The sequence below is a fragment of the Rhinolophus sinicus genome, chromosome 14 (assembly GCF_057876585.1).
Source record: "Rhinolophus sinicus isolate RSI-liver-muscle chromosome 14, RSI-T2T, whole genome shotgun sequence".
In the NCBI taxonomy this organism is placed as follows: domain Eukaryota; kingdom Metazoa; phylum Chordata; class Mammalia; order Chiroptera; family Rhinolophidae; genus Rhinolophus; species Rhinolophus sinicus.
In genome coordinates, this window is record NC_142514.1 from 181,147,867 (window position 1) to 181,219,955 (window position 72,089).

At 40.4% G+C, this 72,089-nt stretch overlaps 2 protein-coding genes and 1 pseudogene across 6 annotated transcripts in view; 2 read left to right on the forward strand and 1 right to left on the reverse strand.

Annotated features, from left to right (window-relative positions):
• The first annotated feature begins 998 nt into the window (after window positions 1-998).
• Window positions 999-52,073, forward strand: LOC109435828 (organic anion transporter 7-like). 5 transcript variants are annotated; one of them, XR_016018395.1, is made up of 13 exons: window positions 1,000-1,135; window positions 17,067-17,134; window positions 26,488-26,934; window positions 27,622-27,725; window positions 31,482-31,636; window positions 31,739-31,907; window positions 32,663-32,786; window positions 46,979-47,094; window positions 48,605-48,819; window positions 50,261-50,369; window positions 50,817-51,020; window positions 51,403-51,578; window positions 51,869-52,073. XR_016018395.1 is itself a non-coding variant. In XM_074336514.2 (13 exons), exons 4-13 carry the CDS (start codon window positions 26,533-26,535, stop codon window positions 51,927-51,929), a joined length of 1,659 nt encoding a protein of 552 aa, XP_074192615.1. In that variant the 5' UTR covers window positions 1,058-1,135; window positions 17,067-17,134; window positions 19,445-19,538; window positions 26,488-26,532; the 3' UTR covers window positions 51,930-52,073. The 5 variants fall into 5 exon arrangements, 4 of the variants coding, with proteins under 4 accessions (XP_074192616.1, XP_074192617.1, XP_074192615.1 ...); XM_074336514.2 differs by lacking the exon at window positions 51,403-51,578 and adding an exon at window positions 19,445-19,538 and having other exon boundaries at window positions 1,058-1,135; XM_074336516.2 differs by lacking the exon at window positions 51,403-51,578 and having other exon boundaries at window positions 1,001-1,135.
• On the forward strand, window positions 32,798-46,805 carry LOC141572278 (large ribosomal subunit protein eL19 pseudogene; annotated as a pseudogene).
• An 11,879-nt stretch (window positions 52,074-63,952) lies between the features above and the next one.
• Window positions 63,953-72,089, reverse strand: part of PLAAT5 (phospholipase A and acyltransferase 5) — a 16,009-nt gene continuing 7,872 nt past the window's right edge. The window contains exons 4-6 of the mRNA XM_074337174.2: window positions 67,843-67,951; window positions 65,724-65,986; window positions 63,953-64,140 (exon numbers count right to left, since the gene is read on the reverse strand). Coding sequence (XP_074193275.1) covers window positions 64,048-64,140; window positions 65,724-65,986; window positions 67,843-67,951 — 465 coding nt within the window. The 3' untranslated portion in view covers window positions 63,953-64,047. The remainder of the gene's footprint in view (window positions 64,141-65,723; window positions 65,987-67,842; window positions 67,952-72,089) is intronic.

Sequence of the window (72,089 nt, forward strand, 5' to 3'; positions counted from 1 at the left end):
TTTCCATTTTCATGAAATATCTTTTTCCCATCCCGTTACTTTCAGTCTGTGCATCCCTTTCAATCTGAAGTGAGTCTCTTGTCGGCAGCATATGTAAGGGTCTTGTTTTTTCATTCAGTCAGGCACCCTATCTTTTGATTAGAGCATTTAATCCATTTACACTTAAAGTAATTATTGCTAGATATGTAGTTATTGCCATTTTATTATTCATATTTTTTTCCTTCTTCTTCTCCACCTCCTCCTCCTCCTCCTTCTTCTTCTCCCTTTAGCATTCCTTGTAATACTGGTTTGGTGGTGACAAACTCCTTTAGCTTTTTCTAGTCTGGGAAGCTCTTTATCTGCCCTTTGATTGTAAATGATAGCTTTTCTGGGTAGAGTAATCTTGGTTGTAGGTCCTTTTCATCACTTTAAATATTTCCTGCCAATCCCTTCTGGTCTACAAAGTTTCTTTGAAAAATCAGCTGATAACTGCTTTTCTCTTGCTGCTTTTAAGATTCTCTCTTTGTCTTTAAGCTTTGGCATTTTAATTATGATGTGTCTTGGTGTGGGCCTCTTTGGGCTCATCTTGTTTGGGACTCTCTGCACTTGTATATCTATTTCTTTTGCCAGGTTAGGGAAGTGTCATGCAGCATCTCTGGTCCCACTCCCCATACCAGAACGCAGGATATGGTGAGGCCCAAAAGGAACACCAATGGAGCCATAGATAGGGGAGCCATATCACTATATTCTCTCTGGTAGCTGTGTTATAGACACAGGAAGCAGGAGCTGCAATCTGCCATCCACTTCTCTGCCAACCAATCCCCCTTGCTGTCCACAATCCGTGCTTCTCTGCCAAACAATGCCACTTGCCAGCTGCAATCCACCACCTGCTTCTCTGCCAACCAATCCACCCCCCAGCATAGCCACGGCAGTTATATCAGTGGCTAATGGCTAACTTGTTACAGCTGATGGTCAACTAGTCACAGCTGATGGCCATCCACTACCTGAGCCAGCACTTTTCCACATGAGGTCGAGAGCCTGGAAACTGCTCTCTGGGACTCTGTCCCCACAGGAAGTTTTTCCATCATTATTTCTTCAAATAGGTTTTCAATTCCTTGCTCTCGCTCCTCTCCTACTGGTACCTCTATAATGCAAGGTTGGTATGCTTGATGTTGTCCCAGAGGCCTCTTAAACTCTCCTCATATTTTTGGATTCTTTGTTCTTTTTGCTGTACTCATTGGGTGTTTTCTGCTACTTTATTTTCTAAACCACTAATTTGATCCTCTGCTTCCTCTAATCTACTGTTGATTTCCTGTAATGTATTCTTTATTTTAATTATTGTATTCTTTATTTCTGACTGGTTCTTTTTTATGTTTTCTATATCCATTTTTATGTTTCCAATCTCTTTGTTGAAGTTCTCCCTGAGATCACTGAGCATCCTTATAACCAGTGTTCAGAACCCTGCATCTGGTAGATTGCTTGTCTCCATTTTGTTTAGTTTTTCTGGAGCTTTGTTCTGTTCTTTTATTTGGGACATGTTTCTTTGTCTCCCCATTTTGGCTGCCTGTCTGTGTTTGTTTCTATTTATTAGGTAGGGCTGCTATGCTTCCTGATCTTAGTAGAGTGGCCTTATGTAGTAGGTGTCCTGTGGAACCCAGTGATGCAGTCTCCCTGGACAACAGGGCTGGGTGCTCCAGGTGTGTCCCTTGTGTGTGCCCTCCTGTTGTAGTCGAGCCTTGGTTGCTGTTTGCACATCAATTGGAGGGATTGTCCCTCAGGCTGATTGGTTGTGAGGACTGGCCCTGACTACAGTGGAGGAGCTGTGGTGCAAGGGCTGACCCTACAGAGTAGGGTTTGTGTTAGTGGGGCTCTGGTGCCTGTCTAGTCTGTCGTTCGGTGTGTTGTCCTTGGAGGTGACCAGGTGATGCTCCAGCTTGATCTGAAGCTGGTCACCAGGTGTGCCAGCACTGGGCCTCCTGGGAGGGGACCCACTGCATGCCAAGTTTTGCTGCAGCCTGTGCTCTGCCTGGGGCCACCTGTTATGAGCCACAAAGAAATCCGCAGATGGTTGCCTCCTGCACTGGGCTTAGAGGTGCCTTGAGAGGGCAATCTGTGAACCAAGGCTGGCTGGTGCTAATGCTGGGCTTAGACCTGCTGAGCCAGAGGTACACAACATGCTCAAACCAGATGCTGCTTTGTTGGGTTTTGTGAACCTTTGAGAGAGATTTTATGAAAGTCCACAGCATGAGCTAAGACAAGTTGTTTGTATGGAAAAGCCACTGGAAGCAGCTTGGGTGTGCCTGAAAGTTGGGTGGGGTTTGGTCTCAGGGAATCAGTAGGGTGGGGCAGATGAAAGGTGTTAGCCAGTTTGATGGAGACTCAGATATGGCATCTGCCAACATCTGTATGCAGGAGAGTGAGGAAGTCTCAACAAAGAAACAATGGCTTCTGCCAGCTACTTCATCTAGGAGAAAGCTGCTCCTCCAGCCCTCACCCTGAAGAGAGAATTTAGTTTCTCCCTGTATATCCCTGGCACCTTTCAAGCTGTTGTTCCAGCACTGCAGTTCAGAGCAAATGAGTCTGTCAGCAAGTAATTCCGTGTGTGGTCCCTTTAGGAGAAGCATTTGGGACTCCAGCTGCCTTCCATCTCACTCATCTACAATCTCTGCTGGTTTTCACAATGAGAAGTTATGGAGACTTTTCTCCCTGGCACTGGAACCCTGGGCTGGGGAGCCTGGTATGTGGCTGGGACCTCTCGCTCCTTTGGGGTGTACCTCTGCAGATATCCCTCCCGATTTTTAGTGGTCACAGAGGTGGGTGTGGGACCAGCCTGCCCCATGTCTCTGCCCTCCTAACAGTCTTGAGGTGGCTTCTTCTGTATGTCCATAGTTGTAGGGCTTTGGTTCAGCTAGACTTCAGGTGATTCTCAGTGATGGCTATTCTGTAGTTTAGTTGTAACTGATGTGGTCCTGAGAGGAGGTGAGCACAGCGTTTACCTACTCTACCATTTTGATGGGAACTGGATGTTTTGTTTTGTTTTTGCTACTGAGTTTTATGAAATCTTTTAACCTCTTATCAGATATGTGATTTGCAAATATATTCTCCCATTCCACAGGTTGCCTTTTCATTTTGTTGATGGTTTTCTTTGCTGTGCAGAAACTTTTTAGTTTGATGTAGTCCTACTTGCTTATTTTTACTTTGTTGCTTTTGCTTTTTGTGTCAGATTCAAAAAAATGATTGCCAAGGCCTACATCAAGAAGGTTATTGCCTATGTTTTCTTTTAGGAGTTCTATAGTTGCAAGTCTTACATTCAAGTCTTTAATCCATTTTGAGTTAATTTTTGTGTATGGTGTAAGATAGTGGTCCAGTGTCATTCTTTTGCATATGGCTGTCTAGTTCTCCTAACACCATTTATTGAAGAGACTGTCCTTTCCCCCACAGTGTATTCTTGACTCCTTTGTCATAAATTGATCATTTATGCATGGGTTTATTTCTGGTCTCTTTATTCTGTTCATAGAGCTGTGTGTCTATTTTATGCCAATGCCATACTGTTTTGATTGCTAATGCTTTATAATATAGTTTGAAACCTGGGATCGTGATGACTCAGCTTTGTTTTTGTTTTTTTCCTCAGAATTACTTCGGTTATTTGGGGACTTTTGTGGTTCCATACAAATTTTAGATTTGTTTGTTCTATTTCTGTAAAAAAAAAAAAGCCATTGGAATTTTGATAGGGATTGCATTGAATCTGTAGGTTGCTTTGGATACTATGGACATTTTAACAATATTAATTCTTTCAGTCCATGAGCATGGAGTATCTTTCCATTTATTTGTGTCTTCTTCAATTTCTTTTATAATTGTCTTATAGTTTTCAGTGTACTATTTATTCTTTATACATTGGTTTTGATTCATTGTTTTCTTCCTTGTATTTACTTTGGGTTTAGTTTATTATTTTTATTCCAGTTTCTTAAGGTGGAAGCTTAGGTAATTAACTTAAAAATGTCTTTTATAATATAAGCCATGATGACTATGGATTTTTCTCTGTGTATTGATTAGCAGAATTCCACAAATTTTGATATGGTCTGTTTTAATTATTATTTTGTGCAAAATATTTTCCAATTTCACTTGTGAGTTTTTTCTCTGACTCAAAGATTATTTAGAATTTATGATAATTTTCTAGATTTTGAATTTTTATTAATTTCTTATCTAATATTGTTGTGATCAGAGAACATACTCTATATAATTTCAATCTTTTGATATTTAACAAGACTCCTTTTATGGCCCATCATATAGTATATCTTGGTGAATGTTACATGTGTGCTTGAAAATAATATGTTTTGCAGTTGTTAGGTGTCAATTATCCTAAGGTGGTTGACAGTGATTTTTCAAGTCTTCTATACATTTACTCATTCTTTGTTTATTTGTTCTATCAGTTACTGACAGAGGAATATTAAAATCTTCAACTATAATTATAGATTTGTCCATTGCTTCCTTTATTCCTGTCATATATACTTGAAGCTAGTTGCATACACATTTAGAGTTTTTATTTTTTTGTTGATGATTTTGAAGCTTTTACCATTATGAAATTTCCCTATTTATTTTTGGTAATATTCCTTGTTTTGATGTCTGCATTGTCTGATATTATCATGAGAAAGTCAGAGTACTTATATTTAGTATATGCATAGTGTATTTATTTTATCCTTTGACTTTAAAATTATTTGCGTCATTATAGTTAAAGTACATCTCCCTTTTAAACATCACCCTGTTAGTCTTGAGTTTATATTCAGTCTGACAATCTTGTCTTTTAATGGGGTTGCTTAACCCGTTTGCATTTAATATAATTATTTTTTTTCCCTCCTCCCAACTCTGGTTCAAGCCGTTGTTTCTCAGTCTAGTTGTGTAGGACACAGCTCCCTGGCCCATGCTGGTGTGATGAGCCTTGTGCTCCACCTGGCTAAGGCAGTCAGTCGGCAGCCCAGCTCCAGATCGAGCCGTTGTTCACAATCTTAGCTGTAGAGGGCACAGCTCAGTGGCCCATGTGGGAATCTAACTGGTGACCTCGGCGTTAGGAGCGCAGAGCTCCAACAACCTGAGCTACCCCCTGCATTTAATATAATTATTGATTTAGATGTACCACCATCTTGCTACTTGTTTTCTCTTTGTTCCATTTGTTTGTTCTTTTTTTTACTACTTTCATAGCCTACATTTGGAGTAATCAAATATTTCTTAGTTTTTATTTTATCTATTGTGTTAACTTTGTAGCTATTCCTCTTTTTTAAATAGTTCTTTTAAATAGTTGTTGCTCTAGAGATTACAATTTGCATTCTTAATTTACCATAGCTTACCTTGAATTACTATTATACTACTTCATGTATAATATATGAAGCTTTCACCAAAATACTTCCATTTATCCTCATTTGTTCTTCATGCTATTGTTGGCATTGGTTTTATATTTATCTATGTTATAAATGCTATGATGTAATATTACTGTTTTTGCTTAAAATAGTCAGTTGCTTTTCTTTTTTTAAAAAATTTATTGGGGTGACAATTGTTAGTAAAATTACATAGATTTCAGGTGTACAATTCTGTATTACATCATCTATAAATCCCATTGTGTGTTCACCAACCAGAGTCAGTTCTCCTTCCATCACCATATATTTGATCCCCCTTACCCTCATCTCCCACCCCCCACCCCCCTTATACCCTCTCGTAACCACTAAACTATTGTCTGTGTCTATGAGTTTTTGTTTCTCATTTGTTTGTCTTGATCTTTTACTGTTTTTGGTTTATATACCACAGTCAGTTGCTTTTCAAAGACGTTAATAAATGAGAAAAATGTCTTTTGCTTCTATCTATTTATTTACCATTTCTGTTACTCTTCCTTTATTTGTGTGGATGTGACTTTGTGTCTAGTGTTTTTCCTTCAGCCTGAAGAACTTCTGGAACATTTCTGTTGTATGTTTCTGATGGTAACAAGTTCTAGCTTAGCTTTTATTAATTTGAAAGCATCTTTATTTCTCCTTCATTTAAAAATTATTTACATATTTATTTATTTAATTGAGATATAATTGACATATAACATAATATTAGTTTTAGGTGTACACATAATGATTCAATATTTGTGTATATTGTGAAATGATCACCACAATAAATCTAGCTAACATTCATTAGTAACACACATAGTTACAATATTTTTTCTTGTAATGAGAAGTTAAGATTTACTCTCTCAGCAATGTTCAAATATACAATACAGTATTATTAACTGCAATCATGATTGCTGTACATTACAATCCATGACTTATTTATTTTATAACTGGAAGTTTGTACCTTTTGACCCTCTCACCCCTTCATCTACTCCTCCAACTGCTGCCTGTAGCAACCACAAATCTGTTCTTGGTACCTATGAGTTTTGTTCTCCTTCATTTTTTTTTTAACTTTTTAAAAAATTTTTTTATTGGGGAACAGTGTGTTTTCCCCAGACCCATCAGCTCCAAGTCAAATCATTGTCTTTCAAACTAATTGTGGAGGGTGCAGCTCAGCTCCAAGTTCAGTGGCCATTTTCAATCTTAGTTGCAGGGGGCACAGCTCACCATCCCATTTGGGAATTGAATTGCAACCTTGTTGTTAAGAGCTCATCCTCTAACCAACTGAGCCATCCAGACACCCCTGTTCTTCTTCATTTTTTTAAAGATTTTATTGGGGAAGGGGAACAGGACTTTACTGGGGAACAGTGTGTACTTCCACGATTTTTTCTAAGTCAAGTTGTTGTCCTTTCAATCATAGTTATGGAGGGCACAGTTCAGCTCCAGGTCCAGTTGCCATTGTTAGTTGCAGGGGGCACAGCCCACCATCCATTGCAGGAGTCAAGGAGTCCAACCGGCAACCTTGTGGTTGAGAGGACACGCTCCAACCAAGTGAGCCACCCGGGAGCTCAGCGGCAGCTCAGCTCAGGGTGCTGTGTTTAATCTTAGTTGCAGGGGGCGGAGTCCACCATCCCTTGCAGGAGTCAAGGAGTCCAACCAGCAACCTTGTGGTTGAGAGCCCACTGGTTCATGTGGGAATCGAATGGGCAGCCTTTGACGTTAGGAGCATGGAGCTCCAACTGCCTGAGCCACCGGGCCGGCCCTCTTCTTCATTTTTGAAGAATACTTTTGCCAGATAGAAATCTAGTTGAAAGGTTTTTTTTTTTCTTTCAGCACTTTGAAAATGTTTTTTCATTGTTTTCTGGCTTGCATTGTTTCTAATGAGGAATCAGCTATCATTTGTATTGCTTCTTTAGGTAATATGTTTTTTCCTCTGTTTTAATTTAATATTTTCTCTTTGTCTTCACCCCCCTCAACAGTTTGACTCTGATGTGCATAAATTTGATTTTATTTTTGTTTATTATGCTTGAATTTTATTGAGCTTCTTGAATATGTGAGATGTTGTTTTCTTCAAATTAGGAAAAATTTGCTCATTATTACTTTAAATATTTTTTCAGCTTCAAATGTTTTCCTTTTGGAAAACCATTTCATGTGTATCAGACTGCCTATTATTTCATAGGTCACTATGCCTCTGTTCTCTTTTTTTCTAGTCTTTTTTCTATTCTTGTTACTATCGGCACATATTAAAATTCAGTGATCTTTTCTTCTGCAGTGCCCAATCTGCTATGTTCACTCCAGTAAAATTTTCATTTTGGAAGTTGTATTTTCAGTCTTAGAATTTCCATTTCATTCTTTTTAAAAAAATCATTTCCACTTCTTGTTGCAATTCCTTATCTTTTCACTTTTTATTTCCATCTTTACCTTTAAATCTTTGAGTACACTTTTAACAACTGCTAAAAAGTCATTTTCTGCTAATTCTAACAATTTTGTTATCTCCGGACCTGTTTCTGTTGACTTTTTCCCACTCAGTAATTATTCACATTTTCCTACTTTGTATGTGTAGTAACACTTAAAAAAAAAAAAAAAAAAAAAAAAAAAAAAGATGAGCTTTTTTTTTTTTTTAAATAATTTTTTATTGGGGAATATTGGGGAACAGTGTGTTTCTCCAGGGTCCATCAGCTCCAAGTCATTGTCCTTCAGTCTAGTTGTGGAGGCCGCAGCTCAGCTTCAAGTCCAGTTGCCATTTTCAATTTTTAGTTACAGGAGGCGCAGCCCACCATTCCATGCGGGAATTGAACTGGCAACCCTGTCGTTGAGAGCTCACGCTCTAACCAACTGAACCATCTGGCCTCCCCAAGACTTTTTAATAATCATAAAATTTACCATTTTAACCTTGTAAATTGTACAATTCAGTGGCACTAAGTACATTCACGATGTTGTGTGACCATAATCACTATTTGGTTCCAGAACGTTTTCATTACCCCAAGTGAAAACCCTTACCCATGAATTGGTCACTTCCCATTCCTGCACTGCCTTCTCCAGTCCCTGGCAATCACTAATCTGCTTTCTGCCTCCATGGATTTGCCGATTCTGGATATTTCATATAAATAGAATCATACAATATTTAGCCTTTTGCATCTGGCTTTTTATACTTAGCAGAAATTTTTAGAGGTTCATCCATGTTGTAGAATGTATCAGCACCTATATTTCTTTTTACTGTGATTCCCCGAAAATAAGACCTAGCTGGACAATCAGCTCTAATGCGTTTTTTGGAGCCAAAATTAGTATAAGACCCAGTCTTATTTTACTATAATATAAAACTGGGTTATATAATATAATATAATTTAATATAATACCAGGTCTTATATTAATTTTGGCTCCAGAAGACACATTAGAGCTGATTGTCTGGCCAGGTCTTATTTTTGGGGAAACACGACATGGCTGAGTAACATTCCATTCTTTGTATATACCACATTTTGTTCATTCATCTGTTAGTGACATTTGGGTAGCTTCCACTTTTTTGGCTATATGAGTATTACTAATATGAATATTTGTGTATGAGTTTTTGATTGAATACCCATTTTCAATTCTTTTGGGGATGTACCGAGGAGTGAAATTGCTGGGCCATATGGTAATTCTATATTTGACTTGTTGAAGAAATTTTGATTGTATAAAGAATGTTGAACTTTTTCCCAATAGCAGTTAATTTACCAGTGGTTCAGCTTTATTCTGTTGAAGATTGAGATTAGTCTTGTTAGAGTGTCTTGAGTAGCCCTGGCTTTAGAGCTAGAGCGACTCTGTTCTTAAGGTAAAGTGTTTCTAGGGTTACACGTTGCTAGGTTAACTGATAAAGGGTATAGGTTAATGATCTAATTAAGTTTGGATGAGAAAGGTAATAAACGGTAACAAGTGTATTTGCATGGTTATTTTAATTTTTTTTCAGAACAGAATACTAATAAGAATGTTTGTAGGCCAAGGGAAAGCACTGAGAAGAGGAAGATAAGGTGTGAGGGAGTGTGTGATGGGGTGAGGTCACAGAGGAGGCAGGTGGGTTGGATTAGAAGGCACACTGTGGGGGTCGGATTTGCAAAGGAGGAAAGATGCTTATTTTCCCAGATCAATGAGAAGATGAGTGAGGACCTTTCTCTCTCATTTACTCACCAAAGTTGTGAAAGCAAGAAGCTTTAACCAATTCTCACTGACAACCAAATACTGTCTACATTAAATTGTTCTCTGAATTATTCTATCATAGGAACTGCCTTGTCCCTAAATACTTACTCTCTCTGTAGTTTGAGGAAAGCCCCAGAAGACAGGGATTGTCCTAAGGAAGAAAATGGTGCCACATAGTCATCCACAGACTGATGCATACTTTAGTAAATTCAGTTCATGCAGGTTCAGAAAATTATTATTATTTTTTATTTTGTTGAGAGCCAAACTCACAGTTACTCGACTCCCATGATGTGATTTAACTGTACCAGAATCCAGTATACTAATGCTAATGACACATGCAAAAGTCAAGTGCCTTGGAGAGCTCAACTTGGCCTGAACAGTACATTATCGCTTATGGGAAAGCTGTATGGAAATACAATTACTAGATGACTGTGTTGTGCATAGAGTCAGAATAAGAAGAGTTAGATGGTTTTAAGAAGAGTCTCTCAGCTAAGGGAGCTACAGGCCTTCTCATTTGTTGGAAGGAATTGTCGCTGAAGTCTGTTAAGCCAAGACTTCTTCCATGGTACGGCTGGGCGAGTGCCACAGTGCTGGCTTCTGTCCTAGAAACTCTCAATTCTTCTCATTGGCAGCGCCTCCCCATTCTGTGTACTAGTATTTCTCCAAACAGAGTATAGGTTGGAATAATCAATTTTCACCTTTTTGTGTTACAACTATATCCAGTCCAGTCTCTGCAATTTTTCAAATCCTCTTGAGTCATACTTAAGTGTTCCTAAACGCATTAGTCACATTCTTAATTTATATGAGTGTGATACAGATAATAATAAGTAGTACAGATAATCATCATATCTGGTATTTTACTCTGAGGCTAACACTTTTCCAAGTTCTCGGAGATACATTTTAGTGGATTACCCCAAAATGACAAGATCAGTAATCACAGCCAGATGAATTCTGCATCATTTGAGCCATTGCTGTGGCCACTAGCTTGTAAGGCTCACTAAAACATCATTGGAACCATGAGGAAATGGAGGAGAAAAATACATTTCCCAGAATAATTTCTCATGGAGAATACTTAATGTCGTTATAACAATTTTTAATAAGATTTCTGAGGTGGAGGTTGAGATCACTAGGTCTCACTTTCCCCATTTCTAATGACAATGGGCCCATTAACTCAGGACTTTTGCAGAATAAGTTATGAAAGATGGAGTACCGAATAATTTTTCAGGACAAAAGAGAAAAGATTATACGTCACTGTCCTCCTTAGCTTTCCCCCAGGAATTTCACTTTCGAGGAAGGTCAAGCTCTTAGACTGTACAGGGCGCTGCGTGTCTTGCTTTGGCTCATTCTGTGTCCAGATTCCTGCAGCCTCCTCCAGAGGCATTTCCCTGTGACTTGTTTTCTTGCTGCTGTAGAACTCTCTCTGACTCACACTGGCCTGAAAGTATGCCAAGAGCACTTATAAGAAAAGCAAAGAACACACCTCAAGGAGATTTTCAGCTCTTCTGAGCGAGCTGCTTTGCCATCTGTTGCAGTCACACTGGATTTCTTAGTCATCTTGTCTTAGCCTAGCGATTGCGTGGACGCTCAAGGCTGTGAGCTAGGCTGCCTGTTGTTGTACGGGAAACAACGAGAGCTCCTTTTTAGTTTCAGACTTCATTTCTGGTCTGGCACACGGATCAGGATTTTAGAGAATGAAGTTCAGCAAATCTGACCCCAGGACTTGGACTGTTTTTATGTCCTTCCCATTGCTGTCATTATGGATGTCATTCTAGGAGCTAATATGTTCTAGATGAGCACTTCTCAAATTTTAATGTGCGTTCGAATCATTTGGGGATGTTGTTCAAATGCAGATTCTCATTTCAGTAGGTATGTGGAGAGGCCTGAGATTTTGAATTTCTAATGAGCTCCCATATGATGCTGATGGTAATGGTCCCCAGACCACACTTGGAGTAGTAAGGTTCTGGACTAATGATGTCCATGCTTTCCTGGCAATAGAGAAGCATAATTTGTAAGGTTCTTCCTTGTATAGTATTCAGTAGGAGCTGCGGTAAGAGTGCAGCCATGTTCTTCATGCCTCCTTTTAGGCCAAATAGAAAGTGTTCATTCTGTGCCTCAGAGAAGAGCCAGCTGAGTATTTCATCAAGGATTTAGCTGCAGCAGAACATAGGTGTATAATTACTGACCTATGTACCTGTGGGTCTTAGTTACAGTATTTGGGTTTTGTCTCAAAGGTGTTTTTTTTTAACTTGACATTACTGGATAAAGTTTATTTTTTATGTTCTTTTTCTTTGCTTTAAAAAAAAATAAAAAAAATAAATATATATATATTTAAAGATTTTATTGGGGAAGGGGAACAGGACTTTATTGGGGAATACTGTGTAATTCCAGGCCTTTTTTTTTCCCAAGTCACGTTGTTGTCCTTTCAATCTTAGTTGTGGAGGGTGCCGTTCAGCTTCAAGTTGTTGTCCTTTCAGTCTTAGTTGTGCAGGGCACAGCTCAGCTCCAGGTCCAGTTGCCGTTGCTAGTTGCAGGGGGCACAGCCCACCATCCCTTGCGGGAGTTGAACCAGCAACTTTGTGGTTGAGCGGACACGCTCCAACCAACTGAGCCATCCGGGAGCTCAGCAGCAGCTCAGCTCAAGGTGCCGTGTTCAATTTTAGTTGCAGGGGGCGCTGCCCACCAGGAGTCGAGGAATTGAACTGGCAACCTTATGGTTGAGAGCCCACTGGCCCATGTGGGAATCGAACCGGCAGCCTTCGGAGTTAGGAGCATGGAGCTCTAACCGCCTGAGCCACCGGGCCGGCCCTTCTTTGCATTTTTGTAGTAGGCTTTATTTCTATTTTTTTTCATTGAGAAATAATTGACATGTAACCTTGTGTAAGTTTAAGGAGTACAAGGTGTTGATTTGATACATTTCTATTTTGTGATTTGATTATCAATGTAGTGTTAGCTAACACCTCCATCACAGCAAAAAATTATGCTTGTGTGTGTGTGTGTGTGTGTGTGTGTGTGTGTGTGTGTGTGTGTGTGTTGAGAACATTTAAGATCTAGGAGTTTAAAAAATAAAATTTAGGTAACTTTAGTGACTTTTGTGTTCCAGCAATAAATGGTTTCTTAAGGACAACAAGCAGTCAATGACACGAGGACAAAATCAAATCAGTCACAAGGAGTGAGAAGCAACAGGAACAAGAGGGCAGATCTACAAAAATGTTCAGATGTTGGAATTATCAGACACATAAGAAAAATGATTATGCTTCCTATATCTAACACAATAAAAGAAAGATTAAAAATATTTTCAGGGATAAGAAAATTTAAAAAAGAACAGTGTAATTGTGGGAAAAAGTAGGACTTCTAAAAATGAAAAATGCTATATATTTGGCGGCTGATTGGATTCAGTATTCTCTGAGATCTCAGAGAAAAATAAAGAGCCATCTGAAGAATGCAAGAAGGAAAACTCTATTAGGCTTGTCGACTCAAGCAGTTTTAACAAACAACTCTCAAGTCCAAGAGATTTCATATTATAAAAAGTTTTCTTGCTCATTCAAAGTATAATGCAAGTCAGACAGCTTTCCTTGGCAGCTCTTCTCAAATGGGGATCTAGACTTCTCCCTATGAATAACTGACACATTGGGGTCCTTTGCTTTCTCTTAGACAGAAGTGTGTGTGTGTGTGTGTGTGTGTGTGTGTGTGTGTCCACACGTGTGGGCAAGAAATGCATATTTTCCATAAGTAAACTGAAAAATAACCTGGCGGTGTAATGTATATTATTGTCATTTACAATTAACTTTTACTTTATACTTAAAAATTTTTTTTTATTGGGGAACAGTGTGTTTCTCCAGGGCCCATCAGCTCCAAGTCGTTTTCCTTCAATCTAGTTGTGGAGGGCACAGCTCAGCTCCAAGTACAGTTGCCGTTTTCAGTCTTTAGTTGCAGGGGGCGCAGCCCACCATCCCATGCAGGAATTGAACTGCCGACCTTGTTGTTGAGAGCTCACGCTCTAACCAACTGAGCCACCCCACTTTATACTTTCATTTAAATAGGTTTTAAGACATCCAAGCTAGACATAAAAGCTATCAACAATGTCTGGAATTTTTGCCTTACAACACTAGAAAAATCACTTGGCTAATATTAATAGCTTAAAAATTGTCTTTAAATGATTAGAATAAAGAAATCTCAAGATGCTATTTTTTTCTTCATCGCAGGTGTAGATATAATTAATTCTCAATGAAGGAAAAGACAAATTAGATGTAATCATATTTGTTTTTTTCTTTCCTAGTATTGGTTTTTAAAATACTTGGGACATCTGGATATGTAAGAATTTTATTTGTGTAATTTCAGTGAAGATCTAGTTGAAATCATCTTGATATGAATTTGCGAAATTACTATCATTATATAACATACTCCTTATTAACTTGTATTTCAACACCAATTTCTCCAATGCTTGCTGTACTTGACCATCAGTCAGCAGTGTGTATAAATTAAACAATGCATGATTAAGCATAAACAAATTAAAATTCCAAACAGTGCAAACCATCACCATTGCTGGTAATTCAGCAGAGTGAGACACCCACTAATTCATGAGCATAATTCATCTGATCTTGACCAACTGCTCTACTTTACTGGGCAGAATTCTCTTTGCTGCATTTAAAAAAGACAAATACTTTAAAACTAGTTTGCTAATTCAAAAAGAGGAAAATTAGAACAGGTTTCCAGGTTACGGCAAGATCTGAAACTAGCAAGCCCTACTGGCATGTTTCCTCAAACCCAAACCCAGAGGTGCCGGAGCAGTGAGAGTTTCAGAGATGAACTTCAATAAAACCTGAGAGAGAGTCCTAAAGAGGCACAGGTGGCTGGATCAGAGTGTGGGGGTGGAAACTGGCAGCCAGGGGCATGAATGGGCTCTTCTCAAGGGGAATACACCCCAGATGTGTTACTCGTTGCCCTCACATTAGGGCAGATCATTGCCCTATCTCTTGCTATCTTATTTTTTCCAGCTTTATTGAGATACAATTGAGATATAAATTGTGTAAATCTAAGGTGTTCGGTGTGATGGTTTGATACACACATATACTGTGAAATGTTTACCACAACCAGGTTACTTAACATACCCTTCACCTGACATAATTAGTATTGTGTTGTTGTTGTGATGAGCACATTAAAGTTCTACTCTCATAGCAACTTTCAAATATACAATACAGTATTGCTAACTGTAGTCCTTAGGACCTGCTATAGATCCTTAGTACCTTAGATCCTCCCAGGTTATAAATAGAAGTTTGTATTCTTTGACCAATATTTCCCCATTTCACCCCACTCCCAGCTACTGGCAGCAACTATTCTACTTTCTGTTTCTATGAGTTTGATGTTTTTAGATTATACAGTATTTATCTTTCTTTGTCTGACTTATTTCACTTGGCATAATGCCTTCAAGACCCATCCATATTGTTGCAAATAGCAGATTTGTTAATGGCTGAATAATATTCACATATATATTCACATAATAATAATAATATTATTATATATTCTTTAAAATTAATATTCACATAATAATAAGAATATTATTATATATATTCTTTAACCACTCATCCTTTAATGGACACTTAGGTTGTTTCCATGTCTGGGCTATTGTGAATAATGCTGTAATAATCTTAGGAGTGCAGATATCTCTTAGAGATACTGATTTCATTTCCTTTGGATATATACTTAGAAATGGGATTACTGGATCATATGGTAGTTCTATTTTTAATATTTTTGAGGGATCTCCATATTGTTTTCCATAGCAACTGCACCAATTTACATTCCCACCAACAGTGCACAGGGTTTCCTTTTCTCCACATCCTCGCCAGCATTTATGATGTTTTGTCATTTTGAAAATAGCCATTCCAACTGGTGTGAGTGATATCTCACTGTGGTTTTGATTTGCATTTCCCTGATGACTAGTGATGCTGAGACTCTTTTCAGGTACTTCTTGGCCACATGTATGTTTTCTTTGAATGGCTATTCAGGTTCTCTGCTCATTTAAAATTGGATTGTTGTTTTACACAAATTGTTTATATATTTTGTATATTTTTATATATTTTATATATTTTGTATAAATTCTTTATATACATCTTATTCAAAGGCTTTTCCTTCTACCTCATTTCTAACTTGATTAAGGATGTTGAAATGTTTCAGAACAGTACCACTGTATTTTAGATGAGATTTCTGATTTCAAGAAAATATAAAAGTAAGTATAAGATAAAATAATTCTTTGTTAAGGATATATCACAGTGCCCCCAAAGTAAGTTCTGTCAGAAGCAGTACTATCAGCAACCTATAAAAGATGCAATATGCTGAGTTGCCCTATGATAAGTCTGTAATAGCTATTTGAATAGCATGAAGGCCATCTTATTCAACTGTGATTACTTCACTCCTGACTGGGCATTTAAGGTTAGACTATAATTCTGCATGTATTGACAGATAGTCAAATTTAACTTAAAAGGTGCCACTAAAGGGGCCGGCCGGTGGCTCAGGTGGTTAGAGCTCCAGGCTCCGAACTCCGAAGGCTGCCGGTTTGATTCCCACATGGACCAGTGGGCTCTCAACCACAAGGTTGCCAGTTCAATCCTTCGAGTCCCGCAAAGGATGGTGGGCTCCGCCCCCTGCAACTAAGATTGAACATGGCACCTTGAGCTGAGCTGCCTCCCGGATGGCTCAGTTGGTTGGAGCGCGTCCTCTCAACCACAAGGTTGCCGGTTTGACTCCTGCAAGGGATGGTGGGCTGCGCCCCCTGCAACTAGCAATGGCAACTGGACCTAGAGCTGAGCTGCGCCCTCCACAACTAACACTGAAACAACAACTTGACTTGGAAAAAAAGTCCTGGAAATACACACTGTTCCCCAATAAAGTCCTGTTCCCTTCCCCAATAAAATCTTTAAAAGAAAAAAAAAAAAAAAAAGGTGCCACTAAAATAAAAAACTGAAAATATGTCTTAAAAATTGTTTATATGGGAAAAATAAGATTCTGAGATAGTCTGTGTAAAGAGAGATTATGAATGACAGGAGTTGGCAAATTAACGTGCTAAATCAAATTCCATGAATAGAATTTTCATGACATGAAAATTAGTTATCAAAATTAGTTATCTATTACTATATAACAAATTATCCAAACCACAGCAGCTAGAAACAATAAACATTATCACACAGTTTCTGTGAGTTGGAGAACAGGGCATGACTTAACTGGGTGCTTCTGGCACAAGGTCTTTCCTGAGAAAAAAGTCAAGCTGTGTCCCAGGCTTGAAGAGTCATCTGGAGGTTTACCTTTATCTGGAGGGAAGAGTTGTTGTTCATTTCCATGATAATCCATGTGCTGTTTGATAAGCCTGGAGCCATTGCCAGCTACATCTCTCCACAGAACTGCCTTATGACCCGGCAGCGGAGCTCTTCCCTATAGTGAATGATGGGAGAGACAGAAAGAGAGAGAGAGAAGATTGAGAGATTGACCAAGACTAAAACTATTGTCTTTTTATAACCTAATCCCAGAGGTGCTATCCCATCATTTGTGATTTGTTTTATTTCTTAGAAGTGAGTCAACAAGGCCAAAACACCCTCAAGAAGAAGTCATTGGGGACCTTGTTAAGAACAATTTTGGTGAGTTTGAAAGCCTCATTGGTGTGGGGGAAGGCATGACAGAAAATGGGGAGGTACATTCTTTGGAAGGTCTTGGATATTTAAGGTAGTAACTGGAAGAGGATGTGGGATCCTAGGAATTTTGGGAATAGAATTGAGAGGCCAAAAATAAATTTTTATATTTATGATTCATTGATTTTTGACAAGGATGTGAAACAATAGTGTTTTCATCAAATTATGCTGGTTAACTAGATATCCAAATGCAAAAGAATTAAATTGAGTACTACTTCATATAATACACATAAATGAATTCAAATTGGATTATAGACCTAAATGTACAAGCAAAACTATAAAATTCCTGGAAGACAACATTGGAGTAGATCTTCCTGACCTAAGGTTAGACAATAGTTTCTTGGATATGACACCAATAGCAAAAGTGACAAAATAAAATAATAGGTCAGTGAAATTCAAAGTTAATAACTTTTGCGATTCAAAAAATACCCTAAATAGAGTGAAATGACACCTCATAGAATGGAAGAAAATATTTGAAAAATCATATCTTTGACACTGCTGATAAAATATGTGTGTCCAGAATGTGCAAAGAACTCATACAACTCAACAATAAAATGACAAACACAATTTAAACAATAGGTAAAGGAGTTGAATATACATTTATCCAAAGATGATCAGTATTGTCAATAAGCCTATCAAGAGATGCTCAACATATTAGTTATTAGGGAAATACAAATGATAATGAAATACCACTGCATACCCATTAGTATGGTTAAAATAAAAAAGACAGAAATAACAAGTGCTGACAAGGATGTGGAGAAATTGAACCCTTATACATTTGTTGCTGGTAGGAATGTAAAATGGCGTATCCAGTATGGAACAGAGCTTGGCAGTTCCTCGAAATGTTAAACATAAGGTTACTATATGACCCAGGGATTCAAATTTCAGGTATTTCATATAAATTAAATCATGTAATATGGGCTATTTCTAAAATGGCTCCTTTCACTTTGCATAATGTTTTAAAGCTTTATCCATGTTATAGTATAAGGTGTGATCAAACAATATGGTAAATGTTTAAATTAAAAAAATTTATTACAGTAAAAGATATATTGCCATTAATTTCCCTAAAAGACTCCTCCTCGCTTCGAACACACCGATGCCATTGTTCTTGCCACTTTCTGAGGCAGTTCTAGAAATCCTCTTTCGTGAGTATCTTCACTTCATCCTCCATCATGACAATGTTCTGTTCACACATTGCTTCTGGTACGGCAATTTCTATCAAATAAAAACATTAAGGTGTGTCCTCATCCACCTTATTCACCGGATCTGGCACTGTGCAACTTCTGGCTGTTCCCCAATGTCAAATTGACCATGAAAGGAAAACGTTTTGAATCGATTCAGGACATGGAGGCACCATGACAGTGTGACTAAAGACACTCACGAAAGAAGACTTCCAGAACTGCTTCAGAAAGTGGCTATAACGATGGGATAAGTGTGTTCCAAGCTAGGGGAAGTATTTTGAAGAGGATTAATGACAATGTGTCTTTTATTGTAGTAAATTTTTTTATTTAAACATTCACCGTATTCTTTTTATTACACCTCACATGTATCGATACTTCATTCTTTTTAATTGCCAAATAATATTCCATCGTATGGCTACACCACCTTTTGTTTTCTCATTCCATCTACTTATGAACGTTGTGTTTTCCACACTTTCATGCACTCCTTCTTCATCTTGTAAATCAGCTTTCAAAACTCAGGTGCCCAAAGCACCCACTCTGACTTAGTGGAACTTACTGAAAGGTGATGTTTTCTCCCTAGTTTTTTCTTCAGTTTTTCTGTAGCACATTGTGCATCTGCTGTGTAAGTATCTTATAAGACCAGAATTATCAGAGTGTAATTATTTACATACATGTCTCTTATTCTTTAGACTTTGAGACCACTGAAGACCTTGTTTTACACAAGATCTTGTGTAATGGTTAATTTTGTGAGTCAGCTTGGCTGGGTCACAAGCTGCCCAGATATTTGGTTTGATATTATTTCTGTGTGTGTGTGTGTGTGTGTGTGTGTGTGTGTGTGTGTGTGTGTGTGTGTGTGAAGGTGTTTCCAGAATGAGATTAGCATTTGAATCAGTCGATTGAGTAAAACAGATGCTCTCCCCCGTGTGGCTGGACATCATTCTATCCACTGAGCGTCTCAATAGAACAAAAAGACAGAGGAAGCAGGAGTTTCCTCTGTCTGTCTAACTGTTAAGATGGGACATTGGTCTTCTCCTGTCTTTGGACTGGGACTTACACCACTGGCACTTCTGCTTCTCAGGCTTTTGGACTCTGATTAGAACTATACCACTGGCTTCATGGTGTGTCCAGCTTGCAGATAGCAGATCATCGCACTTCTCAGCCTCCATAACCACGTGAGCATTGCCTTATAATAAATATCCCTTGTTTCTATGGAGAACACTGACTAGCTGTATTTCAAGAATTAGTGCATAAAAGCTTCTCAAAAATGTTGTGTGAACAAATACATAAACCCGAAAAAAGAGAAACTCACCTATAGACTAATGCTGCTTTCCTCTCCTCAATCAGTGTTCCCCTTTGCCAGTACCTTAAAATCAATGTAAATTCTTGGAATTATTTGAATTGAAATAGAACATCTGGTTTCAAAAGACCATGGTCACATCACACTCTAGTTGGCTTTAATTTGACTCACGATTGTTTTAAATTATGCATTTTATCAACACATAATATTAAAAAGCAAAAACACTTGCCTTCTGGTTTTTCCACAGAAAAATCATAAAGTAGCTTACTTTTTAGCTATATGCAGTTATAGTGGAGAGACCAGCCCAACCTCCTGGTATGGTCAGGATCTACTAATCCAGTCAGGTTAGTGACTCCTTTCCTTGACTGCTGGCTTCTGAGCATAGTTTAATATCTGATACTTGCTCTGTGTCTCCTAGTGCAAATGTTCCCATTCTGGATGTAAAGACCTCACTACTCATAGACTTTTGATTTACAGGGAGAGGAAGAACAGATTCTTCAGGTAGGGCACCAAGAGTCTGGTAACTGGGGCCATTTCAGCTCCCACCATTTTGTTCCCAAACTATTTATTCTACCTACAGAGGACAAAGCACCAGGTAGTAGTTTTCTTGGTGTAGAATTAACTCCTGGTCATTCGCAGAATGTAAAAGAACTTATGAGACTCTACAAGAGTAAGATTTATTGAAAGTCAAAGAGAGACAGTCTGGCAAAGGAAAGTTTTTCCAGGATAGAGCCCAGTAGGGACAGCTGCGGAAGACCTTGCAAATTACTGGCAAAGGGACTTTTGCCAAGGTACAGCCGCCCCCATGAGAAGGAGTGCTTGGGTTTTATATTTTTCTAGCAAGATGTAGGGTGCTTGTCAGATTGCAGGGGGGCTGCCATTACAATTGTCTTTTGGGAACTGTCCTGTTCCCATCTATGCTGGATGTCAGCTTGCAGGGGGTTGCTGTTGCTATTGGGAACTGTTCTGTTCACATCCATGATGGGTGTTTGTTAGTTTGCAGGGGGTTGCTGTTGCAATTGGGAACGTTCTGTTCCCACCTATGATGGATGTAAGGTGCTTTTCAGCGTGCAGGAGCAGTGCTGGTCAGGGGAGTCAGAGCCAAGTGGTTAATGTTTAAGCTTTTTCCTGTTGGCACACAAGCTCGCTTCTGTTAACTCTTTGACTGTCCCATCCTACCAGCTCACAAGCCCGCTCCTGTTAACTCTTTACTTGTCTCATCAGTGGTCATTGATTTAGAGTGAATGCTGCACCCTGGAAAATAGTTTCCCATCTTTGCAGGGTATTATTTCCAAAGTAGCTCCTTAGATACCCTTTCACAAGGCTATATCGCTCTATGAGCCCCGCAGCTTCTGGGTCATAGAATGTGCAATAGAACCAGTGAATTGCATGGTTATGAGCCCACTTCCACACCTCCTTTTCTGCCTTTTGGGTGCTTTAATTCAATGAAGGGCTATGAAGGCTCTTGTTTTGCTGGATCATACACTCTCTATGCCTTTAGATAGTTGTGCTGGCTGAGGTCAAGGCAAGACAGAGATGCTTACCCAGAATCTCTGTTATTGTAGTTAATATATATCACTACCCCTTTTGAAGGTGAAAGGGGTCTAATATAATCAATTTGACATCAAGATATTGGATGGTCTCCTTGAGGTGTTGTGTGAGTGACTCAGCCTTGGTCTCCGTTGTTTGCAGATTGACATTCAGCAGCCCTGGCAGCTAGTTCAGACTTGGCGAGTGGGAGTGCATGCTGTGACCTATGCAGAGCTTCAATCTCCGCCATCATGGCCCTTCTAATCAGAGGACTGCTTGTGCACAGCGACTCTGAGTCATTCTGGATATTTTTTTTAGTGCCTTTTCCCTTCTTCCATGGTGTATGGTCATATGGACTGTTACATGTGATACAAAGACCTTCACACCTCACGTACACTCCCATAGATATATCCACATGCCTCTTCCTCATACCTTCTTTCTTTCTTTCTTTCTTTCATCCAGTCTTTCCTTTCTGTTTTCAGGCCCAGTCACCAAATTAAGCCATTTGCAGCACCCAATCACCCATATATATATCTTACCTCAGGCTGATTCTATTTAGACACCAAAAAAACAGAGCAATATGATGAGTTGCCCTATGATAAGTCGGTAATAACTATTTGAATAGCATGAAGGCCATCTTATTCAACTGTGATTACTTCACTTCTGACTGGGCCTTTAGGGTTAGACTATAATTCTGCATGTATTTCTAATGTGCGAAGATTTTTTTCAGTCATTTATTGTCTTTAAATTATATACTTACACAGCAGAGAAACTAGATTGTTTCTTTATATATAAATGCCATTATAAGCATTTGACAGTTTATCTTGTAGGAGGTATACTCAGAGGTAATAATGAATAATGTAATATTACAAATTCACAAATTATGTATTTGACTTCTCAAATACATACATACTGATGTTAACCATCTATAAAAAGCTAGTTTATAAATATTATTGTATGTTTTTTGTAGAAGCATTTGGTCTAAGTAGTGCCACTACGGTCAGATTTATTTCAATGTCACTGAGCAATCAATTGCATTTAATCTAAATAAACTGCAAAATTGCCCAATGTACAATTTGTATTACTGAACAAAATACATTACAGCTGTCAACTCTGAATTTCCCATGGACCAGTTCTTCACTATGTTTGTAGAACTCAGTCTAGCAAAATTAGAGGAAAAGCCTTCAGGTTTTTGCTCTGACTTGTAAAGAGTATGGAAGATGTCATTTGTGTCATTACACACAAAAAATTGCATAACTATTCTTAGATCCATCAGAGGATTGAGATTAAGGGTACCTACTGTCCCCAAAACTGGGGAGACAGAAAGCTACATAAAGTCACAGGTTACCAGGAGCACAAGCTCACTGCTGGCGCCAGCGCTGGCAGGAACACGTAGACTGTAGTGGAAGAGTTATCAGGGTCTCAGTGTAGACTAGTTTGAGCTTTAAAAGCTGTGGGGGAGTGAGGCTCCCACACATTCATGGAGCCCCGACAGATTCTCACTATGAAGACCAAAGAAAAACGCCTTCTTCCTTCAATAGGAAGAGGAGCACAGTGAACATTCTGAATTATACCCAGAGTCAGAGTATCTGCTCTTGGCTCTGTTCTCTGTAAAGAAGGCCAGACCTGCAAAGAAACAACCTTACCAAAGCCTTATCTGACACGGAGAAAAGCAATTAGTCAACTCCAGCCCCCTCCAGCCTTTCTGTTGCACACAAAGGGAAAGAGAAAAACAATGAAACTCATCTGAAGACCACAGTGCGGGGACTCCGGCCCACCACAAAGGAAAAAATAATTAAAAATTATTCATACTATTATAGGATGTTTTTCTTCCCCAGTATCCAACTACCACATCAACAAGGCCCTGGGACAATAACAGTGAATTACAAGGGAGAGAGCTGCAAGACACAGATTCCATATGAAGAGTTTCTAGAGATTTCACATAAGAAGACCCAAAGACAATCGGGGAGAATGAAGAAAAGTACACTAGAGGAAATTGAAGCCTCTGACACATACAGACAGACACAAAAAACATTAAACACAGCCTATCTTATAGGCAGATAAATATTAAACCTCACACTAAAGGTCTATTTATTTCAATCTGATTACCCAGTGCATCAGAGACAAAGCAAACATCAGAGACAGACTCAGATGTGGCATGGCATTTGGAATTATCAGACATGGAATTTAAAATAACTATGATCAATATGCTAAGGGAACTAATGGGAGAAGTGGACAATATGCTAGAATAGACAGGTAACATAAGCAGAGAGCTGGAAATAAGAGGGAACCAAATGGAAATACTAGAAATCAAAAACTCTGTAATAGAAATGAATGCCTTTGGTAGACTCAACAGTAGATGGGACATGACTAAGAAAAGAATAAACTTGAAGATTTGTCAATAGAAACCTTCCAAACTGAAATGCAAAGAGAAAACAGAATGGCAAATAAGTAACAGAGTATCCAACAACTGTGGAACAATTGCAAAAGGTGTAATATGCATATAATAGGACTACCAGAAGGAGAAGAATGAGAGAAAGGAGTAGTGGAAATATTTAAAGTAACGATGGCTGAACATTTTCCAAAACTAAGGACAAACACCAAATCTAAATCAGTGGAAAGGCCCTAACTCTTTATTTCTTTTAAGAGTAGACAAATGCGTACAGGCAGAAATTGTATCACTGGTTGCCAGAGTTCGGATGGAGGTAATCAGGATTGAGTGTTAATAGCAATGGTGTTTTTCAGGGGGAGGGGGGGCGACGAAAATGTTCTAAAATTAGACAATTATTATGGTTTCAAAGTAGACAAAACAAACAAACAACAGAAACAGACTTGTAGAAACAGAGACCAAAGGGATGGTTACCAGAGGGAGGGTGTGGGAGATGGGTGAAAATGGGAAGGGGAATATAGTCAATAATACTGTGATAAGTTGACGCGGTGACAGATGGTTACTAGAATTAGTGGGGTGATCACATTGTAAGGTATAAAAATGTCGAATCACTATATTGTATACCTGAAACTAACAAAACCACTATAAGATTGAATACCAACTATAGTTAAATAAAAAATAAATTAAAAGACTCTAAGATAGTTATTAAATGTGTTCCCAAAACATGTTTGAGAACTAAAGAAAGGCATGATAACAACGACTTGTCAAATAGAATCAATAAAGAGACAGATGTTATGAAAGGAACTACTCGAAAATTTATGATTTGAAAAGCACAGTTGCTGAAGTGATAAATCCATTAAATGTCCCAACAGTATATTAGAAATGGCAGAAAAAAGAATCAGTGAATGTGAAGACAGAGCAATAGAGATTATGAAACATGAAGAACAGAAAGAAAAAACAGTGGAGAATTCTCCAAGAAAGCATAACAACCGTTATTGTGTATGCACCAAAAAACAGAGCATCGAAAGAGGTAAAATCTGATAGAACTGTAAGGAGAAATAGGTGTTACAGACTTCAACACCCTTCTATGAGAAATGAACAGCTCCAGCTGGCAGAATATCAGTAAGGACACAGCTGTACTCAACAGCACCATCAACCAACTCTACAATTGACATTTGTAGACTACTTCATTCAACAATAGCAGAGTACACATTCTTTTCAAGCTCATATGACACAATCACCAAGATACACCACATTCTGGGCCATAAAATACACCTTAACAAATTTAAAATATAGATATCATACAATGTATGCTCTCACACAACAATGGAATTTAACTAGAAATCAACAAGAAAAGATAGTTAGAGTATCCCAAACTACTTGGAGATTAAACAACACTATCAATAACACATAGGGCAGAGAAGAAATCTCAAGAGCAACTTAAAAATATTTTGAACTAAATGAAAATGAAAATACAACTTATGAAAATTCGCGGGATGTTGTGTAATCATTGTTGGAGCGAAATTTACAGCATTGAATGCATATATTATAAAAGGCAAAAGATCTTACATCATCGATCTAAGGTTCCATTTTAGGAAACTATAAAAAGAATTAAATCAAAAGTAAGCTGAAGAAAAGAAATGATAAAAATTAGAGCAGAAATCAATGAAACTGAAAACAGGGAATTGATACACTAGAAAATCAATGCAATCAAAAGATAGCTCTTTGAGAAGATCAATAATATAGATAATTTCTGTGAAATGCATAAATTAGTCAAATTCCTAGAGACCGAAGTAGATTAATGGTTGCTAAGAGCTGGGGTTGGGCTGGGAATTGGAGAGTGACTCCTCATGGGTACAAGTTTATTTTGTGGTGAAAATGTTTTACAATGAGATGGATGCATAACTCTGAATGACCAAAACCCATGGAGTATTACATTTTAAAGAGTGAATTATATGGTATGTAAATTATATGTCAACAAGCCTTCAAAAGAATTTTTAATGGAAGATTTAGTACTAACAATGGTAACATTTTCCTCCATATTTTCTCTTTAATTCTTCCATAGCACATTGCACATTTGTCATATATGTTTTGAAATGTCAGAGTGTAGTTATTTGTATACCTCTCCCTTATGCACTGTAGGATAAGACCCTTGAAGACCTTGTCTTACACATTGCTGTCGAGTTTAGGGGTAACACAAGTCATGAACATTAGAGGACTTCTCCTGGAAGAGAAGTTCTCACAAGTGTTATCTGAATGACTCAATCAATAAGCCTGCAAAAATAATCCTCTTTAGGAGCTTTCCACCGGCTTAGCCCTTTGTCCTCCATCACTACCCACCCTGCTCCCATTTTGAATAACTTATTTTCAGTGTGAATTCATGGTTTGATTTGACTTGAAACAGAATGTCACTTCCCAAAAGGGAAAGATTGCAGCGTATTTCACTTGCTTTAATTTAACTCAGGACTGTTTTCATTCACTCTTTTAATCAAAATTCAAGCAAAGCACTTACTTTCAGTACTTTTCATAGAAAAAGAAAAAAAAATCTCACTTTTGAGTCTCACAAATGACATGTGAAAAGGGCTGCAAACCATACGTAGCAGGTTTGTTTATTTATTTAGACATGGAGCTCAAAGTCCAGTGCTACTTTGGGGCACTGCTGATGGAAAGAATTTTCACCAAGTAGACCTTTAAAGACCTTCTATTGTCAGCTGCTGGAAGTATCTAGGCAAAATATTTCTCTTTGACTTTAAAGAAAACGGCTACCTACCTGATCCCCAAACAACGTGGAGAAACAACTGTGGAGGTGAGACAAGGCTCATTGAGGAGAAAGTGTGGTCAGGACCAACACACACTTAATGTGACGGAGTGGAAGGAAACCTGTTTTTCCTTTGACCTTTCCCAGATACAGTCATTGGGGATCCTCTTGGGAATCGCCTGTTCATCTTCCATGGCCTTTCATCACCTCCTGGAGCAAGCTGGAGGCATGGGCAGATTCCAGAGCCTTCAGATAGCTTTCCATTGTATTTCCATCCTCATGGTGTACCCTCATATTCTATTGGAAAACTTCACTGCAGCTGTCCCCGATCACCGTTGCTGGGTCCACAGCCTCGACAATGACACTGTCTCTGCTAATGGCACTGGAATCCACAGGCAAGACATTCTCCTGAGAATCAGCATCCCGCTGGACTCAAATCTGAGACCGGAAAAGTGTCGACGTTTCCTCCACACTCAGTGGCAGCTCCTTCACCTGAATGGAACTTTCTCCAACATGAGTGAGCTGGACACGGAGCCCTGTGTGGATGGCTGGGTGTATGACCGAAGCGCCTTCTCGTCCACCATCGTGACTCAGGTAAGAGGCCCCTTTTCCTCTCATGAGTCCATCGCCTGGGAGTTTAGGGTTAACACAAGTCATGAACATTAGTCACTACGCAGGTGCTCAATTTTTACTCCTTCAGCAAATATTAATTGCTTCTATGAAATGCCAGACATCTACATATTTAATGAGTCTACTGAACTGAAAAACAGACATTATCTTACTATTATATGGCTGTTATTTTTAGGAAGACCAAAGGTCAAGCAAGTATTTTATGTCACGTGTTAAAAATGTTATGCAATGTCAGTAATCGTCAGCCACGCTTGCAAATTAGAAGCATCTGGGAAGCTGATGAAAACCACCAAGCCCAGACTGCATCCAGAGCAGTCAGATGAGAAGATCCGTGGTGAACTTCTGGCATCAGTAGACTTTAAAGCTCCTTTAAGGATTGCACTCTGTAGCCAAGGTTGACAACCACTTAGTATGGTGTAAAAGAAGGCGTTAATACAGCCAACAGGTTCAGAGGAGCCTTCCCAGTGGAAGTTATGTTTAAGCTGAGACCTGAGTAATAAAGATCAGCTAATGCAAAAAATAGAAGCTGGAGAGAAAGAAGGGACCTGATGTAAGAAACCTGAAGATCATTTTAGTTGATTCAATCAGGTTTCTACTGAGGGGTTATAAGCAGCTGTGAAACTCTGCTGTGATGGCTTCTTTCCCTTCCAGTGGGACCTGGTATGTGAATCTCAGTCACTGAAATCAATGGTCCAATTCTCATTCATGGCTGGAATGCTGCTGGGAGGCATCATATATGGCCATTTATCAGACAGGTGAGTGTCTGGATCACAGCTCTCTTTACTCTGGGGTGTTGTCATGCACTCATGGATCATTCTTCCATTAAGAAACATTTATTACTAATTACACTGTCCTGGGGTTTCCTAGGCCCCCAGGGATCTAGAAACACAAATGGAGAATAACAGTCAGTGTGGGGAGTGCTATTTTTGTCTGCTGGGAGTACTGTGCGCAGGATAGAAAAACAACATCTCCACTGGACATGGTAGTCTTTTCGGACAGGGTTTAGACATGAGGTGCCACCACATGCAGTTTAGAAAGATGTCACCTGTGGGAACAGAGAAGATGTATCACGCCATGAGATTCATCCTGTTTGAATGCACAGGTGTGTAAAACAATGTTGCAGGTTGTGGCCAGAGGGCCATTTCATCCCTCCCTGGGAGCGTAATGCTATGGATTTCCCGAGCAAGGTCATCGTGTCCCGGTCTCCCGCTTGTGATGGGTAGACAGTCCTAAACTTGCGGTGTGCACAGCAATGTGTCTTGGTGGTTTATAGTAAGATCACTCCAGTAACCTCGATGCTTGTTTTTTAAAAACACAGCTCTTTAAAAGTAGGTTTTTCAACCAGGTAAGGTAATTAATCTAATGACAACTGCTGTCACCATTTGTGGTGTCAGAAACTGGAGTATCCTGTGCCTAATAATACTACTTCTGAATTAGACAGCCATCCACTGCCACCACCCAAGCATGTCTCCTGGGGGATATGGGGAATGAAGGTGCCCCTTACCATCTACTAGCATAATATCATCTGTTATCTCAGCTGCAAACTCTGAACTCTGAATATATGACAGTAAATGTAACTTATGAAAGTGTTCAGAGACATAGTGTTCATTCCTAACAGTTCTGTAACACAGAACTACCCACTTTACAGAAATAAAAATAAACCTATATCTACGGCTGATATATTTTTGAAAAGGGTGAGAAGACTAGTGAATGGGTAAAATATAGCCTCTTTAACAAATGATGCTGTGACTACTGGATATCCACATGCAAAAGCATGAAATTGGACCCTTAACAAATATTAACACAAAATGGAGTAGTGACTTAAAACGTAAGAGCTGAAACCATAAAACTCTTAGAAGAAAGCATAGGGGTAAATCTACATGACTTTGAGTTTGGCAATGGATTCTTAGATACGATGTGAAAAGCATGAGTAACAAAAGAAAATATAGATAGATTGAACTTCACCAAAATTAAAAACTGCTCTATATCAAAGGACATTATGAAGAAAATGAAAAGATAACCTAAGTAATGGGAGGAAATATTTGTAAATCATATATAAGGCATAAAGATGGGCAAATAGACCGATGGAGTAGGGTTTAATATCCAGAACATATAAAGAACTCTGACAATTCAACAACAAAAAGACAAAGAATCAAATTTTTAAATGGACAAAGGACTGGAATATACATTTCTTCAAAAATATATATGAATGTTGCGTGAGCACATAAAAAATGCTTAATATGTCATTAAAAATGCATCAAAAACCACAATAAAATGCCACTTCACACTGAATAGGGTGGTTATAATAAGTTTTTTTAAAAAACAACCACGAAAAATAACACGTATTCGCAAGAATGTAGAAAACTTGGAACTCTTGTACATTGCTTATGGGAAGGTAAACTGCTGTGAAAAATATTTTAGAAATTCTTCAAAAAGTTAAATTTAGAGAAACCAGGAAGCACACATGGAGGACAAAGTCAAGACTTCTGTTTTGGACGTAATAAATTGGAAATGCCTATTAGTCATTCGAGCAGGAGATGTCAAGTAGAGGAAAACACTGCAAAGAGTATGCAGTTGCTTGAAAACTGTTTGCCCAAATATGACCCTTAGCCAGGGTAATACTCAGCTAAAGAATACTCAAGCAGTTATGTTCCCATGACCCTCCCATTAAAAGGGAAATATACGGCCTAACAGGGAGACTCTAAGTGACTGTTTCAGGGTCAAGGCCAACATCTATTTTGATTGCCCAGTGCCCCTGATGTACTGATTGTTAAATATTTTCAATATGCCTCTGCCCATTAGAACACCCCTTTAATCTAAAACTCAAAAAAAAAAAATCAGTTATACTTTTCTGTCATACTTTTTCTCTTTTAATGTGTTGAATAAGTGTTTAAATGTTCAGATGTAAATAAAGCCATGAGAAATGTGTTGGGTTGGATTTCGCAGACAAGCCAGACCTCGCCTTGGCTTCAATGTGAGGGAAAGGGCCTTGCTGGTGTATCTCTATAGAGACTGGTTGTGTGATCCTCTGTTTCTTCATGCTCATCTCACCTATTTCTTTCCTGTGAGAACTTTCTCTAAGTCCCTTTGCCTGTCTGGGCCTCCTTTGTGTCCTAGTCTAGAGAAGCACATTGTCCAAGGGCTCTGCAGAGAGGGGCTCTTATGCAACTCATCAGCACGTGTTTCCTTTCACTTCATTTTATCTGTGGCCTTCATGGTCCTAGCGCCCCGAGTACAGATTTAGTAAAACCCTGTATTAGTCAGCTCCAGCTATGATAACAAAACACCATAGATTGGTGGCTGAAACAGCAGAAATGTATTTTCTCAAGTTCTGGAGGCTGGGAAGTCCAAGGTCCAGGGGCAGGGTGATTTGGTTCCTGGTGAGAACTCTCTTCTTGGCTTAAGGACAACTGTCTTCTTGCTGTGTCCTCACATGGCAGAGAGAGAGGGAGGGAAATCTCTCTGGTGTCTCTTTTTATAAGGGCACTAATCCCATCATGAGGGCCCCACCTCATGACCTCATGTAAAGCTAATTACCTCTCCAAAGCCTCATCTTCAAATACCATTTTATTGGGGATTAGGGCTTCAATATATGAATTTGGGGCAACACAATTCAGTCCATAGCAGATCCCTTGTAGTCTAGACATTATACAGAATCTACTATGTTAAATGCCTATGTTAGTATAAAGGACATTTGTGATGTGTTAAAATTTCCAATACAGTAGTCCCCCCTTATCCACAGGAAATACGTTCCAAGACCCCTAGTGGATGCCTGAAACTGGATAGCACCGAACCCTATAAATTTATGTTTTTCTTTCTTACACATATATACATACTTATGATAAAGCTTAAATTGTAAATTAGGTAAAGTAAGAGATTAACAATAACTAATAAAATAAGACAATTGTACCAATATATTGTAATAAAAGTTATGTGAATATGGCATTATTTAATAAAATAAGTTGCTTGAACACAAGCACTGTGATATGATGACAGTTGATCTGATAACTGAGCTGGCCATGCAGTGACTAAAGAGCACATACACATGGATACACTAGACAAAGGGATGATTCACGGCCCCGGGCGGGATGGAATGGGATGGAGATTTCATCCCGCTACTCAGAACAGGCAAGCAATTTAAAACATATGAATTGTTTACTTCTGGAATTCTCCATTTAATAGTTTTGAACTGCTGTTGGCAGTGGGTAACTGAAACCATGCGAAGTAAAACCGTGGATCAAAGCATACTACTGTATTGCAGCCTGTCTTATATGGTTTCAATTGGTCTCAAAGATTTACGGGCAACAGATTTGAGAAGAAGCTTTGCTATACTGAGTATCTATTTACAAACAGGAGGGTTGCTTGTGAGATCTATTGTTGATTCTTTAAAGTTTCAAGGGCAAAGTTTCACTTATTAAAACATCATCTACATTTCCAAGTGTGCCTCCTTTTTGATAATTTTTACAGCAAGTTGTTATTATGCCCATATCTAACCTGTTCCTGTTTCTCAGGTTTGGAAGGAGGTTAATTTTCAAATGGTGTCTCCTCCAATTCACCATTGCTGACATCTGTGCATCCGTTTCTCCCACCCTCCTCATTTACTGCTTGCTACGCTTCTGGGCTGGCCTTTGTATCAGCAGCATCCTGACAAATAATGTTTTGCTTAGTAAGTAAAAACTTTGGATCTTTGACCTTTTCCAAGCCCTCTTTTTGACTTTGAAATTCCAACTTTGTTTGAAGTCGAAATCCTGTTTGTGTTTTCTTTCAGTTATCGAATGGACAATGCCCAGATTCCAAGCCATGGGAATGACAGTGACAATCTGCTTTGCTTCTGTGGGTCAGATGCTTCTGGCAGGACTGGCTTTTGTCATTCGAGACTGGCACCTCCTTCAGCTGGTGCTTACCGCACCATTATTTGTCTTGTTTCTTGCTTCAAGGTAAAAGCTGTCTTTCTTCCTTTGTCTTAGAGGATCCTGGGAAGCGAGGTACAGGGACCCAGACACAGAATTCTATTTGGTCCTTAGTCAACACTTGAACACATGCTCTACTTATCTGTGCCTTATATACAATTCGAGAAGCAGAACAGGTAGGATTGCCAGATAACATCAGGGACACTCAGTTAAATTAGAATTTCAGATAAACAACATTTTTTTTTTTTGTATAATATCCCAAATACTGCATGCTGCACAGTTAATCTAAAAATTATTTATTGTTTATACACAATTTCTATTTATCTGAGAGTTCTGTATTTTTATTTCTAACCTGATAAAAATAGAGTGTCCCATTAAAGTAATATTTCAAATAAACAACAAATACTTTTTAGCGTAAGTATGTCTAAAATATTTCATGGGACATAGTTATACTCAAGAGTTACTCACATTCACTGTTTAAATTCAAATTTAACTCGGCAGACTATTTTTATTTGCTAAAACTGGTAAGGTCCCCTTGAATAAAAGGGGGGCCAATATGACTCCTACCGTATGTTCCCAGCAGTGAAGTTGTCCTCACTGCATGGAGCAGGCATCCTCACAGTTTCCCAGTTATGGTACAAGAGACCATGAGTTTACATTTCCTGGTATGACAAAACAAAGGGTAGGTATTAGATGGAAGAGGAGAGGCATTTCAGGACACAGGATGTGTGAAAAATGGGCAAATCATAGTTGGTTGCACCTCTGTCTTCTTCTTTGGTCAGGTGGCTGGCAGAGTCTGCTCGGTGGCTGATTATCACCAACAAACCCGAAAGGGGCTTAAAGGAACTTAGAAAAGCTGCGCACAAGAATGGAATAAAGAATGCTGGAGACAGCCTAACCATGGAGGTGAACAGGAAAGGGAGTTGATTATGGGATGCCGGGAAGACATGGCTGGACACGTACACTAGCTGGTGTCCCTAAGATGAACAAAGGGTGGGAACACAGGTCTTCTTACCCTGGTTCTCAATGGCTGTCAGCATTGCTTGAGTTAACATTAAGAGACAATATGCTGTTGCTGAAAGGACTGCACCCAGAGATTTTACTCAACAGAGGCAGATATCTGGCATTTAGTATTATATTTATAATTGTAAATATTGGACATATGTCACTTAGCAAAATGTCCTCAAGCGGAGTGAATGTTGTAGCAAATGGCAGGATTTCTTTCTTTTTTATAGATGAATATGTGTGTAATACCACATTTTCTTTATCCATTTATCCATTGATGGACATTTAGGTTGTTCCCATGGTTTGGCTATTGTGAATAGTTCTGCAATAAACATGCACGTGCAAATATCTCTTCAAGGTCCTGTTCACAATTCTTTTGAATAGCTACCCAGAAGAGAGATTATGGGATGATATAATCGTTCTAATTTTGATTTTTTGAGGAAGCTCCATACTGTCTCCATAGTGGCTACACCATTTCACATTCCTAGCAACAGTGTACAGGGTACCCCTTTCTCCACATCCTCTCCAACACTTATCTTCTTTTTAATAGTGGTCATCCTAACTGGTGTGAAGTGATAACTCACTGTGGTTTCGATTTGAGTTTCGCTAATGATTAGTGATGATGAACACTTTTCATGTACCTGTTGGCCATTTGTATGTCATCTTTGGAGAAATAGCTATTCATTTTACATGCCCATCTTTAAATTGAGTGATTTGGCTTTTTTGCTATTGAGTTGTAGAAGTTCCCTATGTATTCTGGATGTTAACCCTTTATCACACACATGATTTATAATATTTTCTCCCATTCCATGGGTGCTTTTTCATTTTGTTAATTGTTTCCTAGCTGTGTAGAAGCTGTTTAGTTTGATGTTAGTCCCACTTGTTATTTTTGCTTGTTGCCTGTGCTTTTGCAGTTATATGCAAGAAATCATTGCCAAGATAGATATCAAGTTTTCTCCTGTGTTTTCTTTAGAAATTTTACAGTCTTGGGTCTTACATTTTAGTCTTTAACCCATTTTGAGTTGATTTTTGAGTATAGTGTAAGATAAGTTTCCAATTTCATTCTTTTTCATGTGGATATCCAGTTTTCCCAACACCACTTATTGACGACACTATTCTGTCTCCGTTGTGAATTCTTGGCACCACTGTCAAAGATGAATTGACCGTATATGCATGGGTTAATGGCTGTGCTCTCTATTCTGTTCCATTGGTCTATATGTCTGTTTTTATGCCAGTACCATACCCTTGGTTACTGTAGCTTTGCAATATATTTTGAAATCAAAACATATAATGTCCTGATTATTCTAACATCGTTCCTGCTCAAAATGCTTTGACTGCTAGGGGTCTTCTGTGTTTTTATATGAGTTTAAGGACTGTTGTTTCTATTTCTGTATAGAATGCCATTGGGATTTTTTTTTTAAATTAAATTTATTTTTTAATTATAGTCGACATTCAGTATTATTTTATGTTAGTTTCAGGAATACAGCATAGTGGTTAGACATTTATATAATTTATGAAGTGATTCACCCTGATTAGTCTAGTGTCCACCTGAAACTATCCATAGTTATTACAGTATAACTGTATTCTCTGTGCTGTGCTTCACAGTCCCATGACTATTTTGTAACTACCAATTTGTACTTATATCAATCCTTTCACCTTTTCGCTCAGCCTACCAACACCCCTCTTATCTGGCAACAATCAGTTTGTTCTCAGTATCTATGAGTCTGTTTCTGTTTTGTTCATTTATTTTGTTCTTTAGATTACATATATAAGTGAGATCATATGGAATTTGTGTTTCTGTGTCGGACCTATTTCACTTAGCATTATGCCCTTAGGTCCATCCATACTGTCACAAATGGTAAAATTTTATTATTTTTTATGGCCAAGTAATATTCCATTACATATATGTACCACCTGTTCTTTATCCAGTCGTGTATTGATGGGTACTTAGGTTGCTTCTATATCTTGGCTATTGTAAATAATGCTGCAATGAACATAGGGGTGCATATACCTTTTCAAATTAGTGTTTTGGATTTCTTCAGATAAGTACCCAGAAGTGGAATTGCTGGGTCATAAGGTAGTTGTATTTTTAATTTTCTGAGGAACCTCCATACTATTTTCCATAGTGGCTGCACCAGTTTGCAATCCCACCAACAGTGCACAAGGATTCCGTTTTCTATACAGTCTTACCAACACTTGTCGTTTGATTTATTGATGGCCATTCTGACAGGTGTGAGGTGATATCTCATTGTGCTTTTAATTGCATTTCTCTGATGATTAATGATGTTGAGCATCTTTTCATATGTCTATTGGCTATCTATATGTCCTCTTTGGAGAAATGTCTATTCAAGTCTTCTGCCCATTTTATAAATGGATTGTTTGTGTTTTTTGGTGTTGAGTTGTAGGAGTTCTTTATATATATTTGATATTAACTCCTTATTGGATGTATCATTGACAAGTATCTTTTCCCGTTCAGTAGGTTGACTTTTCGTTTTGTGGAAGGTTTTCTTTGCTATGCAAAAACTCTTTAGTTTGATGTAGTCCTGTTGGTTTATTTTTTCTTTTGTTTCCCTTGTCTGAAAAGATATATCAGAAAAAAAATATTGCTAAGAGCAATGTCAGAGGGTTTTCTGTCAGAGAGTTTATTGCCTATATTTTCTTTCTTTCTTTTTAAATGGGGGAATATTGGGGAACAGTGTGTTTTTCCAGGACCCATCAGTTCCATGTCAAATCATTGTTTTCAATCTGTTGTGGAGGGTGCAGCTCAGCTCCAGGTCAAATTGTTGTTTCCAATCTAGTAGTTGTGGAGGGCGCAGCTCACTGGCTCATGTGGGAATTGAAGTGACGACCTTGGTGTTATGAGCAAAGTGCTCTAACCACTGAGCAAACCAGCTACCCTGCCTGTATTTTCTTCTAGGAGTTTTATAATTTTGGGTTTTACATTTAATCTTTAATCCATTTTGAGTTTTTTCTTGTATATGGTGTAAGAAGGTGGTCTAGTTTCATTTTTTGCACATTCCCCCACCATTTATTGAATAGATTGCCTTTACCCCATTGTATATTCTTGCTTTCTTTGTTATAGATTAACTGACCATGTAGGCTTGTGTTTATTTCTGGGCTATCTATTCTGTTACATTGGTCTCTGTGTCTGTTTTTATGCCAGTATCGTGCTGTTTTGATTACTGTAGCCTTGTAGTATAATTTGATATCAGGTACCATGATACCTCCCACTTTGTTCTTATTTCTCAAGATTGCCATGGCTATCTGGGGTCTTTAATGGTTCCATATAAATTTTAGGATTACATGTTCTATTTCTGTGAAAAATATCCTTGGTAGTTTGATAGGAATTGCGTTGAATCTATATATTGCCTTAGGCAGTATGGACATTTAAACTATATTAATTCTTCCTATCCATGAGCATGGTATGTGTTTCCATCTATTTGTATCTTCTTTAATTTCTCTCTTCAGTCTTATAATTTTCTGAGTACAGGTCTTTCACTTCTTTGGTTAAATTTATTCCTAAGTATTTTATAGTCTTTGAAGCAATTGTAAATGGGACTGTTTTCTTAATTTCTTCTTCTGATAGTTTATTATTGGTGTATACAAATGAAACTGGTTCCTGAATATTAATTTTGTATCCTGCTACTTTACTAAATTCATTTATCAGTTCTAATTTTTTTTGTGTGGAATCTTTGGGGTTCTGTGTGTATAGTATGATGTCATCTGCATATAATGACAATTTTACTTCCTCCTTACTAATTTGGATGCCTTTTTTTTCTTTTTCTTGTCTGATTGTTGTGGCTAGAATTTCCAGAACTATGTTGAATAAAAGTGGAGTAAGTGGGCAACCTTGCCTTGTTCCTGATCTTAAGGGGAATGGTTTTAGCTTTTCCCCATTGAGTATGATGTTATCTGTGGGTATATCATATATAGCCTATATTATGTTGAGATATGGTCCCTCTATTCCCACTTTCTTAAGAGTTTTTATCATAAATGGCTGCTGGATTTTGTCAAATGCTTTTTCTGCATCTATTGATATGATCATGTGATTTTTATTTTTCATTTTGTTAATGTGGTGTATCACATTAATTGATTTGCGGATGTTGAACCAACCTTGCATACCAGGAATGAATCCCACTTGATCGTGGTGTAGGATCTTTTTAATGTATTGCTGAATTCTGTCTGCTAATATTTTGTTGAGGATTTTTGTATTTATGTTCATTAGGGATATCGGCCAGTAGTTGTCTTTTTTTGTAATGTCTTTGTCTGATTTGGGGATCAGGGTGATAGTGGCCTCATAAAAAGTGTTTGGGAGCCTTCCTTCCTGGATTTTTTGGAATAGTTTGAGGATAGGTGATAATTATTTTTTGAATGTTTTGTAAAATTCACCTGTAAAGCCATCCGGTTCAGGGCTTTTGTTTGATGGGAGCTTGTTGATTACTAATTCATTTTCCCTGGTAGTAATCAGTCTATTCAGGTTTTCTGTTTCTTCTTGAGTTAGTCTTGGAAGGTTGTATGCTTCTAGAAAATTATCCATTTCTTCCTGATTGTCTAATATGTTGGCGTATATTTGCTCATAGTAATTTCTAAAATTTTTTTGTATTTCTGTGGTGTATGTTGTCACTTCTCCACTTTCATTTCTGATTTTATTAATTTGGGTCCTCTCTCTTTTTTTTTGATGAGTCTTGCTAATGGTTTGTTGACTTTATTTATCTTCTCGAAAAACCAGCTCTTGGTTTCATTGATTTTTTCGTATTGGTTTTTTTGTCTCTATTTCATATATTTCCACTCTGAATTTTATTATCTCCTTCCTTGTATTCCCTTTGGACTTATTTTGCTGTTCTTTTCCAGATCCCTTAAGTATAAGGATAAACTGTTGATTTTTCTTGTTTCTTTAGGTAAGCCTGCATTGCTATGAATTTCCCTCTTAGGACTGCTTTTGCTGCATCCCATAGATTTTTGGGTCATCGTGTTTTCATTTTTGTTTGTCGAGATATCTTTTGATTTCTTCCTTGATCTCATTGTTGACCCATTCATTGTTTAGTAACATGTTATTCAGCCTCCATGTATCTGTATGTCTCCCAGTTTTTTTCTTGTAATTGATTTCTAGTTTCATAGCACTGTGGTCAGAGCTATGGTATGATATTGGTATGATTTCAATTTTCTTAAATTTATTGAGACTTGATTTGTGTTCTAATATGTAATCTATCTTGGAAAATGTTCCATGTACACTAGAGAAGAACATGTATTCTGCAGCTTTGGAGTGAAATGCTCTGAAAATATCAATTAAATCCATCTGATCCAATGTGTCATTTAAGGCTATTGTTTCCATAGTGATTTTCTGTATGGAAACCTGTCCCTTGTTGTCAGAGGTGTGTTGAAGTCCCCTGCTATGATAGTGTTACTGTTGATCTGTCTTTATGTCAGTCAATATCTGTTTTATATAGTTAGGTGCTCCTATGTTGGGTGCATAGATGTTTAGTAGGGTTATGTCCTCTTGTCGGATCGATCCATTTATTATTATTATGTAGTGCCCATCTTTGTCTTTTAATATATTCTTCATTTTAAAGTCTATTTTGTCATATATAAGTATTGCAATTCCAGCTTTTTTCTCTTTTCCATTTGCATGAAATATCTTACTCCAACCCTTCACTTTCAGCCTGTGTGTGTCTTTTGATCTGAGGTGAGTCTCTTGTATACAACATATACAAGGGTCTTGCTTTCTTATCCACTCAGCCACCCTATGTTTTTGATTGGAGCATTTAATCAATTTACATTTAAAGTGATTATTGATAGGTACATAGTTATTGGCACTTTTTTATTTGTAATTAGATTGTTTTCGTCTTTCTTCTGCTTCAGAAGCCCTTTTGATATTTCCTGCAATGCTGGCTTGGTGGTAATAAATTCCTTTAGCTTATTCTTTTCTGGGAAGCTCTTTATCTCTCCTTCAATTTTAAATCATAGCCTCACTGGATAAAGCACTCTAGGTTGTAGGTCTTTGTATTTCATCACTTTGAATACCTCCTGCCACTCCTCCTGGCCTGCAAAGTTTCTGTAGAAAAGTCATTTCATAGTCTTATAGGATTTCCCTTGTATGTAACCCGCTGTCTTTCTCCAGCTGCTTTTAGGATTCTCTCTTTGTCTTTAATCTTTGCCATTTTAACTATAATGTATCTTGGTGTGGACCTGTTTGGATTTATCCTGGTTGAAACTCTCTGTACTTCCTGGGCTTGTATGTCAGTTTCCTTCACCAGGTTAGGGAAGTTTTCAGTCATTATTACTTCAAATATGTTCTCGATCCCTTGGTCCCTCTTGTCACCTTCTGGTATTCCTATAATGCACATATAATGTTGCTCTTGACGTTATCCCAACGGTCTCTTAAACCATTTTCATTGTTTTTTATTCTTTTTTCTTTGTGTTGTTCCGTGTGGGTGATCTCTGCTAACTTGTCTTCTAAGTTGCTGATTCAATCCTCTGCTTCATCTAACCTGCTGGTAATTCCTTCAAATGTGTTCTTTATTTCAGTTATTGTGTTCTTTAGTTCTAACTGGTTGTTCATTATGATTTCTCTATTCTTCTTTATGTTGTCACTAAGCTCCTTAAACATTCGTATCATCAGTGTTCTGAACTCTGTCTCTGATAGGTTGGTTACCTCTGTTTCATTTGGTTTCAATTCTGGAGGTTTCTTCTGTTCTTTTATTTGGGACATGTTTCTTTGTTTCTCCATTCTGGCTGACTCTCTGTGTTTGCTTCAATGTATCAGGTAGATCCCATAGGGTTCTCAGTCTTTGCTTGGTGGTCTTATGTAGTATGCGTCCTTTATATTTGACTTGCACCACTTCCCTATTCTCCTGTGCATGTGCTCCAGAGGTGACCCTTGTGTTGTGTGTATTCTCCTGTTAAAGTTGAGCTTTAATTGCTTTCGGCTTGTCAGTAGGTGGGATTGACTCCTAGGCTGACTAGTTATGAGAATTGGCTATGCCCACAGTGGATGTTCTGCTCTGTGAGGGTTGACCCCTCAGATGAGGCTTGGCCCATATGGGCTCTTGTGCCTGTAGAGAATTCCCTCTGGGTGTGTCACTTGTAGGTCAAACCTGGTAATATTCTGGTTTGGTCTGGAGTTGGCCTCTGGGTGTGTTGAATTTTGTGCCTCTTGGGCTGGGTCCTGGTGTAGGGCAATTTCAGAACAAAACAAATCAACAGACACAACAACAACAAAGAAAAAACCAAATATACTCACATGTAAAAACAACCTATAACCAACGCTCAACACAGGCAAAAATATCAAAAACACACACACACAAAAATCAATATAGAAAAATGGAAAGAGGGAGGAAAAGTAGGGCAAGGAAAAGAAAACAGAAAAGAAGAGAGAAAGGGGGAAAATATATATGCTAAAAATGATAATACTACTAAAACAAAACAAAACCACAACAATAAATTTAAAAAAAAAAAAAAAAAAAAAAAAGCAGTGCCAGTCTTGGCTTAAATCCACCAAGCTATCTCCAGGTTGTCCTCTGCTGTACAAAGACTCCTCTGTGTCTTGTGGAGGCAGAGCCGGCACCTGGTGTCCAGAGTGACCTTGGCACTGCAGTTCTAGATGAGTGGGACTATGGGGTGTGGTTGGTAGTTTTTACAGTCAGTGCAGCTTCTGCTCTCTCCTGCAGAAACGTGTGCTGAGAGCACCACAGCCAGCCACTGGGAGGTGGGCTTATTCCCTGTACACAGGTCTCCTGAGTCTTAGGGCACTTCTTCTGTAAGGGGCTGTGGAGACGTGAGATTTCTGAGCTGCTGACCCCTGCATATGTCTCCACAGCTGTAATTGCCCTGCCAGGAGCAACCCAGAAAAGGTGGGGGCTGGGAAGTCAGCTGCCTTTTGTCTCCGTGCCTAGGTTCTTCCCTAAATCACGGCTGCAAGCCAGCTTTTTCCAGGTACTGAGCCCTATAGCCCCTCTGTAATCTGACACTACTCCTCAGTTCAGGGACCAGCTTGAGACTCTGGAGGGCGGGGATAGGTTTGCTGTGGGAGAGAGCGGGGAGGGGCCCAGGTATGGAGTTTGCTTTTAGTCTGACCTAGGGCCCAGCTGGAGATCTCAGCTGAGGTTACTGCCTCAAACGCTGGACATGCAGCTCTCTTGGCAGGAGAGAGTAGCTGTGGGGCGCAGGGAGGGAGCCCAGAGCCAGGCTGCTGCAATCTCCAGTCTGCGTCCTGGAGCGCCTCGTCACTGCTGCCCCAGATGTGGGCCTCATCTCCACACTGCTTCCTTCCCTCTTCCCCTGCTCACCCAGTTTGCCCACCTTCAAATAATCCTCACGCAAGTCTCTTAGCTGTTCTGTGAGGAGCAGAGAGTCCTTTGATGGGTTATAGATGTGCAATTTGTGGTAAGTTCCAGAGGAGAACTCAAGAAGCCCACCTCACTGCTGCCATTCCTATGCCTTCCCCTTGGTGCCCTCTCTAGGTCAAAGTTGTTCCAGTTAGCCCTTGTCAGATCCATTTTTTCCATCCTTAGAGCTGTGCCTTTTTCATCTTCTAATAAACCTTCCTCCTTTTCTGCTCATTGCATTTTATTGGTTCTGGATTTTTAATGCAATTATGGTCTTATCTACATTCCTCTCTGCTCTAAATTCTGTACATTCCAAACTTGGATATGCTCTGCTTTGCCCATTTTTCTTCTCCCATTCCAGTGTGACTTGTGCAGTCTTTTTCAATCTTCAGTTATATTGTTCTGAGTGTTTCAGGCCCAGTAGAAACCCAAGAATTCATGGTCCACACTGGCCCAGTCTGAGTTTCATTCTCCACACAGCTTAAAGGATCCCCTGGTGTATTCCCCAGTCAAACCATAAAAAAAGTATTCAGTTGAAACTGGATCCTCATAAAGTCAACGATGGCACACTTACGTGATTGTGAGGGACATGGTCACAATGAGAGACTAATGCAAATTTCTCTACTGACGCCTCTGCAGGTTTCTGTTACATCCACAAAACTCCAGAGTTTTCCCGACTATACTATGTTAAGAAAGTTTTCTATCTGAATACCATAAATTGTAATTTTGAAGAAATATATGCCAACATCCTCTATCTCTGATTTCATTCACAGACATCTTTCCAAAGCTCTTCAAATTGATGTTTTATACCTATACTGGTCCTTGAATTTCAGATCTTTCAGTTTCTAAATGTATTCCATCCTTAGTTAGCTTCTTTCACCCTTTCTGCCTTTCCTCTTTACTTGTTTTCCTCTCTTCCTTCCAAATTCATTTTGTGACTACTTGGTGACAGATCCTGTGACAGGGCAAAAAAGGTCTGCAGCTTCCATCTTCAGAAAGATCACACACTCAACAGGTAAATGGACTTGATAGAGTCTCTTGGAATGTGAATACCAAGGAGGAATGCATCACCTGGACCACAGGCATTGAATGATTTTGGAAGTAGTTATATCTGAAATGGGTGTTACGAGTTAAGGTACAATAGCCAGGTTTAAACCAAGCAGGGATATTATTAAATTTGCAGTTGAGAGCAGTCCAAACAAGTGCAGAGGGGCCAAGCCAGTGGTGTGCTATTAAATGTTTAACACCTAACATTACAGGAGAAAAAAAAAGGCACACATCTCAGATTTGTGGTGACTGTCAATTTCTGTAGTGTGAGTACTACCACCATAGTTGATTTCAAGCTACAAGATGATAGCAACTGCTTCATAAACTACCTAAAAATTTAACAAAGGGATTTTGTGTATTTGTGTGCACTGATTCCAGGACACCCCTGGGCAAGGCTTCGGACAGGAGCCTGTTTCATGCTTTTCATCCCTTTATAGTGTTGTTATTGGCACAAATAGTTTTGTGTTGTTTTTTCTCTTTTTTTTGCTAGCAAATGAAGTGAAAATCAGAGAGAAAAATTCATTTAAAAAAGTGAAGATCCAACAGGCTCCCAATTGAATATGAACCTCCTCTTCCCTGAATAAGGAAGGAGGAGCCCCTTGAGTTCCTGTAAGTGATCGGGCATTGACTCCCTAAATACTTCTAGACACACTACTCACATCTCTGCTTGCTCACCAAAAATGAATGGCCAATATAAAATAACCTCAGTACCTCCTAAACTTTTACTCTCATATTAGAAGTAATTCAAATTCAGTCTCGCAGGCATTGCAGCCCTCTCTTCTGGCCCAAATTGAAGGTATTCTTGGATTCCATTCTTACAACACCACCCATGACAATGGCTTGTGGTCATGGGTTTCTGGTGTTAGATGCAGGAAGGAGATGCCATCATGACTCTGCTCTTCCAAAAGCATGAGTCCAATATTTGCTACTCAAGGTAGTTCTGCAACTGAAAGGACATTCTTTTTTCATTTTGTTTTAATTTTATTAAATTTATTAGGGTGACATTTGTTAATAAGATTATATAAGTTTCGAGTGTAAAATTCCATAATACATCATCTGTATATTGCATTGTGTGTTCACCACCCAAAGTCAAGTTTCCTTCTGTCACCATATATTTGACCCCCTTTAGCCTCTTCTATATCCTCCCATTCATCTTTCCCTCTGGTAACCATCATAATGTTGTCTGTGTCTGTGAGTTTTTGTTTGTTTGTTCATTTGTTGCTTTCTGTTTTATATCCCACATGAGTGACATCACATGGTTCTTGACTTTTTCCATCTGACTTATTTTGCTTAGCAGGATATTCTCAAGATGCATCCATATTGTGGCAAAAGGCAGTATTTCATCTTTTTCTTATGGTTGAGTAGTATTGCATTTTATATATATATATGCACCACACCTTTATCCAATCATCCATTGAAGGATGCTTTGGTTGCTTCCATGTCTTGGCCACCGTGAATAATGCTGCAATAAGGGTACATATATCCTTACAGATAAATGTTTTCAAATTTTCCAGGTAGATACCCAGGAGAGGGATTACTGGATCATATGATACTTCTATTCTTAATTTTTTGGAGGAAGCTCCATACTGTTTTCCATAGTGTCTGTACCAATTTATATTCCCACCAACAGTGTATGAGGGTTCCTTTTTCTCCACAGCCTCTCCAACACTTGTTACTATTTGTCTTGTTGATGATAGCCATTCTAACTGGGGTGAGGTGATACCTCATTGTGGTTTTTATTTGCATTTCCCTAATAGCTAGTGAAGTTGAGCATCTTTTCATATATCTGTTGGCTATTTATATGTCTTCTTGGGAGAAGTGTCTGTTCAGGTCCTCTGCCCATTTTTTCTAATTGGATTGTTTGCTTTTTGTTGTTGTGTTGTATGAGTTCTTTATATATTTTGGATGTTAACCCTTCTCAGAGGTGTTTGCAAATATCTTCTTATATTTGGTTAATTGCCTTTTTGTTTTGCTGATGGTTTCTTTTGCTGTGTAGAAGCTTTTTAGTTGATATAGTCCCATTCATTTATTTTTGCTTTTACTTCCCTTGCCTTTGAGGTCAAATTCATAAAATCCTCTCTAAGATCAAGGTCCATTAGTTTGATACCTATGTTTTCTTCTGTGTATTTTTTTTGGTTTCAGGTCTTATATTTAGGTCTTTGATCCATTTTGAGTTAATTTTTGTGTATAGTGACAAATAGCAGTCTACAAGGTGTGATCAAACAATACAGTGAATGTTTAAATTTTAAAAAATTATTACAGTAAAAGACACATTGCCATTAATCCCCCTCAAAATACTCCCCCCTCACTCCCAACACAGTTATCCCATCATTCTTGCCACTTTCTGAAGCAGTTTTGGAAGTCCTCTTTCGTGTCTTTACTTGCACTGTCATGGCTGCCTTGATGTCCTGAATCGATTCAAAACGTTTACCTTTCATGGTCATTTTGACTTGGGGAAGAGCCAGAAATCACACAGTGACAGATCTGGTGAATAAGGTGGATGAGGACACAGTGTAATGTTTTTATTTGACAGAAATTGCCATACCAGAAGCAATGTGTGATGTGGAGTCTTTTTGTAGTTTAATTCTTTTGCACGTGGCTTTCCAATTTTTCCAGCACCATTTATTGAAGACGCTTTCTTTTTTCCATTGTGTGTGGGTTTTTGTGTTTTTTTTTGGCTCCTTTGTTGAAAGGTATCTGCCCAAATACATGTGGGTTTATTTCTGGTTTCTCAATTTTGTTCCATTGGTCTGTGTGTCTGTTTTTCTGCCAATACCATACTGTTTTGATTATTGTCACCTTGTAATATAAATTGAAGTCAGGGAGTGTGACACCTCCAGACTTGTTCTTTCTGTCTCAGAATTGCTTTGGCTATTTGGGGTCTTTTGTGATTCCATACAAATCTGATGATGTTTTGTTCTATTTTCTAAAAAAGGCCATTGGGATTTAGGTGGGGATTGCATTAAATCTGTATTGCTTTGGGTTATACGGCCATTTTAACTATGATGATTCTTCCCATCCATGAACAAGGAGTGTCTTTCCATTTCTTTGTGTCTTCTTCAATTTATTTTAATAATGTCTTGTAATTTTTAGTGTATAGGTCCTGAAATGACATTCTTGGTCATGTAGGTCCTCAGTTAAGGTGGCCTTTCATGTCTCTGAATTCCCTTCCTCATGGAATATTTCCAATTGACTTCCTAGTATTGTTTCACTTGTAGAAGTGGGATGAGAATTAAGTCAATATTGTCTGAATTATAAATAAATAAGTATCTGAGGTGTGCTGAGTCTAATTTCCTGTGCACATTTGTGACCTCATGTGTGGCTTAGGAAATCCTTGTGAGAGAGGTGCTATTTTTTTCTCCACCTACTTTTTGTATTCCTGATTCTTCTACTTCTTGTTATTCTTCTTTTTAATGACAAGGAAATTGAGGTTTAGAAATATTCAATTGCCTTCCCCAAGGCTTATACCTAGCATGTTGTAGGGTCATTAAGTAACTCCAGGTCATAACCAGCTCTGGGTATAAATCATTCTATGCCAAGGTCTCCCCAGATTTCATCCTCAGACTTAATTCTAGACTTCTCATTCATGGGGGTACAATATGCCAGGATTTCCCTCAAGTAGACTGAATAAAGACTCAGGAAATGTTCTTTTTTACCGAGACAAACAGTTTTTCTGCAAAGGACAGCCAGCTGAGACCCAAGCTTAATTCCTAGTGTTTCATGTCCATCTGGCATAAATGGAGCTTTGGACCATAATCCATTTGATTCCCTTCTTGATCTGAATCTCTAACATACACGCCCTTTCTGATGCCTTGCAGCCCTCTTAAATCTCATGTTTAATATGTCCTTGTTGTGAGTTATTTCCTTTCGTCGCTGCGGCCGCAGCCATGAGTATGGTCAGGCTTCAGAAGAGGTTTGACGCCAGTGTCCTTCACTGTGGCAAAAAGAAAAAGGTCTGGTTGGACCTCAATGAGACCAATGGCATCACCAGTGCCAACTCCTGTCGGCAGATTTGGAAGCTGATCAAAGATAGGCCGATCACCCGGAAGCCTGTGACTATCCATTCCTAAAAGCGAAAGGGCGCTACTGCCAATGCTCGAACGCCTGAGAAGGTAACCTGGATGAAGTGAATGAGAATTCTTCACCAACTGCTCAGAAGATACAATGAATCTAAGAAGATTGACCACCACGTGTATCATAGCCTGTACCTGAAAATGAAGGGTAACGTGTTCAAAAACAAGGAGATCCTCATGGTACACATCTACAAGCTGAAGGCAGACAGGTTCACAAGAAGCTTCTTACTGACCTGCAGGTCTGAGACCAAGGAAGCACGCAAACACCGTGAGGAGTGGTTCTAGGGCAAGAAAGGAGAAATCAAGATTCTGTCTAAGGAAGAAGAGACTGAGAAATAAAGCTCCATCTCTCTTACCTGTACATAGTGGCCTATGCTGATACTCAGCTCTGCTAGCCATTCTCCAGTACATAGAGTCATCACTCAATAAAATATCCTTTATCTGCCTACAAAAAAATTATATATATATATATATATATATATATATATATATATATATATATGCCTGTCAATGCATCTTTCATGTCTATATTTTCCACTAAATGTAACAGCGAGTGGTCTACCTTGTCCTCTGTTTCGGGGGTGGGGGGCGGCTCACAATGCCTACTATTTTGTGACAACTGAACAGTTTGTTGTTGTTGTTGTTGCAGGTTTTGAGGTCCACCATGCAGGAGGAGCTGGAAGCAGCAGAGATCCAACCTCCTGTGTGTGACTTGTTTCGCACGCCCAACATGCGTAAAAGGATGTGTCTCCTGTCCTTTGTGAGGTAGGCTTCACACCATCATGAGGGATGTTAAAATAGTGGAGACATGAATCTATTCCTTATCAAAGGATATAACGTGTGGGACTGATTTGGAAATAAAACATGAGGAAGCCAGGAGGATAATTGCGGTGTTTAGAGACAGTCTAAGGGTTATGAAAAGACTGACACAGAACTGATTATACGAGGAGAGAGGTTTATCACATCACCCTACCAGGCTCATCGCTGGAAACCGAGGCTGAGACTTCAGTCATCATACAGATTTTGGCTTTAAGTTTCTTCACTTGTTTCTTTCCATTTTCTTTTCTTTTTTTGGTTTCAGGTGTACAAAACAACATAATGATTAGACATTTACATACCTCACAAAGTGATAACCCTAATAAGTCTGGTACCCATCTGACACTATACGTAGTTTTTACAATATTATTGACTATATTCCCCATACTGTACTTTACATCCCTGTGACTATTTTGTAACTACCAATTTGTACTTCTTAATCCCTTCACTTTTTTTCACCCAACCCCCTAACTCCCCTCCCATCTAGTAATCATCAGTTTGTTCTCTGTATCTATGAGTCTGTTTCTGTTTTGTTTGCTCATTTATTTTGTTCTTTAGATTCCACATATAAGTGAGAGCATATGGAATTCATATTTCCATATCTGACTTATTTCACTTAGCATAGTACCCTCTAATTCCCTTCATGTTTTTGTAAATGGTAAGATTTCGTCCTTTTTTATGACAGAGTAATATTCCATTGAATATATGCACCACATCTTTATCAAATCATCTATTGATGGGCATTTCGGTTGTTTTCATATCTTGGCTATTGTAAATAGCACTGCAATGAACACAGGGGCACATGTATCTTTTTGATTAGTCCTTTGGATTTCTTTGGATACCCAGGAGTGGAATTGCTGGGTCATAAGGTAGTTCTATTTTTATTTTTTTGAGAAACCTCCATACTGTTTTCCATAGTGGCTGCACCAATTTGCAATCCCACCACAGTGCACGAGGGTTCCCTTTTCTCCACATCCTTGGTAACACTTGTTGTTTGTTGATTTATTGATGATGGCATTCTGACAGGTGTAAGGGGCTATCTCATTGTGGTTTTGATTTGCATTTCTGTTTCCATTTTAATTGAGGTAAAATTACAAACAGTAAGGTACACGAACACATACAACTTTATACATATTTACACATGTAAATATGCAAACATCACCCAGATCAGGATATAGAAATAAACATATCTAAAACCCTAGAAGGGCCCCATTATGTATCCTCATGGACAACACTCCCCACCCCCAAAAAACTTAATACCAGTTATGACCTCTGTCATCATATAACATTTTATGACAGTTTTCAAATCATTACATGTAAAGATATATTCTACAAAACTGACAGTGCCTTTGTACTTTAACACCAACCACTGGTGGCCTGGCTGACAATATTATCCTCATTTGTATGACCTCGGCTTTAAACCTTCTGACGTCTACCTTTTTTCTTTTGTTCACCACAGATTTGCAATCTTAGTGCCCTTTTACGGCCTGATTCTCCACCTCCAGTACTTGGGGAGCAATATTTTCCTGTTCCAGGCTCTCTTTGGCATCGTCACCCTGCCATCCAATTATGTTGCACTTTTGGCGCTGAATCACCTGGGCCGTCGAGTAACCCAGATGCTTTTCATGTTCCTGCTGGGAATCTTCATTCTGGCCATCACCTCGGTGCCTCCAGGTGAGAAAAGAGCACAGATTGAAGAAAGGAGCTGTCTTCCCCCTATTTCTCAGGGAATGTACTCACCCCTACTGAGGTCAAAAGGAAAGGGATAATGTGGTTCTAATGATACCCCAAAACCAATCTGAGGATTTAGGAAAGATTCTGCCATGAAGAGGCTGAGAAGAGTCAAAGGTCAGTAAAAGCTGATTCAGACATATGATTGTCTTTATCATACCTGAGAAATACCTGGTAATTGGTGTCATTTATTCCTGACCATTTCTCGAAGAGAACAAATGATCACTTGCCCTTTGGCTGATCACACTTGTAATGATAAATGACAGTATCATGTCCGTTATATATAATTGTATCTCATGTGAGGATGCAATCCTGTCACTTCTTTTGTCTTTCTTATTACTACAGCTTCAATTTCAATTTACTCCCTGATTCTGATTTACTCCTTGGGTTAGGTCACCATAACTGCAGTCTTAGTTTGGGGAAGTCTTTTTGACTCCAAGGAAAGAAAAATCTCTTGTTCCAAGCAGGGAAGTAGACAACAGGAATTTCGCAGTAAGCAGTTACAGCCTCTCTTAGAATGAATTTTATAATACTCAGTGGTCAGATGTAATGACTAGGGGAACACAGGTGGTCACCATGTTCACCTAACTCCCAGAGCAGTGATGGATTTGACAGGATCCCAGATTGGTGGGCTTCTCTCCTCATTTTCAGTGTCAGCAATGATCAAACTTTGCTGCCTTATAACAGAGCCCATTCCAATGTTGTAACACTTTCATGAGGGTTTTTTTTGGTTTTGTTTTGTTTGTTGTTGTTTTTAATTGGGTAGGAAACTGACTCTCTCAAGCTTCCTTTCACAGGTATCCAAAGTCTAACTATTTCTCTTCCCCAATACAGGTCCTTATTCTTTTTTTTGGTCCTGATTCTTGAATCTTCAAATGTTATTCTAGATAAACCTGCTCTCCAGCTTATCCATCAACATGAGTCCCATTCTTTTATTACTCTCGACTGCAGTCCTAGCCCCATGTCAATACTCTATATGCACCCAGGTTTTAAGCTCTTCACATCTCTGAGTCTTAACACCCCTCAGGCCTCATGACAGTCCTACGTTATTCATGAAAGGCAGAGGAGACACCGGACAGAATAAATGAAAGCAAACTCTTGCTGGACTCACGTTCCCCTCTCCATCTTTGGCAAATTTCTGATATGTAGGGAGAGTTGATGCAATAACTCAGGTTTTTTATTTCTCTAGTTATGCTCTTATATATAGATAAGTCACATTTCTCAGCTATTAGTCACTGCACGTTCTCTGCCTCTGTGCACTTTCTCTACAATGTATTTAACACATGCAAACATCTTTAATAGTGTCTTTTATACTAATAATTTGGGGATGGTGATTGATTTCATCAACTCAGATTTCCTGAGTCTCACTGGTCTTCCTCTCCAGAAATGCAGACCCTGCGTGTGGCTTTGTCAACTTTGGGAGTAGGATTTTCTTCTGCGTCTGTCATGTGTTCTTGTACCCATGGAAATGAACTAATCCCCACTGTAATCAGGTATACAATCTCATGGAAGCTCTATCAGGGTCAATACAGACATTTCTCAGCTAATTAACACTTAAAGTGGGAAGAAAACTAAGACTGATTAGCTATCAAAAGCTATCAATTATATAACAATGATTTGTAGGCAATGTTTATTTAAAGCTGACTTTTGCCAGGTAGTGGGTTAAGTCCTTTAATGTATCAGCTCACATATTCTACTGAACCACTAAAGATAGATGCTGTGCGTAAGAGTATTTTTTTAAATAATGAAAATATGTCTTAAGGCACTTGTGTACTGGAAAAAAAATTGCAAGCAAATAAGAGAACATGTGAAAAGTAGGAGTCAGTCTTCACATGTCTAAACACTGTTGTGGTGTCTCTCATGATCAAAGCAAAATAATCAGTCACAGACGACACGGGCGGATTTTTACCAGATTCTCTTTGTATTTTTTGCACTTCAAGGGCAACAGCTACAGGAATCATTACAATTGCTGGTAATATTGGGGCAGCCCTGGCTCCCCTCTTGATGATCCTAACGGTGTATTCCCCACACCTGCCCTGGATCACCTACGCCGTCTTCTCCATCCTCGCTTGCCTGCTCGTCTTCTTCCTTCCTGAAACCAGGAATCAGCCTCTGCCTGACTCCATCCAGGATGTGGAAAAGGAGTGAGTAATGCCCCTGGCTGTCCCATAGGGGACCTATGTGCTACAGATCTGTGACAAGGAAGTTCAAAACCTGAGTGAGACTGCGGCTCCCTAGGCAGGTTTAGACCTAGACAATTTCCATGTGGTCAGTGCGTTTGGTTTAGTTACAGCCTCATTCCTCACCACAGTGACCTCAGACTCATCCAAGGCTCTTAGGTCACACAGACCAGCTCTGCCCAGCGGGCACTAGTAGGTTTCGTGGTGAAGAGGCCCAAACGTGATGCCCTGGTATGACATATGCACCTCTGAAGGTATTTTACAAACATGCACATATCCAAACACCAGATGCTCAGCCCTCAGCTCAGTAAATGCAGTAAGGTCTCTGGACTACTGGTTCCTGTAGGTCTGTGGACTGTCCTGGTCACTGAAGAATCTGAGGGAGATCAGGGAGAGGACAAGAGCCCCTCTCATCAATGACAACGTGTCTCAAGGGAAGGAGTCCTGTTGTGCTGCCTTTGAGATTCAGACCATCTGGTTTTCACTGGGAATGGAATTGTTGAGAAAAGAGGAAAAGGAGTGGTAAATATTGTTATTTTAAATGATCAAGAATTGGAGAGGATTTTTTAACTTTTGTATATTTTCCTTGACTTTTCCAAATTCCTTTGGCCTGAAACTAACTGTCTGAGTTGCCTTCCCTGGTCTTGCCCTGGGAGCCTGAAGATTTACTGAAACCCTCAGGGCAGTGGTCATGGTTTATATTAAAGCTGGTTGGCAAAAGATAAGCTTGCTCTAAAGAATGCAGGATATGTATACTTATTTGATGTCTCCATTTTCATGTTTGTTGGTTGGTTTCATTGTATTTTTACCAGGAAAAAAGGCTCAAGAGAAGCAAAGCAGGAAGATATTACCATGAAAGTGACACAGTTTTAAGGAATCTGCTTGATTCAAGAGCAAAGTAAAAGAAAAATCCCAAGATAATTCCTGGATTATCTTGTAAGATAAATAAAGAACATTTATAATGGAGAAAATGGATCCTTTTTACAACTGTGGTACTAAATTACTAAATATAAAATATAGTAAGAAATGTCAAAAAGAAAACCAAAATATTTTAAAAGGACTTAGCATATTTGTATAATTGTAGATACATAGGATGTTTCTGGATAGGAAGGTTGAATAGTATTAAAAACAACAACTCTTCCCCCAATCAATTTGTAGAATAACTGATGTAGTAACTATAGTTAAAAAACCACATACTTTTGGAGGAATTTGGTAAAGAGTTACAAATGTATCTAGAAATTAATAATAAATAAAGTGATTTGAAAAGGGAGGATCGTGGAGTGAAGGGGGCTGGCTAATATGGGGTAGCATATGCTAGAATTTATTATAGCTGCAATAGTCAAAACAGTAATAACAGATGCATTTACATATCACAGAAGTCCAGAAACAGACCAGCGTGGATATGACACTTACTATGTAATTTTGGTATGATAAATCACTGGGAAAAATAAAGGATTATGCAACACATAGCATAATTAACTACTGAAAAATAAATAACTCATAATGTGACTTTATACCTTAAGCCAAAAAGTATTTTACTTTAATAAGAAGTTAAGTGGGAAAAATAAATGATAATTCTCAATAGAAAACTTGGCTACAAAATCTTGGATAAAAGAAGTTCTAAATAGTAAAGCAAATGGCAGACGTTTAGAGAAGGGGAGATTTGAATAATACTCACTTAAAGCCTCTGTTGGGCAAAACCTTAACAATGTATTGGAGAAAACTAGAAAAAAATATTCACTGAAATGATAAAAGCAGTTAACTTTCAGTGGTGGACTTTTAAGTGATTGTTATTTCCTTCTTTGCAAGTTTCTGTACTCAAAAGTTTGAAGAAGGAATGTGTAAAATTTCAAAATATTGTAAGATGTCAAAAATTAAACAGCAAATGACAAAATAAATAATTTTCAAAATGTACTTCTAATATGTAGAATTCTCATAAATATCCACGTGTTTTGACACCTATTTTGGTGTAACTGACTAAAGCCTACTCACAGTACATCCATGGTATCCACACCCACAAAATGGTTATTTGCTCACTCCCTCATGTATAATTAGAAGTTTGCAGAACCCCAACATTTCTTCCTTGGCCTGTGGGGTTAGAGCTATCACAGTGGAAAGGACAAGTGGAAACTTGAAAACTACTGTCGAATTCCCTCCCAAGACAGTAAATCAGAAATAATTGTGTGCTCCGGAGAATAGCAGAAGTTATTTCACCCTTCAGGGCCTGAGGCACGCAGGGGTAGTAGTTTCCAACATGTCTCCATTTAGTCATTTGCAGGGCCAAACTTGATTCCATTCAAGTCTGTCCCTGCGAACAACTGAGTGATCTTGGAGGAGAACAGGGGAATACCACAAATAGAACCAGACATTACATCCAGTAGAGCTTCTTACCACCATAGATGGTATCTTTGCTAGAGCAAAGTTTCTTTCGTAGACCTCCAAAGGCCTGGGTAGTCGTTTTCTAGAGCAGCAGGATCTGAAGCTCAAAAAAAAAAAAAAAAAAAAAAAAAGCCAAAGACAAAGAAAACAATGTGATTTCAAGTATAACTTAAAAGCATAATCTCAAGTTGAAAGGCACAAAAACAAAGGCTCTGAATGACAAGTGTTGGAGTTGGAAATCCAGGGGCTTTTCACAGGAGCAAAGCCTGGTGACAAGCTCTCGGTCAAGTAATATCAGGTACTGATATATTAAAAGACAGTTAATGACTTTCCCGAGCAATGCTGGGAAAGCCAGCAAATAATTTTATACAAGTAAGTGGAAAATGTAAAAATGAAACCACCAGTATTTGGCAAAAAATATAAGGTCTCAGAAAATTATTACTGATGAAAAGAAGAAAATCATTAGGCATTCCTGAAAACCAGAAATCTTTTTTGCTTCCATTAAGTGATCCTTTGGCTTAAGCCTTAAGACTTAATGCAAAGAGAAAGGACATAATTTTAAATAATATATGGAATGTTAGAACGACATCATCAAAAATATATCTAAAAGGCCTGGGGCATTTAACAGTGTTATATGTTATATTTTTATCACACATAATAACCTGTTTCCCCAAAAATAAGACCTAGCTGGACCATCAGCTCTAATGCATCTTTTGGAACAAAAATTAATATGAGACCTGGTATATTATATTTATTAATATCATATCATACCATATCATATTATATTATAGACCAAGTCTTATAGTAAAATAAGACTGGGTCTTATATTAATTTTTGCTCCGAAAGATGCATTAGAGCGAATGGTCCATCTAGGTCTTGTTTTCGGGGAAACACGGTATTTCTAAGTAATAAACTGATATATTTTATGTTTTCTTCAGCCCCAAACACACACACACACGCGCACACACACACACACTTCTCTACATTTAATTTCTTCATTGATTTGCCCAGGATGCATCCAGGTTATACCTGTTCTCTTGGCATTATTATTCAGTGTCCCCTCTCACTATCCAAAGTGCCTCAGTCTTGTTTTTATGATCAGCCTACCTTAGGGCTTTCTCGTCAGGTCAAGTAGCTAAAAATGAATTATAAACCTACACATGAGTCATCATGTCACAGGCGGGAAATGGTCAAGTTGAGCAAGTAAATTTTTTACTTTGGGTTCAAAAATCTTTGAGGGTTAGACAGATTTGGGAAGACATCATAGTTAGTTAGCTCTGTCCTCCATGCCACCCCTTCAACCCCAAGACTAGCTAAAGATCTTCTGAGCTGGGGACTGAGTATCTGAAACAAGAACATAGGACTTGATAAAGAACTTGGTCAGGGTGTATGCCCATCATCCAGAATGGAGAGACTGTGCTCTCCCACTCGGTAGGAAGCCAAAAGTATAAAGAGGTGCATTTATGTCGAGAACTTGAAGACAATAATAAAACTTACTCAGCTCTGGGTGGTGAGCACACAATGTGATATATAGATGATATAGTATAGAAACGTACATTTGATACCTATGTAATTTTATTAACCATGGTCACCCCAATAAATTAAAAAAAAAAACTATTCAGAGTCAGTCTCTGTTATGTTATCCCCACTCAGCAGCAATTTTAAATAAGTGATAAAATCCTTCTACCCACCCCTAAAAATACTTTGATGGGCTATGTTCTAAACAATTGATGTGACTATTGGTAAGGCTTAATATCATATCTGTAGGCTTTAAATTAGCACATTTTGGTTATTTATCACTTAATAAATATTGTGTTCTACATGGACGTTGGATTGGAGAACTCCCAGGTATACAGTGGGTCCCAGGCACCTGTGCACCCAGCTATGCACATTTGTTTCAAGAATAAGTTCGTAAGGATTCAAAATCACAGCAGCTCACTTCAGATACTACCGTGTTTCCCCAAAATAAGACCTAGCTGGACCATGAGCTCTAATGCGTCTTTTGGAGCAAAAATTAATATAAGACCTGGTATTATATTATATTATATTACATTATATTATATGACTGGGTTTTATATTATATTAAAATAACACTGGGTCTTATATTAATTTTTGCTCCAAAAGACTCATTAGAGCTGATGGTCCGGCTAGGTCTTATTTTCGGGGAAACATGGTATCATATCTCCATTCCCTGTGGTACAACATATTCCTTCCCTTAAATAGTGGACTCGAAATAAACAATGAAAGCATAGTGATTAGAAAGATCAAGAACCTGAACTTGAGTTACCTCAATTATGTCCTTTAATATGGCCACTTGAAGTTTTATCTGGGTTTCAAATTTAAAAGAGTAAAACAGAATGCAAAACTATGAGACGTAAGTTTTTGTTGAGCAAATGAACATTTCATTATACAAGGTCTGACAATTAAGTTCACAAACTCGTCCCAGAAAAAGTGCTACATACCTCATTGCTGAATATCACTATGGTCACCTTCGAAGCACTCCCCTTGGGAAGCTATGCACTGACGCCAGCGCCTAGTCCACCCTTCAAAGCAATTTGGGAACTCTTTTTCTGGAATGGCCATCAGAGCTGTCGTCCTATTACCCTTGATGTCCTGAATGTCATCAAAGTGTCTTCCTTTCAATATTTCCTTTATCTTTGGGTAAAGAAAGAAGTCACTGGGGGCCAGATCAGGTGAGTAGGGAGGGTGTTCCAATACAGGTATTTGTTTACTGGCTAAAAACTCCCTCACAGACAGTGCCGTGTGAGCTGGTGCATTGTTGTGATGCAAGAGCCATGAGTTGTTGGTGAAAAGTTCAGGTCATTTTCATCTAACTTTTTCACAGCCTTTTCAACACTTCCAAAGAGTAAACTTGGATAACTGTTTGTCCAGTTGGTACAAATTCCTAATGAATAATCCCTCTGATAGCAACAAAGGTTAGCAACATCGTTGCAACAAGTTTGTGAACTTGTCAGACCTTGAGGATGAAGTTTAATTAAAAATTTTTGACTATGTATTCTGGCTATTATTATTTGTGGCATTTCATGATTATTACTGAAAATAATTTTGACATATAGTGTCTGAAGGGCTTAAAATATGACCCATTCTGGGTGACAAATATGCGAGGTTCTGTCCCCTGAAATTGGGGACCTGAGAGTAGGAGGAACCTGTGACCCACTCCCAACAGAAACTTTTGTCAGTTGACAGCATCTACTCTAGATGCTCCCTGGACACAAAGGTAAGGAACCAGCAGGGCCGAGGTGGCCAACCGCCTGGAAGGGCATGATGCCAAAGCCCAGCCTCCCAAGGCCGCATACAGGCCAAGGGAACAGCCAAAGGGGAGACCTGATGTCTTGAAGGAGTTTCAGAGTCTTAGGAGGGTGCGCCCTAGTGGAAAGTGGTAGGAACTACACCTTTGGGAAATGAGCAGATCAACAGTCTTCTCAGCAACGTGCCAGAAAGATACCACGGACAGTCACAGACCACACAGGATAAGTTCAGCTGGGGCAGATGCAAGCACGGGACAGAGGGGGGTGGTAGACCAGACTTCACCCTCCACCCGTGTCATTTAGGTTCCATTGTTGGGCAAAAGAAAGAGAAGAAAATACTCTGATATGGCTCAATTTACACCTGAAGTGACTGAGTTTATCAATGCTCTCTTCCATCAGGCAGAATTGGGATTCTAAATAGAGGTGGAGTTCTATTTCTTTTCTAAGTTACATTTTTGCACAGTAACTACTTGGCTTTAAAGAAAATCCCAATGCAACTTTAACGTTGGTGAGTAAAACCCAAACACCCCTAAAATGCAAACCGCTTCATATTTGCTGACAGGATCGCATTGATAGCACAGATGGAGGACGGGCAATACTGTGGCTTCTCCCCTCGGGGTGTGTCCTCCAGAGGTTAAATTTCTTAAGGAGTCTTTCATTCATCGCTGAATCCACAGACACTAACAAGTGCCCGGAAAATGGTAGGTGTGGTGGAAACGGTTAAGTGCTGTCCACATGTGTGGTGTGCTGCCTGCCCCCCACTAACAGTCAGTACTGAGTGGCAAATTTCCCCAACTGCTACTGTGTTTCTCCGAGAATAGGACCGGGTCTTATACCGTATTTCCCTGAAAATAAGACCAGTTCTTAAATTAACATAATAAAAAAATTATATTAATTTTTGCTCCAAAAGACACATTAAGATGTATTTTCAGGGGATGTCTTATTTTTTCATGTACAACAATCTACATTTATTCAAATGCAGTCATGTCATCTTCTTCTGGAACATCATCATAACGTACTAAATGTGTCATCTGGCTGACGATCTTAACTGGGGCTGATTTTCGGGGTAGGTCTTATTTTTGGGGAAACACGGTAGGAGGAGTGTTGGCAGCTGACAGCTCCCAACTGAGTCCCTCTCTGGGAGGGCCACCCCCTTGTCCTTGGCAGCCTGCAGCCACAGACTATGAACGGAGAGGTATAAAGGACCAGCCCTCTTGCCTGGATACAGGACAAGTCTGCAGGGCCATTGCAGCTCTGCAGGCTGGCTCTGGCCTCTGCTGTGACTGTATCACATTTCAGCTTCTCCCACTGCCCACTCCTGCTTCCTCCATTGCCACCCCCCACCCCCCAGAAACCTTGCTGCCCACAAACCTCCCTCTCAGGGTTTGTTTTCCAGGGAGCCTGTTCTGAAACAGGACATGCTCTACAATGCTGAATTGAACTGAAACCACAAAAACTGTGAACCCCAAAACACATTTTCTGTGGAATAACCTAAGGGGGGAAAATCTGCTAACAAGTGCTTCCCATGAGTCTCCCTACAGAGAAAGCCTCCCTAAGGAATCCCAGCCATGAGTCTGGACAGATCAGCTTTTGTGCATTGGAGTGTGTTCTGGGTCGTGTTGGAAGACAAAGAGCAAGGACCTAAGATCGTAATGTGTATGGTGGTCTGTGGCTGTTTCTGTCCACCTGACTCCTTCACTTCCTTCTCCACAGTAACCACACGGTTCTGGGGAACAGACGCATCACCTTATGTCAGGTTGATGTCATGAACCCCTAAATTCAGCTATACTGTTTTCTACTTCAGGATTTGACAGTCACTTAAACCAGTACATTTCTCACTTTGCTTAAACTATTTTGTTGAGTTTTCCAGCCTTGGCAACTAAGAGAGTCCTAACAAAGATCTCCTTGTGGTTCTGGGACTTTGTAGAGAGATGAGGATTTAAGAAGTCTCTAACAGGTCATTGCCCCATATTTGGAGAAGGAAGATTAATCATGTCATACATGCTTCTCTCCACAGTTAGGACCATCCACCTGCGAGGGTCCTTGTGTTTAGAGTCTGAGTTCCTGATGGACAAGGCTCGGTGAGCCTCCCCACCCCACCCCACCCTTCCTGAGCCCAGCCTGGCATGGTTGTAGTCTGAGTGTGAGCCCCCAACAGGCAGCTTCATTGATGGCCTATAAGCAGTGATTAGAGCACTGTTTTCCGATTGCCCCGCCCAAATTTTCCTTACGTTATACCTCTCCGTGCCTTAAGTACCCTCTTCCCCTATTTATCTCTGAGTCCATTCATTATAAAGCAGCTCGACCTCAATTTCCTTATTTCGCCAAGTGGAGACTTCACTGCTATACACATTTGCCCACTAACAGCACTAGATAAAGCTGGTTGAGTGGGGCAGCTGTTTAAGGGGCTGCAGAGTCTGTAATGGAGATGAACGCATGAAACCTGTTATTTTATTCCCATCAACTGTTGGCAGAGCATATCCATGAGGGCTGCCAGTCTAGCAGATGCCCCTCAGATGCTGGCATGAAGTTCTGGGCTTGGCTTCACGCAGAGCTGCTCCATTTTTATTCCCTTTATACATTGGGCATCTGGATGACATTATGCCTGAAGAAGGGTTCTGCTGCTGATATAAAGCGTAGAAGCCACTGCTCTGGACAATCAGTTGAAGCCACATGTTCCCTGTCTTTCCTGACTCAGAACTTCCGGCTGCCACCTGATCACTGCTCGTGGGTTCAGGCAAAGGCTGGGGCAGCCATCTTTCATCAAGATGAAAAGACAAGGGAGCTGTGGTCTCAAACGGTTTCTTCAAAAAGCCTTTCTTTGAAAGTGGAGCTAGAAGTACCCAAAATTACTCATTTACAAAGCACCCTCCACATTGCTATAAACTCAGTGTCATGCAGGGTGGCAGGCGGGGTCTCAGCTCCCGCTCCCAACATAAGAACACAGGACATGGTGAGGCCAAAAAGGAACACCCACGGAGCTATAGATAGGGGAGTCATACCACTACCGTCTTGCTGGCAGCGGGGTTGGAGACACAGGAAGCAGGAGCCACACTGTCCGCAACCCGCCGTGCTAACTGCAATCCGCTCTTGCTAGCTCAGCCACCATCTTCTTGCTAGCCCCCATTTGCTGCTAGCGTAGCCACAGCAGTTATATTAGTGGCCAATGGCTCACTGGTTACAGCTGACGGCCAACTAGCCACAGCTGATGGCCATCCAATCACTGTTGATGGCCATTTACTACCTGAGCCAGCACCTTTCTATGTGAGGCCGAGAGCCTGGAAACTGCACTCCTGGCTCTGTCCCCACACTCAGATATGCTTTAACTTTGAAGTTGAACTGAGTCCCAGAGAGCAGTTTTCAGGCTCTCAGCCTCATGTGGAAAGGTGCTGGCTCGGGTAGTAGATGGCCATCAGCTGTGACTAGTTGGCCGTCAGCTGTAAACAGTTAGCCATTAGCCACTGATATAACTGCCGTGGCTGAGCTAGCACGGTGGATTGCTGTTGGCAAGTGGGGTCGGTTGGCAGAGAAGTGGACGGCAGATTGCAGATCATGTGGCTCCTGTTTCCTGTGTCTCCAACCCAGCCTCCAGTGAGACTATAGGGTATGACTCCCCTACCTATGGCTCCATGGGTGTTCCTTTTTGGCCTCACCATATCCTGCGTTCTTATGTGGGGAGTGGGACCAGCGACCCTGCATGACACCCTGCATGACATGAACTTTTGGCAATCTTTTTTAAAACAAACATAGAAATTAATCTTTTTATATTTAACCTAGCAAACTGAATCTGAGTTACCAAAAATATATATTTTAAAAATACCCGGGTGGCCAGATGGCTCAGTTGGTTAGAGCAAAAGTTATGAACAACAGGGTTGCTGGTTCGATTCCCACATGGGCCAGTGAGCTGCACCCTCCACAATTAGGTTGAAGACAACGAGCTGCTGCTGAGCTTCCAGAGGGGCGGCCGGATGGCTCTGTTAGTTAGAGCGCAAGCTCTGAACGACAAGGTTGCAGGTTCCATTCCCGCATGGGATGGTGGGCTGTGCCCCCTGCAACTAAAGATTGAAAACAGCAACTGGACTTGGAGCTGAGCTGCACCCTCTACAACTAGATTGAAGGACAACGACTTGGAGCTGATGGGTCCTGGAGAAACACACTGTTCCCAATATTCCCCAATAAAATTTTTTTAAAAATACCCACCATAATCAAGCAAAAGAACAAACCACTTCTTCTGGACCATGAAGTAGCACGTTAGAGTCTGCCTAGCTGAATGGTTGGTTTTGAAAGCACTGGGAATAGAAACTTTGGAAGAACAGAACTTTAAGTGGCTCAAAGAACCTTATTAAGAGTTTGTATAAACATTTATTATTCTGCTGAAGAAATGAAAGAAGTCTCAGTAGGAACAGTGTGGGGTTCCACATGGTCTAAGATCGTCAGAACGCAGTGTGTCCAGCGCCCTCTGCCCTTACGTTGCACTTGACGATGTGTCCCTACAGATTCAGGAGTCATCCTCTCTCTAAAATCCTACTTTTGGACCAAGCTCCCTTCCTGCACGGCTGCAGGAAGTCCAGTTCCCTCCCAAAGTGTTCCAGAGGACACCGACATGAACGCTTTTCTGGTCTGCTTGCCTCCTACGGCCTCTCCTTCGTGGCCCCTGAGCCTCTTCCCTCTTGGGTGCTGTAAACCATGCACATTGACTCCTTCCTTGACCCCTCCTTCTCCATACAAGGCTTGAGAATAACAAAAGATTAATATAAGCATAACACCGAAACTTGAAACAAGGGGCTGGGGAGCAGCTTATTTACTCCTGGTTTCACAAGGGGCTCCCCTCTGTCTATTCTTCTCTTCAGCCTCTGATCTGCTGCCCCAGTGGTGGGGTTCATTCGCCTTTATTCAGTTGGGGTCCCTGATGGACATGTATTCCACTCCCGAGTGCTGGTTTGTTAGCCAGCACACCCAGGTACCGTCATCGTCATAGCAATCTCTGCAGAGACTATGCAGTGCTGCCAAGAGCCAGCCTTGCGATCATTCAGCAAAACATCTGGATTGTGTGCAGCACTGCGGGCTCATGTGTCACCAGTCCTGGGCCTTCCTACTGCTAAGGGACACAGCACATTCAAGTTCCCTGTCTTTGCTTGTGACGTGCCAAGTGAACAGATACCACTACTACACTCTCTCACCCATTCCCCCAAAGTAAAAAGGAATAAACACGTAAAAAAAAGCACACAAACAAGAGACTGGTATTTGACATCTTGGAAACATTTGTGTTCAGATTACTTTCCCTTTGGGATTCTGCCCCCCTGCACTGGGTCTGTGCCTTATATCCATATGACTAAAAAGGCTCACCCAAGTGGTCCCGCCAAAGCAAAGGTTTCAGTTTTTACCGAAGAGTGCAGAAACTGCTCCAGGTTTTTAGTGACACTTTAAGAAACCCTCTGCTCCTCATCTGCAAAGCGTGGGGTATGCATTCCAGTGCTCGTGGCCTTATGGACAGCTTGGAAGCAGCAGGAGATCGCTGGCCAGCAGCTGGTCTCTGCCCCATGCGCCATGGTGACTTGTGTCCTCCCGATTGACTCGGAACTTCTCACCACCCTTCCTGACCACTGCTCATGGGTTCAGGCAAAGGGGGTGGGTAGCCAGGGCATGGCGCTTGGCAGACACTCAAAACTGTTTGCTGGATGAGCGAGTGAATATCAGCCCTGATACGCTCCTGAGGGTCTCTGTCCTAACCAGAGAGAAGCCAGAGAAGTATCCTTCTGTCCTAAACAGAAGCAAGAGATGGAGGAGTCCTTTGTTTAGAAGTCACTCAGCACTCCCCGGTGTGGGGGAGTTGTTTGTTTGTTAATCAAATAACATCCAGTTTGTTTAATTAATAATTAATATGGTCTGTGAGTTCAGTCATCTTCAGATCAAACGGTTCACTAATACATGGCTGAGTTAGTTCAAAGCTAAAAGGAATATAGTTTACAAAATATAAATTCTTGGTACTTGGGTTCTGCTTCAAAGGAAGTCTCGCCCAGACTGTATAATAAGTCAAGAGACTGAAGGGAAAGGTATTGGGAATGCAACTGATTTTCGGTGGTGGGGAGGAGATGACTGTGGGAACTAGGGGCAATGGCCTTATCCTGGTCAGGACTCACAGAAATGAGGGTGTACTATGTCTGCCAGCACCCAGAACGGCCATGGAACGCAAAGACAGAGGCCAGTTTGCTGGGAAGGACAGATGGAAGACAATCAGACACGCATCCTGACTCCAGTGTCTGGGGTCTGGAAGGAGCCAGTCAGGAGCGGATTGCTAAGAAAAGAACGGAGGAGGAACAAAGAGTTTCACTGAAGGTCTATTTCCCCCAAATAGGAGAAAGGCTCATTGGAGGTCATAACGGATCTTATGGGGAATGCTTTGAGGGTCCCATCCTGCTCTCTTTCACATTCTTCCTGGGCATTTCGAGAGCCCTTCCCTAGCTTTCTTGGCTGGCTTCAGCACTCAACTGGCACTAACAATCCCCAGTCATAAGTGTAGATCCCCCAGCGTGTCCAAATTCTTTCAAACACAAAAATAACCTCTTCCTCTCTCTCCTTCATGCAGTAGTTCATGGATTAAATTATTCTAAACATTCATCTGAAACCAGTGAAAATAGAAATTTCAAATTTTCTGGTACTCATAAGGTAGAAAAGCAAGATAAATGCCCTTATCGATTATACTTTAAATTGGGTTTTTTTTTTTTTAAACAATAAAGAATAAAGCTGATGTATAATTTAAAAAAGAAAATATTTCTTGGGAAAGGTGTCCTGGATTAAGGTACAGAGGGGCCTTGAGTAGCGAGTTAGAGGTTTCCTTCAAGTCTTCCCCGGCTAAACCTCCCTGTGCATCTACACGGGCAGGACTAGGACGATACAGAAAAGCTAGAGATATTTTAGTTCAATAAAAAGAACTTCTGGAAAGAGTTTTTCATTACTGGGAACATTCCAGCAGAGGCTTCCAGGATGTGTCAGATGGTATTCAAGCGTCACAGATTAGGTTCAGCCTAAGAAGCAAGTATGGCCCCTTCCCACAAAGAGTGTGAAACGAAATTAGTATATGAATTATATACTAATAATAGCCGAGCACAATAAATATGGTGCTTAATAGTTGCATAATAAATATTAGGTTCTTCCCACCCTGAGAGTCCATGGATCCATGGTCACACTTATTGAATGTATTTCTAGAGGGGTAATTAGATACATTTTAGATTCTTCCAGAAGCTCACAATTTTCTAACAGAAAGGAAGACCAGGGGAGCAAAGGAGGAATGCTCTTTTTGCTGATGTCAGTACTTCTTCCTCTGCTTGGCGTTTTCTGCACCTTCAGGCAGTTGCTGCTTTGGGCTTTATTGTATCCACTACAGCTGAAATAATGGCTCTTGCAGCCTCCGCGCCTTCCATCATGGCGTGCTCTACCTGCAAAGCAGACCAGTCACAGGACACTCAGTGACCATCCTAGGCTGGCGCCCCACCTCGCCACTCCTCTTCAGGAACCAGCCTGCCTGGTGGAGGAGGAAGCAACCTGTGCTCTCCTAGATTTCCAAAGGTCCTAGAGCTGCAAGAGATCTAGACAAGCCAGGAGGGCCTGGAACAGACACCTGAGGCAGACATGCTCCCTCTCCCCTGGGGGGCACAAGGCCCCCGGTCCCTCCCTTAGAGCCATTCAGCCCAGGGTCTGCCTCCATTGTGGGGCTCAGAGGCAAAGGGTCTCAGAGGGGCACAGACACTGAGGCCCTCATTCTTCACATGGGAAATCTGAGAGCCAGGGAGGGGAGCTCACTTGGACAGTGTCACAGGGTGAATTAGTGTCCGAGCTTAGATCTGGGCTGGGGTCTCATGGCTGCGAGGCCCACGCTCCTGAGGAAGGAGGGCCACCTATAAGCTCTTGGGGTCTTCTTTTCATGTACAAGTGCTCATGGAATGGGAGATCCCTCGTACCAGAGCCCACCAACCCCTAGCGTTGGAGCAAGGCCTCACAGGAAGGGAATGCAAGCTAGGAGAGGACCCGAGTACAAAGGAGGAAGATGCGGAAAGCGAAGGGGGGGTGGGTGGAGGGAGAGTGTAGGAGGCCTGCTAATGGTCACTCAGAGATGGGATAGTAGAGAGACCAATGCTGGCATCTGATCCCAGTATATTAAGAGAAATAAGAAACATAGAAAAGAATATAGAAAAATCATGTTCTACCTTTAATCCTTGATTTTTTTTTTCTGTTACAAAGGTGATAATAAATACTTCCTCTGTTCACTTCATGGGGTTTTAGTGAGAATCAGATATTAACAAGAGCATCTCAAACTGTCGTAGCCACTTAGGCTTTCAAAGCTCTTTCACATATGCTGTACCACCTTTCATTGATTACTGCCCTATCATGGGGGCGGGGTCACAAACCCAGATGCAGTGTGGGCCAGGCCAGGTAATACGGGTGAAGCTGGTAGGTGGCACAACTACCGCCACACGTCCATCTAAATGGGGAGCCAGAACATGGCCCCACAGGGCTTCAGCAAACAGGAACACAGGCCCAATGGCCTGATCTAGTGGTTGTTCAAGAGAGGCTGGGAATCTAGATCTTTTTATATAAAATTTCTATATTTTTTAAATGTTGGCAAGTAATTTAAAAAAAATACTAGTCACCCAAGCAACGTATGTCTGTAGGCCACACGTGGCCCACAGACTGCTAGTTGGCAACTATAGCAACAAAGTATCTAGCTCGGTTTATCCCCATTTTGTAAAGGAAGAAACAGTCTCAGAAATAAAACGACTTCACCAAGGAGACCAGGCTAGGTGATGGCCAAGCCAGACTCCACCGGTGGTCTTACCGTGATTTTTCTATTCCTACCTGGATGAATAGAGATGAAAAGGAACTGTAAAATCCTGTAGAAATAGAAGGCCTCACCCATGCAACAAATAATATGAAACCACTGCGGACCATTCTAATCACTGATGAGATGAACCACAAGACCTCAGGGGAAAGCCCTCCTCAGCAGAAGCCAGTGGAGCCCTACCTGCTGGCTCCTGGGCACACCGTATCTGAGATTGTTGACAAAGTGCTCGCAGTTCCCTTCAATCAGGCTGTAATGCACCATCTTGTTGATCATCTGTTTTGTACGCTGGATGATCTTGTCCATGGGCAGCGGCAGGTATGTCCCGTCCAGTTTGTTGTTCACCTTCCAGGAGCAGCCGTGCAGCACGTCTTCCAGACGACTGTATTTTACCACGGCCCGGTTGCTGAAGATGGAGGTGATGCTGCCGGCCTCAAATTCCTCACCTAGAGGCCAAAGGCAAACAGAAGTTGGAAAGCAGGGGCAGAGCACAGGCTCACTCTAAGATGTTGGGTAAGCCGCTTCCCTGTGGGGCCTCAGTTTCACCATCCATAACAGGCATGGCAGAGCATGGGGGTAGATTGGATAAACTGCAAAGGACCAGCATTCCCAAGAAGCCTTGGTCTTGCACTGCACTCCCCACTTCCAAACCCCCCAGCCACCTCTTTCTTATAAAATTCTTAAAGTACCTTAGGCCCCGGACTGCATTCTGTGTCTTACTGACCTAAGTCCTAGGATTTGAGTCTCGCTTTCCTAACCTGACCAGTAATCTTCACAAACGTGTGCCAAGCACCCTTACGTGTAAGCGTCCACTCCAGGTAAGGGGCTATCATGTGGTTTCATAACGTGCCTCCTTCTGCAGCCTCTACAGGCACAGGTGAGGCCACGCAGACAGGCCTTTGGATGGGACCCACTGCAATGAGCTTCCACCCAGAGCCACCCTGCTTATCAACCTACTCAAATACTGGCAATCATTAAGGGTTTGCTTGAAAACAGGGTTCCACAGCTTGGCAAAAGAAATATTTGAAACCTGCTTTATTATCATATGCAGTCTTTAGAGGACACAGAGGCTCAGAGAGGGTCAGGAACCTGCCCAAGGCCAGGTAGGTAGCAATTTAAAACCAGGACTGTTTTTCTGCCAATGTGTGTACCCTCCCCCTTTATAAGCTGTCTGAGAGCAAGAAATGTCCCTTGCTCTTTTCTTACATATTAAAAGAAAATCTGCTGATTTCATAAAACCTGGCAATTCAACTTTTGGGAACAGAGATGGCAGAAGTCAAAATCTGACGGAGAAGGTGGAGACATAACTGTTAACAATTTATTTGGTTATGCAAGAGTTAGGCTCCTAGAAAGGAGAGATGGAGGTGAATGTAGTGTGAAGCAATCTTTACTTGTTCTTCGTGGAGGCTCCCAGACCAGAAGTGGGGAAGGGTGTGAGTGGATGGGGCAGGAGGTGAGAGGGTGGGAGAGGGCCTGCTCTGCAGGAAGGTGTCAGCAAGGTGAGCGGCTAGGCCAGCAGAGGCAGACAGGACATGGGGGTGAGCAAAGTGTGGCCACCACCACTGTAATTTAATCTTGAATGGCAAGTATGTGCACAGGACAAAATCCAAGGGCATCAAAGAATATGCTGAGGAGCCCTCTCCCGCCCCCTCTCCCAGCTTCCCCAGGTCTCAGCTCCCGAGGCCACCACTGTGACCAAAGGTTCTGCATGTCTGATTTGGAGTGTTTTTCCCCCCATTCTGTGCTACAATCTTCTATCATCACCTCCTCCTTATCATCAAACCTCCACTATTTAATTAGCTGCCAGTTTCACCTCAGCCTTGTGTTAATGCTGCCTTGAGAAGTGAAAGGAGAACGGGTCCCCACTGAGAGTGGGGCAGCCTGGGGCAGGTTGGCAGGGTTGGGAGACAAGGTGGGGGTGGAGGTGCCAAAGGTGATGAGGAAGCCGGAAGCAGCATTTGAGGACTATCTGAGCACACAGGTATCCGCACCCGCCAGGGGAACGTGAGGAAGGATACAGAACCGTTGTCAACACAAATGGAGGCTCAGGTTCTTGCAGTTTGTGGTCTTGGCAGTCAGGGAAGCTGGGGACACTCTAACGTGCACCTCTCTTAGGGCCGGACATGCAGTGGTGTTTGGGAGACAGCGACCAAACGCTATCACACAGTGAATTAGGGTCTAGCAATGCTTTGGGGTGTTTTCTTGCTAAAGCAAGGCCGCAGTTGAGGAGCACAAGAACTAACTGTACTTCTTTACTTTGCTAACTCAAATATCAGTATTTCAGTAGAGTTTCCACTCTTACTCGGGGCAGTCAGATGGACCACACAATCATCTTCCACATAGATGGCCCAGTGCTCATAGCCAATGCGGAAAATCTCAATCAGGTCTCCGGGCCTGGGTCTCGGTTTGCCCTAAGATGGAAAAAAATATAATAAAATAAAGAAAACGCACAGGCCCAAGGAACCCCAGAGACCCTGCTTGGGGATCAGCTACAGCTCAGCCTGAAGCGTGCTTTCATCACTTTACAGAAACCCAGACTAGAGAAAGTTCTCTTCACACAAAAGAACAAAGGACCCCGCCCCCCACCCCGCATCGCTCTCATTATTGAAGCCAGCGAGGTTAACTGTCACTTGTCAATGTAGTGCCTCTCAGCTCTGAATGCACTCTCCTATATGTTCTGTGTAAGCGACGGATGCACCCTCCTTATATGCTCTGTGGGAAGTGAGGAATGCACCCTTCTATATGCTCTGTGGGAAGTGACAGAACTACTTGAAGCATTTCCTCTTGAGATTGAGCACCATCTCAAGCTTTCTCAATAGAGGGCGCTGGAGGGCACTGCAAGAGGAAGGGGTTCTCCTGCAGTGTCTGGCTTGGGGTGGGGCTCGGGGTATCATGGTCAGTAGTGTGGATGTGCAGACATCTGGTACAGCTCTACCTGAGCCCATAACCTTGCAGCCTTGGGCTGGTGATAACCTTTCTGGGGCCCTCTTGACAGAGATAACAGCTCCCCAAAGCCTCCTGCCCCTGCTGGCCTCCTGATTCCCTCTGCAGGTCCTCCGCATGGCCTGTCTGTGGCCCAGAGGGTCCCCCTCCTCTGCGTCCCACATCACTCATTGCTAATAGCTAGCTCACCACCTACATTCCAGGGGGTTGCCATTTTCCCAACAACAGCAGACCAGCTTCAGCCTGGCTGAACCAAGCTGCTCAGCTAGCCAATGGGTTGGCCATACCTCTCCAACGGGGTCTGAACCCCTTCCACGTTTGTCTTTCTACGAGTACCCTCCCTCAAGCCTGCAGGACCATGTCGAGTTTCCTTGTATTTTAATAATTATAGTGAACTTCCCCCATTTCACCTGTGTGGTTTCTGTCTCCTGACTGAACCCAGACTGCTGATACTCTATCTCTTCAAGGAGGTCAGGGGAAGAGAGACTGTGCATCTAAGAGACACTGTGTGTGTGCACAATACAGTATTGTGCACTTAAAAAATTGTTAAGAGAGCAGGTAGACCTCATGGCAAGTGCTCTTACCACCACTGAAAGAAGGAAAGGAAGGAAGAAAGAAACAGAAAACCCAGAGTTTTAACCACTGCAAAAACAAACTTTAGAAAAAAAAAGCTCATATCCCCGACTGCAATAATGTACTCAATACTATAAAAATTCAGTCTAAGTTCTGATTCCCAGACTCCTCATCCCTCTCCAACTATCCTTAAGTTTGTCCAGGAGTGGTGCTGGGAAGAAGCTCTGCTCACTGATTTCTCCTGCAGAAGAAGGTATGCTGGGAAATCAGGGCCATGCAGAGGGATGAATCACCCCACCCACCCATCAACTCGACAAGAATGTTGTTGCATCTTCCAGGTTTGCAACCATTTGCCCGGGGAGTCTAGATTCCTCAAAGCTGTATCTCTCCCTCAAGTTCCCTGCCCTATTTCTCTGGCTGAGGACCACCATTTGCCAGTGGTGTATTCACATAAGTACAGGGGGTTTTTACCTGTTTCTATTAACACTTTTCTGAGATATAATTGGCATCCCATAAAATTCACACATTTTAGGTATACAATTCAATACTTTTAGTAAACTCACCGAGTCTGTGCAGCCATCACCACAATCCAATTTCCAATTACCTATTTTTAGTCATTCCTATTTCCTATCCCCAGCCCCAAACAACCTTGTACCCATCAGCAGTCACTCACCTTTCTTCCCCTCCCCTTGCCCCCTAACCCCAGGCAACCATTACTCTACTTTCTGTCTCTATGGATTTGCCTTTTCTGGACATTTCACATAAATGGAATCACACAATATGTGGTCTCTTGTGTCTGGCTTCTTTCACTCAGCATCACGTTGTTGAGATTTATCCATGTTGTAGCATATAGCAGTACTCCCTTATTTGGATATACCACATTTGGCTCAAACAACTTTGTTATTTTTCAATATTAGTTTGGCTAAGGGAAACTAAAGAAGAGTTAATAAATTAAAAGACGCTCCATGTTCATGGGTTGGAAAACAATATTATTAAGGTGGCAATTCACCACATGGATCTATAAATTAAACACAACCCCCCTTAATACACCAATAGGCATTTTTTTGGTATAAATTGAAAAGACGATCCTAAAATGTGTATGGAAAAGTAGATCACGGTGGAGGTGGAAGCCTTTCTGCCATGAGTTAGGCAGGAAGTGGGAAGTGAGAAACTAGGGACAATGAGGGCAGGCAACTCTTCCAAGGTATTGGCTGTGAACCAGTGGAAAGGCATCAGGTGGGAAGGAAAGACAAACAAGGGGTGAAGGGAAGGTATTTTCAAGATGGGAAAGACAACGGCAAGTACAAGTTCTGATGATGGGAATCCAGCAGAGAGGGAGAGGTTGGAAATGGCAGAGAACAAAGAGTGATCAGCAGCGAAGGGGTCCTGGCAAAGTGGGAAGGGCCAAGTTCAAGAGTGCACTGAGGAGGAGACAGCCTTCAGATAGAGAGGCCAAGGAGGGCCTTTCCCAAGAGAAGACGTATATTAGTCCGCTTGGGCTGCCATACAAAATACCACAGACTGAGTGCCTTAAACAACAGCAATTTATTTTCTCATAGTTCTGGAGGCTGGAAGTCCAAAGTCAAGGTGCCAGAAGTGTAGGTTTTAATCTGAGTCCTCTTCTCTTGGCTTATAGGCAGTTGCCATTTCACTGTATGCTCATATGACTATTTCTTTGTGCATGGAGAGAGAAAGTTCTCTGGTGTCTCTTCTCATAAGGGCATTAATCCAGTCCTATCGGATCAGGGACCTACTCTTATGATCTCATTTAACCTTCTTCACTTCTTACTCCAAAGACAGCCATACTGGGGATTAGGGTTTCAACACATGAACTGGCGGGGGTGGGGTGGGGTGGGAGCGGCACATACATTTAGTCCATAACAACATGTATGGGCTGGTTTTAAAAAACCAGGGAAGAGCAGTAAGTGTAATTGATAAGTTCAAAAGCCCTGAGAAAGGAAAGACTTGGATTCATCAGAGGTACAGAAAGGAGGCTGGGATGGATGGTACAGAGTGAGGGGGAAGGGAGTGATACAAGATGGATTTGGAGATGATATACGGATACAGAGAATAGAAAGAAAAACAGGAGAGAATGTGGGAGGTGTGGGGGTGGGGAGTAGACCTACGTCCGTGGCCAGCAATCTCTAAGGCCTCATGTGAGGAGAAAACCTGGCTGGTGTTCCTCATGTGCTAGAACGTCAAGATACATTTATCTCATCTGTCCCATCTTGGCATTAACGCACCCCTATTACATAAAACAGTGAGTAATTCTATATATTTTAATTGATATGTACATGGCTTGGTGAAAGCAGCAGAAATAGGGACAAATGACAAAAGGGATGGGTCCAGGGCCTCAAAATGGCATGGGAGAACAGACGATATTCGAGAAGGTGAGAAGTAAACACCCATCAAAGATACATGTGCAGACCTCAATCAAGTTAAGATAAAAATAGAACATCCTGAAGTGACACATCATGGCAGGTTTTCATCTTAAATCCTAAGAGAGGGAAAAGTGAATGAAACCATGTATTAATGTTATACAAAGTTTTATGTGGGAAGCTGGCGATGCTGCTGCTTGTCCATTGTACTGTAAGTTCTTATCTTCTTCCTGTTTCCCCCAGTAGTCTGTGAAGACCTTGAGGGCAAGAATATCCTCCCAGATCTCTGCTGAATAAAAAACTGTAGAAAAGCAATGCTATATATTCTCCTTATTTCACTGTTATTGATTAAAATGCTATTCATCCCTTACTATATTTTTGCCAGTAACATTGAGTCCTGCAGGCCTGCTTTTTGCTTATGATGTTATCAAATGAGACCCCAAAGCCTAACCTTAAAAATGCAAGCCTGTATAAATGTCTATTTTAAAGGAGTCTTTTAAAATGTTGAAAGGCGAAGGACACCCTGCAGCTACAGAGGCAGCAGTAATTTTCTGCATCATAAAATGTGTGAAAGAAGCTGACTTCATAAAGTATTAAATTGAAAACATTTACAAGAATATCAACCTTATTATGTTGTGTAATATGAAGGCTTCAT

What these genes read in the sequence shown, in the direction of transcription:
- LOC109435828 (XM_074336516.2), top strand. An exon ending in GACAAATAATGTTTTGCTTA is followed by an intron (nt 31,637 to 31,738) that starts GTAAGTAAAAAC and finishes GTTTTCTTTCAG; the next exon opens with TTATCGAATGGACAATGCCC. An exon ending in GTCTTGTTTCTTGCTTCAAG is followed by an intron (nt 31,908 to 32,662) that starts GTAAAAGCTGTC and finishes TTCTTTGGTCAG; the next exon opens with GTGGCTGGCAGAGTCTGCTC.